Source organism: Pelodiscus sinensis, chromosome 19 (genome assembly GCF_049634645.1).
Source record: "Pelodiscus sinensis isolate JC-2024 chromosome 19, ASM4963464v1, whole genome shotgun sequence".
Classification (NCBI taxonomy): domain Eukaryota; kingdom Metazoa; phylum Chordata; order Testudines; family Trionychidae; genus Pelodiscus; species Pelodiscus sinensis.
The window spans coordinates 1182883-1250449 of NC_134729.1; the positions used below are offsets into that span (position 1 = coordinate 1182883).

A 67567-nucleotide genomic window follows, 5' to 3' on the forward strand; every position below is an offset into this window, starting at 1 on the left:
AATGCTCCCTCCGATGCCAGCACACGGGGCTCGCAGGCAGAGCTGCTCAGGTGCAGTGGGTGCCAGCTGGGAATTTGGGCATCAGGGCCGGGGTGGGGGAGGGCATGTCTGGGCCTCTGCAGCCTGGGACGTGCACAAGGCCGGAAAAGCCCCGACTGCAGCTTGGCTCCCCAGTGCCAGGGACACGGGGGGGGGAGTGAAACTGACTTGGCCACGCTGCCCCTGTAAGGGGGGGGATCTCCGGCAACCCCCAAATCCTTTTGATGGGCAATACCCCAGAGTCCTCCACCTCCCCCCAGCACGGAGGGGTCTCCGCCCACGGGGAGTTGCCAGCCACGGGGCAGCAATGAGCCGAGAAGGGCAAAGGGCTGCTAGTGAAGCCCGGATCACTAACGCGCATGGATCCCGACTGGTAGAGGAACACGGCCCTGCCCTGTCCAGTCCTGGGAAGGGGCAGACGGCGCCTCCCCCGGCCACGCGCTCGGTGGCCGACAGGCAGAGACGGTGGCCCCGGTGCAGCCCTGGAGGGGTTTGCAATGTGCCGGCGCACGTCCCGGCTCATAAAGCCGCCTGGCGCTCCCTGCGATTCCACAAGGCTGCGCGCTGCCTCGCATCATTCCATGGGGAGGGGAGACAGCAGCAGCAGAGAGGTGCGGGGGGGGGGAGCCCCAAGGCCAGCCTAGGCCTCCAGCTGGCTCCTCTGCAGAGCCAGGGGCAGGAGCCTTAAGCAACAGGCTGCCCCAGCCTCCAGACAAGCGCCACCCTGTGGCCATCCTAGGCCCAGTAGCACTCAGCTCTGCAAATGGCTTAATGAGGCTACAACCCAGGGCACCCAATACCCCCCGAGCCACGTGGGCTCCGACAGGCGCGCCAGTCAAAGCACCCCACGGCGATCAGGGGTGGCAGAGAGCCCTCGCCGTCTGTGTGGCTACCGCCGCCCTGTGCGATTATCCAGGCACATGGCAGCGGCACCCGAAAGCGACCGGCCCTCAGGCCTTGGCCTGCTAGGCCCTGCACAGACACAGGGCGCCCCAGATCCGTAACCCTGTGCTAGCGCAGGAGACGAAATACCAGCAGTAAAAGGGGGGCTGAGAATGGACTCCCAGGCCCTGGAAGTCGGGGGTCGCTGTTTCTCATCCTTGCCCTGGCTCTGTGGCAGGAGCTTTCCCTGGGGTTATTTCAGGGTGTCATAAAACTCCGCCTGCAGGGGAAAGGCCTGGGGATGGGTTCAGGCAGAGAAAGGGCCCAGAGGTGTGTATGGGGGGGGGGTCGTTCAATGAGACGGTTCCAAATTTCATTCAGCTGTCAATAAAACAACCTTCAACTGCAGCCCAGGATGGCTGCTCCCTGGCACCACCTCCCCCCCACGGGCCCCGAAGTACTTTGGCCCCCTTCTTCCGCTCAGCCTCCGAAATAGATTGAGGCACAGGCGGAACAAGGGGAAACTGAGGCACAGCATGGGGCAGGGTCTTGGCCCCAGGGATACGGCGCCAGACCTCGGCGGAGGTGAGGACAGAACCCAGGAGCCCTGGTTTGCACCAGCCTATGAACATCGCTGTGTGTGTGGGGGGGGGGGGGCTGCCCCCTCGCCAGCCGCCTCCCTCCCTCCCTCCCACGGCAGCCTCGACTGGACGCGCCCCCAGCGCAGGGCGCGGCTCGGCCACCAGGTGGCGCTGCAGGAAAGGCTCCGGGAGCCGCCGGGCCGAGCGCAGCCCTGGGGATGGAGCGGGGGGGGGGGGCCGCTGGGGACCAAGTCGCGGGCAGCTGAGCCCGGCGGGAGTCCTGCCCCCCCCCTGCCCCTCCGCCCCCTCCTCTCCTGGGGGGAGCTCCCGGCCCCACCTCCCTGGATCCCCCCCTTCTCCCAGAGCTGGGGGGCTCCTGGGGCTGCCCCCCCGTCCCCTCCTCCCTCTCCCAGAGCCGAGGGGGCTGCTGGACCCCCTTGCCCTGCCCCCCCAGTTCCCCTCCTCTCCCGGAGCTGGGGGGCTCCTAGCTCCACCTCCCCTGGTTCCCTTCCTCTCCCAGAGCCAAGGGGGCTGCTGCCCCCCCTTCCCCTGCCCCCCCGGGCTCCCCTCCTCTTTCAGAGCCGGGAGGGCTCGCAGCCCCCCTTCCCCTGCCCCCCCGGGCTCCCCTCCTCTTTCAGAGCCGGGAGAGCTCGCAGCCCCCCTTCCCCTGCCCCCCCCGGGCTCCCCTCCTCTTTCAGAGCTGGGAGGGCTCACAGCCCCCCTTCCCCTGCCCCCCTAAGTCCCCTCCTCTCCCAGAGCCGGGCCTGGACCCAGACCTGCTGGGCCCTGCACTCCACAGCCCAGCATCGCCCTGTGACTGAAGGAAGCCCCAGGCCAGTTTGCTGTGCACCCCCCAGCCAATCGTCCCTCCCCCCACTTCCCTGACTGTCTCCCCCTTCCTCCCACCCCCTCCCGTGCCCTGGCCCTGCTGCCCAGTCTCCCCCTCCCTCCCAACAGCCCCCTCAGGAACCACAGAGCCGAGCTGCCTTGGCCCAGAGGCCAGGCTCTGCCGGTGGCAGCCAGAGCCCTGTGGCCCTGCAGCAGGGCAGGGGAGTGGTGCTGGGACAGCAGCATCCACAGGCCCCCCTCTCCTAGCCCCAGGGGCTCAGACCCAGGCCTGGGGGTGCAGGCGGATCCTCCAGCAGGGCCCCGGCTTCCACCCCCTGCTCAGAGGGGAGGGAGCTCCAGTGCCCAGGGCAGGTGGGGAAGGGGGTCAGGATTTCTGGGGCCCACAGCAGCCTGAGCAAGCTGGGGAGGGCCTGGGGGGCAGAGGCACGGGGACCTGCAGCCCAGGGGGAAGGGGTGTTGGGAGCCTGGTCCCCCGCTGGCTCCATTTGCTCCCCTGCAGCAGAGCCACCGTGGACTCCCCTTGGTGAAGCCCTGAGGGGGGCCACCGCAGATCTGCCAGGGCCCCGCTGGGCTCAGCAGCAGGAACAGAACCTGGCTCCCAGCCCTGACTCCTTTCTGGCTGCCCAGGGAATCGCCCCCCTGCTAGGCCATGGGGCAGCCTGCCCGGGCTCCGCTGCCCCGAGGTTGCTGCAGCACTTCTGGCAGGCCGGCTCAGCAGGCGAGGGAGAGCTCTCCCGGCGGTTGCATGGCCCACCTGCAGGAGGGGTGGCCACTAGATGGGAGAAGCCGTTCAGAGGGAGGCAGGTCAGTGTAACCCCCCGTGATTTATACCCAGACGTAGCTAGTCCTGGTCTCAAGCTGCCCCGCACACTGGCTGCTGCGTTGACTCTGGAACCTACTGACAGTTCCAGCATTCTTCTTTCACCGCTGACCAGCTGGGCTGAAACTGTGGAGACCCGGAGAGGTGACTCGTCCATCGGCCCCACTTGCAGGCGGCACCTAAGGGAGAGGGGAGGAATCTTGGCGGGAAACCCTCACGCTGCACGTTGGAAAGGGACAGTCCCTTCCCAGGGCAGGTCTAAGGTACACGAGAGGGGGCCAGGCGTGCAGCTCACCCCACAACTGGCTGCCCCTTACATCCCCGCAGCAGGACAGCTGGGGCAGGGCTGAGAAACTGCAGCGTGCGCCAGCCTTGACTTACGCAGGGAAGAATTTCCTGCCCTGAAGAACGTGCTGAAAGCAGGCCCACGCCCTCCACTGACTACACCGGCATCGCTCTAGGGTGACCGTGACTGACTCAGCGCAGGGGAGGAAAAACCACACGGGAGCCCGTACTGAAAAGTAACCATTTATTAGAACCAATACAAGAGTATGAAAGAGTGCGAAGGGACGGGGCCTTTGTAACATGTCAGTTTCAGGACAGGAAAAAAATCCCTATTTTAAAAACATCACCATTTAAAAAAAGCGTAACATACATTAGCGGGGAGACAGGCTATGCTACCAAACATCACAGGGGAGGGGAGAGCTGGGCGCCGCCCGCCGTTTCAGCCAGACACGGCTCCGATCCGGAGGACAGAGCCCTGTTCTTGCCTAGCAAGTCAGTTCTAACGGGCAGCTGGGCTTGAATGCAGGCCCTGCACTGAGAGCGCCACCGAAGGCCACGGCGCCGCCGCAGCGAAGGAACCCACCCTGCCTGGCACACAGCAGGAGCAGCCACGGCCCCGCAGCAAGTCTCTTGCAGTGGGGGGTTGAGCTGCAGGCCTTGCCCGTGCCGACTGGCGGGAGGGACCCCGACTCGGCTCAGATAAACACTGTCAAATCATTTAGGGCCAAACCGCGCCGGAGCCTGAAGCAACCCAGCCTGTCATCAGAGACGGGCCGTGGGAGAAAACGCCTCCACCCCCTGGCGGGAAGGGGGAAGCCATCCATAGTGGCAAGCTCAGGCTGGCTGGGAAGGAAAGGGCCCCCACCGTGACAGGGCCTAGCCCCCTGGCATTAGAAACGGAGGGGCAGGACGTAGGCCTGTATTGTGCCAGGCAGATAAGGGCCTGGGCTCTACGCTGGTACACGAGGCACGGATGCACCAGGAGCCAGGGCGCTGGGAGGGCAGGCTGGCCGACCGAAGGCTTTGCCTGGCCTCTCTGTGTGGGATCAGATTGTAAACCAGGGAATCATGCCTCACCAGTGCCCTGTTAATGGGGGGGGGGGGAGGGGTCCACAATACATCAAAGGAGGAAGAGAATCGTCATGTTGCAGCTCAGGGCGGGGTCACACGTAACCCCCCTTACATAAGAACAGCTGTGACAACGTCAAGGGTTTACACGAAACATAAGTGAGTTCCCCTCTTCGCTCGCACGTTACGAGTCCTTGCAGGCAGCAGGCTCCACGTAACAGCGAGAGAGGATGGACCGGTGAACCGGAGCCTTTCCGCGCAGGCCGGATGCCGCGTCTAGCACGAGACTGGAAAGCCTTGGCGACTGGCTTTGGGAACGGACGCGCCCTAAAAAGTGTCCACACACAAGTGCTCAGTATACAAAAGAAACAGGGTTTTAAAAAACACCCCAGTTACAAAGCGGCCAGAGACCAGGCCTGTATCTCAGAACGGCCCCTCCCCAGACCCTCTCCCACGGAACAACAAAATAAAGGGGACAAAATGTTAGCGTTCTGCTTTGCCATAAACACACCATCAACACCAGGGAGAGCAGCAGGGAGGGAGGGGAACTGGCCAAGGGGCAGTTTTCCAGGACAGGCAGCGTGGGTACGGGAAGGGTCAGGCCCTGCCCAGGGCGGCCGATCAGGGACTTGGCACAGGGAACTCGAGCTGCCTGGACTGCTCCTGGCTACAGCCACGCACGAGGGATGAAAAAGAGGGAGGCGGCTCGGAAAAGCATTTCACCAGCTCCCCGGGACGCGTGTGCTCGAGAGGAACCGCCCCCCGCCACACGGAGACCAAGTTCCCCTCCAAAGGCCACTTTCAAGCAGGTCCAGCAGCTCAGCCCATCCCCGGTTTGCGGCAGCCCCCCGACCAGCGGCAGAACACGGAGCTTTGCTCAGGGACAGCGACGCGTCAGGAGACTCAGCCTGGGCCTGGCAGCTTCCTCATTGTGCGGCGGGTCCCCCCCACCCCAGGCTCGCTCCTGCCACGAGTTCACCTACGGGACTGAGGAGCGGGGGGAAATGCTTTTCAGGTCTCCTGCCGCATGCCAGTCCCGTCCCTGTCTGCGCTGGCCCCAGTCTGGGTTGGAAAATTAACCCCCCTCCCCCCCGGCCGAGCGCTGACACGGCAGCTGGCTGGGCAATCACTCCGACCGCCCTAGCCGGTGTGACGAGGATCCCAACCCAGGCTCCCTCCGCCCCCCAGAGTCCTTGCAGGAAGGGGCCGGGAGCTCGGCCCGGTGACCTGGTCAGCACCAGCGTCACCCATGTGGACGATCATTTCTGGTTGGCTTAAGCCCATTCTTAACAGGCTAACTACGCGCATCCACACGGCCGGTGGCGCTGGGCTAGTCTGGGGCCGCTCCGTTACAGGCAGCCGGCTCCAACGCTAAGCAGGCCCCTCGCTCCAAAACCCACAAGTGGAGAGGGCTGTTTGCGACGAGTTGGGGGCTGGTTCCTGACAGCCACAAGGAAACCCCCCCCCCTTTCACATGTCAGGGACTTCGTTTGGCACTTGACTTCCTACCCCAAACTCCCTGCGCGAAGATTAGGACCAGGCCCTGCTCACAAGTAGCCATGCGGACTGGCCCCCAAAATAAGCAATGCCCAGGGAACTGTTCAGCCAGACAACACAGTAACACCTCCCCTCCCTCCCCCACAGTTCGCTAAGAGGTTTCTGACGTCTTTTCGCCCATCCCCTTCCTCCTACGCCCGCTGCTGCAGCAACTTTTCCAGCAACACTGGAAATCAGCAAACTAAAATCTAGCCAGAAAAGGCAGCAGCTGCCAGCTGCAGAGACGCTTCCTCTCCTGAGCAGGGAAGGCAGCAGGACAGTGTTAACAAGAACAGTTCAACAGGAGCGACAGGCGAGCTGGCAGGCCGGTCCAGGGCAGCCCTGGTAGATGAGGCTACACCGCTAGCTACACCGCCGGAGGCTGCAACCGACAATCCGTCACGCTGCCGAGGAGCCACCTGGAATGCGGAAGCAACTGAAGAACCATGTTGCATCTCCCCAAGGGGCGTAATTCAGGCTGGGAGGGAGAAGACGCAAGAGCTCGGCTCCGGACGGACTGCTGGCCTGACGCAGGCAGCCTGCTGAGCCGTGTGGCTCAGATCACATTCACCTCAGGCTTTTCATCCAGAGCCGTCTTGCTGCTTCCACTGGAACCCGCCACACGGCGAACACGCGAGTCCTCCGCCCCCCCGCGCCGGTCACACCCGTGCCGATGGCGGATTCCGCTTCCGTTCGCTTGCCAGGGAGCAGAGCCAGGGTCCTCGCGGGAGGAAGGGGCCGTTCTCCCGCTGACGATGCCTGCCCTCTGCGCGCTGGGATCAAGCGCCAAGTTCGTTAGCATTTCACACCAGCGCAGCGATCACCAGCCTGCTTCGCCTCCCGCGCACGTATCCACTCCCAGCCGCAGCAGCCAGAAAGCCTGAATCCGCCTTCGCTTGCCACTCCTAGAGGGGTTCTCCACCTTCGCTGCCTACAGCCCCCCGCCAGCATGTACCCTCCTCTCGCAGCTCGCCTGCTTGCCACCAGGGCTCTGGGTACTTGGGAGAGATTCCAGTGCCACCCGGCTGAGTAGCAGAGCGCCCACCGCTCGGCTTGTTTCTATTGGTGGTGCACATTCACACAGGCCTCAGTGCACATCAAAATGTATTCCACACTTGGGTGGAAAAAACCTGCACATGAATTGGAAAGGTTAGAGGGAACGTGGCTCCCACCCCCCGCTAGCCCTGCACCTGCGACCCCCTAGAACCCATCCTGGCCCCCCCCAGAGAAACACGGATCGTCTACGGAGCAGAACAAGCAAGCCGTGCTCTGTGGGAGACTTCAGTTTGGGCTGATTGGCCAGTGCTTTGCGTGTAGCCTGTTGAAAAGAAACTCAGGCGGCAGCAGGCACAGAGCAGCAGCAGCAAGACAGGCTGCTGAGCCAGCCGGAGAGGGAGAAGCGTGTGATGCAGGAGAAGGGGGCCGGCGGAAGAGGCAGACACAGGCTGATGCGCCAGCAGCCTTTTCTAGACCTGAAATCAGCTCCCTAAGTGGTACGCTCTTGCCTCCAGCGCTGCGAATGCCGTCCCCACCTCCCCCCACAGCACAGGCAGGGAAGCCCCTAGGAGAACGCAGGCAGAAAGGAGCCAGCCGCTGCCACGACCTCCTGTACCGAGTACATCCTAAAACAACTCGCACCAACACTGGACAACATGGCACAGGGCCCCTGCTACCCAGCTCAGATCCAAACACCGCAGGTGGGGCTCAGTCCTACTTCCACACAAGCCCTAGCCACAGGGATCCCGGCCCCCGGCTCTAGGAGCTCTGACTAGCCCGAGATCACGCCAACCAGATTTTAAAGCAGTGTTTCTCAACCAGCCGTACGAGTCCCGAGGGGCACGAGAGAAGGCCAGGGCGGGGGGGGGGGGGGGGGGAAGGAGTATGTCAACAACTGAAATTTGGAGAAAACAGAATTTTTGTTTTCAGTTTCAGGCGCTTTATTATTTTTCTACTTTTTACACCCAAAAATGTCATCGCCCGCCCGGCTACAATTAAGTTGTTTAAACAAATGTGTTGCAATGGTAGAAAAAAAATATGTGTCTGAAAACTGTAGGTACTGGGGGTACTTATTTTTTTAAAGGGGTACAGTACTTTCTAACAACAGGTTGAGAAACACCGGTTTAAAGTCTCAAAACCCCATGAGAGCCACTGCCCGGGGCTGGTGCCAGAGGGGCACCAGTGCAAACCCCACAGCTATGAGGCCAAGAGGCTGTCAGTCCAGAGGTGTTTAATGACGAGCAAAGTCAGCTTGCCAGGAACGCTGCTGAGCAGAGGCCTTGAAAGGGTGCCAGGAGCACTTCCCAGCATCTAGAAAAGAGGCAGCCGCACGGGGCCCACCAGCATTTCTGTATCAGGCGCTGACAGCAGCAGCTTGGCTGACCTGTTTGGCAGTTTGGCTCAGAAGGCAGTGTCCCCCCCCATACTCCCCCCGAGCAGGCTGCTCTAAGCATGGCCAGCCAACCCTTTGCCTCCACACCCCTCTGAGGGGCAGACGCCAACGGCAGGCACCTCAGGGCAGCGCTTGTTGATATGCGCCCAGCTAGGAGTCAGGTTAGACGCACAACGCCAGCCCCGCAGACACCCACGAGAGCTCTGCCATTGATTCTAGAGCGCCCGGGGCTCCCGCGCAGCCTCGGAACGGCGGGCGGGTGGAATTCAGCCAGCCCGGCCCACGTTACGCTGAACTAGCTTCTGCCCAGCAGAGACGGGCAAAGAGGCAGAGGACAACCAGCACTGTGCTCTAGAAAAGCAGAACAAGCAAAACGCTCACGCCCACGCCCCAGAGCGGAGTGCGCGGGCCAGGACCGGAGCCGCCGTCGATAAAACACCCGCTGCACCTCGCCCGCGGATGTGCCTTAACGCCACGCAAGTAACACGGACAGGGCCGGACCGTCGGAGTGAGTCAAGTCAGGATGCAAATATCATTGTTACGTTACCAAGAACCCCACAAACCCTTTCCAACACGGCCCCTTGCGGGTCTCCACTTCATGCAGGGAGCTTTTCCAAGCCCACAGCGAAGGCCCCCAAACCAACCAGCTCCCGTTCTGGCAGGACGTTTGCCCGGGAAACGAGCCAGCCAACGCCCCACCAGTGTTCCTTCTAGCCATCAAAGCCGCTGTTTGCAACATTGGGGGGGGACCCAAGACACCCAACAGGCCCCGCGGGCAAGGAGACCAAGTCCAGCTAAGCTACACAGCATGCAGGGAAGCAGAAAGGGCTGGGCGGAGTTGCTAAGGAGCACACCGTGCAGCCCCCACTCCACACAAGGAGCGAAAGGAAAAGGAACCCTGCCAGCAGAGCAGCTGTCCCACCTAGCCCTGCCTCGCCAAAGGGACACTCCCCCCCGGGGCACAGCGATGCCCTCGGCTCCGCTGGCAGGCTCTGGAGCCCTGGGCATACGCTGTGCACACCAGGCCCGAGCAGCTGCCCATGCTCCTAAGGCAGAGTCATGGTGGAGGGGAGAAGCCGCTTGAGCAGCCAGCGTCCGAAATGCCGCAGGCGCCGCGGCATCGCACCCGGCCAGCCGACACGCTCACCCCGACCGCCGCCCAAGCTACAGACGCACTGCGCGAGACCGGACACGGCGGCGGCAGGCCCGCGCCCGCCGGGACCAACAAACGCGTTTCGAGCGGAGGACCGCACACGCTGGGCTCTCCCTGGAGGACGGGGGCTCGCTCTGGCCCTGGGCAGGCTGGGCTTGCTAGGCCCGTCCTAGGCACGAGACAGGCGGGAAAGCATCACGATGGAGTCCAGATGCACAGTGCCAATGAGACTTTGCCCCGTGTGGCGCTCGCAGGGTTCCCCAAATGCAGAGCACTCCTAGCGGGCTCCCCCCAACAGCCATGTGTGCACCTGGACAGGGTAATCCCCCTCAGAAGGGGCATTGCTGCCGCTCTCGGCATTTAAAGCGGCAAAAACGGGCCGAGCCAAGGGAAGCAACAACTCTATAAAACCAAGGCGGCTCTATGAGGCGGCAAGACGTTCAAACCGTTTTCGGGAGGGGCGGGGGAGAGGGAGGAGGACACACAGCACATATATCTCGTGGGTTTCACTAGAGATGGAGCTGGACATGAAGCAAATCATTTATGTGACGACTGAACCAAGAACAAGGTGTCTCCTGGGGGCACAGTAATAAGCACATTTCAATGGATGTGGTCAGGTGGGGCGGATGTGTATGTACAGCTCAGGAGGGCGCAGGACGGCGCTTTAGCTTTTCGCTGCTTCTCTCTCTTTGTTTTCCGTGTCCTCTGGGTACGCGTGCCAGGTCAGTCTCTCCTCATAAAACGCTATCACAATCTGCGGGCATTTCACGTTGGCTTCCTTTGCTAGGACCAGGTCTGCTTCATCCGTGTCTTTCCTGAGGAGTCAGAGAGAGAGAGCGCATTACCCCCTGGTCAGCGCTGGGCTCCTGCGGGCCAGCAGCAGAACCCAGGGCTCCCCGCCTTCGGGAAGGGAGGCCGTTCGTAACGCCAAGTGGCCAGAACACGGATCAAAACCAAACATTGACTTAATACAGCTTTGAAACTTGTTACCGTAAATCCTGTGTCATCCGGCACTCTGTTAACTAGAAAACTTCGTTAACAGGCATTGCTCCCAGTCACAATACTGTCACATCTTCAGGCGCACAGGCCTGGCTTGGTTTACCAGGGTTGGCTTAATCATCTTTAACTCAAAAGAAAAATGAGACCAACTGCCTCAGGCTACAAAACTACCAATACTCAAAACTTGAGTTTTACTATTGTCCATTGGTTTTCCCTAGGTTGATGGGACCCTCAGATCACCGGAACACCCTAACCCCCGAGCGTGCCGGATAACGCAGGTTTTACTGTACCTTGCACAGAAGCACATTCCTTGCCGTGTTAAATCTTTTCAAGTTTGCCCTTTAGGTTTTTAGTAGTTTACAGTATTAGTCTGGTCCACTTTGGTACCGCTACAAACATGCCTCCCTCATTTACCAAGATCGTGCCCTCATCTTGCAGTTTCCACCTCTGTTCCATAAGCACAGTCCGTGTGGGGTAGGTATTTTAAGCACGACTTCTTCCCTGCGCATTACTGCTCCTGCACCGGGGGTGCCTGTGCTATGCCAGCGAGGTGGCAGGATGGGACCTGTCAGTCACCGTGGCAGGGGCTGGCTCTGCCTTAAGGACCATGCCAGCGCGAAGGCATTCAAGCCCAGTATGTGATTAACCTCCCCGGGGAAAGCACAGCACTGAACCGACCCAGCATGCGGGAGGGGGTAACGGTGAAGAAGGACAAGCGTGACCAGTCCAAGAGAGCACGCTCGGTGCTGGACTCGGGGGCAATGAGGGCTAGGGATGGTAAATATCGGTTAATAGTCGATTAACTGCGTGAATTCTTATCGGTTACTCGACTAGTCTATAATCCCCAGGGGCGGGGCCGGCAGCCAGTGCACTCCGGCCCCATTCTGAAGAAGCCCCTGCCACTCCGCGCTGCTGCCTCTGGATCAGAAGCAGCAGCGTGGGCTGCCAGGCGGGAGCTGGTCTCTGAGGGCAGCCAGTTTAAAAGCCAGCTCCCCTCCCAGAGCAGCTGGCTGTCGCGGGGCAGCATGACTCCTAATGCACTCTAAATGCAGAGCTGCAGTGGGGTAGGTCCCGGACCCAGCATGAACCTGCTGGCCAGCCTGCTAAAAACGAGAGAGAGACAGAGAGAGAGAGACAGAGAGACAGAGACACTGCGTGTTGTCTAGAGCATTAACCTATAAGCTTTGCTTGTCGGGTCCTTGGCCGCACGATTCCATCCCTACCGAGGGCAGGTGCCAGGAGCCAGGGAGCTCCCTCGGCGGAGCCGGGAACTGGAAGGAGCCGCCAGAACAGAGTTGCCGCCTTAGGATTGCTGCACAGGAATCTCCCAGCTCTTTGTCTTTGCAGAGGGTGGGGGAGGGGCCACCGCTGCCTGCGGCCCAGCAAGATGCCAGCCCAGCTGCAAAAAGCCAAGGAACCGAAAGAGCCAACTGGGGTGTGTGTTGGGTGTGTCTGTCTGTCTGTCTGGCAGTGGATTTCCTACTGCTCTCCCTGGGGCTCTGGGGGGAGGAGCGGAGCTGGAAGCTGCCTGGTTGCTGGTTCCAGCAGGCACTGAACTCAGCTGTGCTGGGGACAGGGAGCAAGCCCCACACCCAGTGAGCACCAGGCCAGTGGCCCAATCTAAGCCAGGAGCGGCCAGCCGGAAGAAGAGCGAGTGAAGCCACACTAAGAAAGCAGAGCTGCCTAGCTGCCCTTGTCCTGCTCACTACGGTGGCTCACCTGGGACCCCTCCTCGGGGTGAGGTTGGAAGGGGCCAGAAAACCAGCCGAGCTGCTGATCTGAAAAGGGGGAGTGACGCCCCAGACTTACCATTTCATTAAGAACATTAAATCGCCGCAGGAGTCTGTGGCACCGATGATCTTTTCCGGCTCCAACCCTCTCTCGAAGCCCCTGGCGATATCGTTGCTCTGGCAAGGACACAATGGGTTGAAAAAAAGAGTAAGGATTTACGTTCCCTTTGGTCATTCTTTCCAGCCTGACCATTTAGACGAAGCAGACTTAAAAGGGCACCCGTAGCCCACGGACACAGAAATAGGGTGGGGTTATAAGCAGCTGGCTAGACTCCTTAACGTTTCCAAGTTAATATTTGGACTCTACAATTCAGGAGTCAATACTGAACAGGGAGAGAGGGGACCCAGGAAACCCATAAAGCCAAGCCCCTACAGTAGGGCATTCAGTTTAAACGTATAGCTGGTGAGAGGTGCTGGACGGGCAACAGAGATCCAAGTCTGCTCTGTCTGCAGTGGCGATAGCTTCTCCAGGCCAGGACCAGCTCCGAAGCAAGAGGAGAGTTTAATTCTGCCCAGGAGGTCCCAGGGCACGAGGTGCATTTTCCCCAACTGTTTGAGACGGGGTGACACCGCCCCTTCCCTGTACCATCAAGGGGCTGTTGGGTGGTCTGACAGCTCTCAGTCACCACCAGCCATAATCTTTGGGGCACAGTCTCTTTCTGTCTTTGCATCTGCACTCAGCGTTCTCAAACATGCATGTGTGCCGCTAGCCATGCGGAACGCCAGACGCGACTGTGCAGACAAAGAGACAAAGGGCAGCCAGCGTGGTGTGGAGGCACTGCAAGCATCTGCCAAAGGAAGAAATGGCCGGAGATTGGTGGCAGAATAGCAGGGATGCTAGATACCGTGCAACTGAATAGTTGTGTGATTGCGTGAAAGCTTTGCGGTTACACAACTATTCGACAGGCCCCAGGGGCAGGGGCAGGGGCGGCAGCCAGGGCGCTCCTGGGAACCCCCTGCCACCCCATGTGGCAGGGCTGGCCCCCAACTTTTTGGCACCTGAGGCAGGGAGCTCAAATGACACCCCCATGCGCCCTCACTTGGGCCAAAACTTTGAAAGGTCTCTTGTGCTCTTCTTCCTCCAGCACAGCATCCCCCATCTCTGTGCATCTGGAGCAGAGAGAATCCATCTGCACCAGCAGCAGACACAATTTTCTACACTCTGGGTCCTAGTGGCACCTCCCCACCATCTGGCACCTGAGGCAGCCGCCTCAGTTCGCCTCATGGTAAGGCCGGCCCTGCCGCGTGGCTGCCTCTGCATTAGGCAGATCATAGTGACCATGGAGGGGGAAGCCAGGTTTCTCAGGAGTATATTTTGCGCATTTGACAGCACGTTGTGTATAATCAGTTTCACTGTTTCTGCTATAAATTACCCAGCTTCCCCCTTTGCCTTTTAAGCAGGTAAGGAGAGGAAAATGGTTAACAAATCTCAGTGGTGACACGGACATTTATTTTGGAATCCAGATCGTTTCCTGGGAAACTTCTTTCCATTTCCCCTCTCAGTGACGCGGAGGTCAGTTCTTGCATGTAACAAGACCAGGGCCACTGTTTCAAACAGAAATCTGGTTTGCTGCCAAGCTCTGCCCCTTACACTGTGTGCGCTTTCGTACAGCACCTGCAATAAAGCATCCCCGAGTCACCCACCTTGTTTACCCCCAAACTGCTCCTCCTCCCTCCACCTTTCAGCTCCATCTAGTAGCTGAGCTGTCACTGACACCAATCCCCTGTTTTGCCCAAAGCACGGAGGCTCAGACCCCTAGGAAGTGCTGAGCGCTCCTGTTTGGGGTCAAATTTATATTACTGATTGTGATCAGCCGGTGTCTCCTTGCGCTGGGGAGCAAGAGCCTGCAGCGGGGGGCAGCAGGTGGCTCCCCGGGAGCAGGCTGGCAGCTGGGCACGCCAACTTCTGGCTGCCAGCCCCTCTCCCGGGGAGCTGACTGCATTGCAGGCTCTGCAGTCCAAGTCCTATACTGCACAGCCCACAGTGCAGGGTAGCATCTGGCTCCCAGGAGCCGAGCCAGCAGAAGAGTTTAACCACCAATGGAAACAATCAGCTGGTGCTTATCAGCTAACAGGTTAACCAGTTAACTCTTTGGGACCCTGGGACCAGAAGACTAGAGGCAGCAGCTAAGCTGCAGAAATCAAACTGCTCATTTTACTGTTGGACAGTTTTAGTTCCAAAACTTTAAACGGGTTGCATAATGGGTTATAAAACTGTAATCTCAACACACTAAGGGTAGCCTTCTGGACATGAAATATACGACCTTATTACCCCTTATGATTTCATTACAGGCAGACAGGAGCAATGGGTTTGAATCTCCAATGACTAAGCCATAACTTTGTACAGACACAGCTGTAAAGGGCAGGGCATTTCTTCAAATAAGGCTGTAAAAAAAGTACCACTAAGAAAGAAGTGCAGGAGATTGTCTTCAGGAAAGGAAAAGCTGAGACAGAAATGTTGCTCAACGGTTCCTCATTTATGTAACATTCCATATATTAGGCTCTCCCACAAAGATGGGTTTTAATAACCATCTTCTCGTGTTTTGTGCATTGGATGCGAATTCTGCACATCTCGGAGCTTCTTTTTTTTTTAAGGGACTCGATATTTTTATTTTATATTTCAGCCAACAAGGCCCTTTCCCCACATCATAACTGAGCATCAAGGTGCTTGCAATCCCAGTTATTTAACCAACAGGCATCACTACCTCCCAGCATCCTGTCTGGATTTCCCACATTTTCAAAGCCATGTCTGGGGATTTACCTCCAGCGCACTGTTGGCTTTTAATGGGGGATAAAAGTCTGTGCAGCACCTGCAAACAGAGCGCTTCCATTCCCATGTTTCTGCTGCTCTTTTGTATTCCTTGACCTCCTTTCTTCTCTGGATCATTACAGCTCCCCCTCCCGCCACCTCTGCAGACTGGACACGCTCGCTACAGCTGCTTGACCTTCCCCCGTTTCCCTGGGCATTGCTGTCTATCAGCCTATACCATAGTTCTGGCGTCCAGAGTTCATGGCTGGGTTTCATTAAATGTTGGCCAACAGATTACAAAGGCCTGTCGGTCTTTCATGCCCTTCACAGCTGTGAACAGCACTCCGTCCCAATCTCCGGGAAACCTCATCTGCATTCCTGTTCTGTACCAGGCCTACTTTACAAGTGCAAGGTTCTGGAATGATTTCTTGGCCCCAGGGAACTCCCGGGGAGCCTTGCCACTGACTGCCAGGAAGCCAGGATGTTACCTCGGATCTTTGAAGCCCTTGCTAGCTAAGCCCATCTTGGAAAATATATTTCCCTCCGTGACAAGGCAGCTCTTGGGTGGTACAGCTGGTCAAGGGTTCAGGAGCTAGTTCCGGTGGAGATCTGCATAACCCCCAGCAGTGGGTGTCAGTAAGAGACCATGTCTAGCCAACTGCACAAAGAGATGCATCTGTCAGGAAACGTTGCAAGGTCTCTCCAGAGACCCGAGCAGAAACGCCTAGTGGCATTCCATTGGGAGACAGCGATTGATACGGAAAGCAAGGGAAGGGCAGGGGAGATGGGTCCTGCTTTGCACAGAAGTCGCAGGGAATCCTAACCATGTCAGGCCTTCTAGACATTCACATGTATTTGGGCTCAAGTCTGTCAGTGTAGATCTTAGTCACTGCACACAGCACAATAAACAGAAACTTTAAATTGACACCACAACAAATACAAATGAAAAAAAAAATCCCCTAAAATCTGCTCCTAGCGAATGAATGCTTGAGGAACACTTTTGATGCATCCTCCCTGAAGCCCCCAACGATTGCTGCAAATTGGGACGTACAAGAAAACCTCTGGCTTTAGGCACATGCTTTGGTTTGTGCCCAGCTTAAAATCAGCATTTAAAGTCTCTTTATTCTATCAAACACTCAAACAATAAGCTGCATCTCTCGTGTCCCCGCCTACTTGCAGCTCGCTCTTTCTTTAAAAGCTCAATCGTTCCGTTTTTTGGAGTCAGAGACAGCAGTTAGTTCAATCTATGGCAGTGCTGCTTTCCTGCAACTGGTGCAAACCGACCCACAGCCAACCAGAGTAACCAGGACAACAAGCTGTTGCTCTACGCCCATTTGCCCAGCAGAACATGCCTTCTCGACTCTTGGTTCTAAAAGTCTCTTGTAATTTTTAGCAGGTTTCCACCCACCCAGATCAACATGTTGTGCAGGACAGAGCTCACTGCCTTGCTAGAAGCTTGTGGCAGAATGGGGTGAGGGAAAAGCCAGCAAGCTCACCTCCCTCTTCTTTTTGGTTTTGATGTCCTCGGCGCTGTTAGAGAGGCTGGATTTCCTCTTTGTGCTTTCGGATTTCTCTCTTGATTTGTTGTTCTCACCCTCCTTCATTTTTTTATATTTTTTCATAAACTCAGAAATCAGTTCAGGGCAGTCCAGGTTCTTCTCGGGTTCCCAAGTGTTGTGTTCCCTGTCGTGGAAAAGATGGGTAATAACTATCAAAACGGAGGTGAAGAATTTTCACTGCTGCCATCCAAAGATCACAGACACGGACCTACTCTGAGGCAAAGAAAGTTAGCGATGAGCCACGGTTTTAAGCTGGGTTCTCCATTTCCTTTGGGAGCCCAGACACCTGCAATATCAATGCTTTCCACCCCCTTGCACTTCATGAACACAGATTGCCATGTTGCTCAGTGACTTGTAAGGCGAGGGGTTCAAAATGAAACGTAACCTCAGACTAACAGGAGACAGGATACGCTGCAGCGCTAATGGAAGTCATTATCTTGTGTGAGGACACATGAAGAAACGGGGTTTGTCTAAACAAAGTTCTACCAGATTTTCTATTCAAATATACATATTTCCCAACCTCTTCCCCCAGGACTTTCCTTTCTGAACATCTTGTTAAATGTCCTGCCCACCCAGTCTAAAGCAGTGTGCATCCATTTAAACATCCCATGCCAAGATAGAACACACCTTGCACATTTTCGTCATGTCTGTGCTTCATGGTAGACTACATGGCCAAAAGCCATGACAAACACAGAGGACACACAACTTGCAGAGTTTCCCCACTGGGGCAGATTAAGAGAAAATTAAGGGGGAGATTTTTTTTTAAAGGCACTTGAAGTATCCCTCTTCTAAACCAGCCATTTACCCAAGCTGCAGTTTAACATCTCCACAATAAGTCTAGACAAAAACTGCGCAGGTGCACCTTCACCCGCGAGCCAGCCCCTGGTACTCAAGTGAGGAGGAAGATTATAGACGAGAGTGCTGGTGAACAACTCAAGTGGAACTACCAACTCCATGAAGTGAGAGAGGGAACGCAGACGCCAAAGGGAAAGTAACTTTTGCCAGTGATTTACAACCCACTTACGATCCCAGGCCCTCTCCTCGTGACCCACTCATTTAAATGGATGCACGCCACTCTTATCCGGAGTGAAGAAGGCAAGCTCCACCCAGGAAGGTGTTTAGCAAAGCTTGAATGAAGGCAGCGAAGGTCAATTTTGAAGCGCTGCCCTTGGAGCGCTGCTGACGTTAGCGCAAGTCAGAAGGAAAGTTGGACTTACTCAGAGAATCCTTTCCACTTGAGAAGATACTCCACTTGACCCTTCACAACACGCCTGTCTAGCACCTTCTCCACAACATACTCCTCCTCATCTTCAGAGGACGAACTATCTGCTGTCCTCTTGGTTTTCTTTCCCATAGCGCAGGAAGTTCCACCTAATGCACCAAGGCCACCCAATTCCTGCAAATCGGAAGTGAAATGTTGTTAATTGTTGGCACTGATGCAGGCTTCAGCACTGCTCCCAGCCAAGGTATTGCCCACCCATTTGGGACCCATCTAAGGTTTCTCCAAACTCTTGTCACTAAAGCGCCGATCCTGCAGACAGATGCATGGGCAGAGCTCACTGCAGGTTCAGGGCTAAAAGGCCGCTATAAACAGAAGGGGAAGAATGAGCGTGAACAAGACTATGGGCTTGTCGTTTAAGGATGTGACAGTGCTTTGTCCAGAGCTGCAAGATTCTCGGAGTGAGTTGGTATTTCCAGTTGAGCTGTTGATCATAGCTAAACAGATCCATTCCACGAAGGCCTGTCTACCCAGGGCTAGATGCAGAGTTCAGTAAGTACATATACATATATTCTGTGGGTCTGCCCTGCAGGAATGCCCCCATCTAGAACAGCAAATGCAACGTCATCTGGGAAACCCAGTTACAACAGTGGGGCCCTAGCTACACCAGAGACATCTGTATAGAAATTCTTAGCACCAGCCCAGCACCACAAGGGTAAGTAGCCACAGCACAGATAAGCAAGGGTTATCAAATGGTGTCAAATGCTAGTGGTCTGCCTACACCGGGCTTCTAGCAGCCACAGAGCGAAGTGTTCGCAATGGCGGGATTCTGTCTTTTCAATGGTTTCCTCCATATGGACGGGGCTTGACTGTTCTCGAATCAATGCTACAAGCAGAAGCACCACCGTTACCAATGCCAATAGACACAGCCTCCCAGGAAGAATCTCTTATCCTTGTTTAACAGAGGAGAGAAAACAGGGCTCAGAGTTGAAAGTCATGACTATGTTAAAAGGTCTAGACCACATCAGCCTAAACTGAAAGATACACCAGGGTGGAAGTGGTAATTGCCCTGATTACTAGTTAGGCTGCATCCTGATAAACAACTGGACTGGGGTAACAGACAGCACCCTAAACCACGAGCCTCAGTTTCTCCCCTCTGCAGACATGGGATAATACTTGGCTACATCCCAAAAGAGTAGTTACTTGCATAGCACTTTGCATTTGAAGAGCTGAACAGATTAGCATCAGTTTCCAAAACATACGTGGTTCAGAAACGAGGGAAAGTTCAGCCTCAAACTAGAGGTAATGTGGCTGAGAAATTAAACGGGCTCTTTCAACCTTGACTATCATGTTACTACTGTGACACTATTGGGCGGTAGCCATCAAAACCAAATATTCAGAGGGTAATAGTTAAAGTCCTGTCAGTATTACTTACAAAATGGTATTTTTTCAGAGATTTATAACTCGGCAATAAAAACCATTCCAGACTGAAACATGAGGTTATAAGGTTTCAGTCCCAGAGTGAAGTTTTAGACTAAAATTAATGGGGGGGGGAGGGGAATAATCAAATTAAACCATTTGAGATACAAGAGTGAAAAAAGTTGTTACAGCAGATTTGTGCTCCTATAACTTAGTCTGCTTCCAGTTTAACAAGTTTAACAAATTATTAGTCCATAAACCTTGTGTGGTCCAACTGCATTCGGTATTAAATTTTATTTTAAAATGACAGACCCCTAGTATAAAACGTGGCCAGGGGGCATATACAGAACACTCCCCAAACAGCAAATACTGCACATGGAATAGCTAATTAGTAAAAGGGTCCCAGTTTTAAACTGATTTCCAACAGTATTTCTTAGTACATAGGCTAATCCAACTAGGAACCTTTCCAAGCTCAGAGGTAAATACTTATTTTTATAACCTCATTAGTTGGTGGGGTTTTTTAAGAAGAATTAAACAGCCCACCTTATAGCCCTTGAACAGGCAGCATGCGACAGACAGAAACCAGGAAATTCCAAGTTAAAGCAGACTCCCAGGTCTTACCTTGGAATTTCCTGGATTGTGTCAGTTTCGGTCACACAGCTAATGTTCTTTAAACAGTTATGCAGTTAGTCCTAGGAGGTAATAGTGTATCTGTCCCCCAGGAGGGAATTAATAGACTGCCTGAGGGTAGAAAAAGCAGAGTGACAGAGCCTGAAACACGCCAGTCTCCAGCAGGTCAGCTTTAATTGTAGAGCCCTGCAAATCCGCAGAGAGCCGCAGGGAGCTGCACCCGCACATGTGGATTAGGGATGTAAAATCCCATTTAAAAGTTAAACTTAATGTTTTAATTGGTTAACCAGGATTCTTCAGACAGGGGACTACTCCAGTCCAGCCAGGCCAAACCCTCTGCATCTCTTGGGAGAGGGGCGGGTGGGGGTATGTTCCTGCCACCGGTCCTCCCTTACTGATAAGGGTGATGCTTATCGGGTCACCAGTTAACCCTTTCTCTCCCTAATGTGGATATCTGCAGCTATTTTTATGAAAACATGCAGCTATCTGCAGATGTGGAAGCGGATATCCGCCACTCATTTTTGCAAATACTGATGCAGATACAAAATTTGAATCCGCTTAGGGCTCTACTTAATTGCACTATTTCAGTGAACCTGGAAAAATGAACAGGGATCTTAACTGGTTACTGCATCAACAGAGTTACTAACTAAACCACAAAGGCAGAATCTTTACTAAGGTTGATGCATGAGCCACGATGAACTTAATTTTCTTCTCAGACCTCCAGGGGAATTTGCTGAGCCTTTTTACTTATAAGACTCAGAATATCAGCTCATGCGCCAGACACACAAAAACAAACATGGAGACCCAGGGAACTGTTTCTACACAGCCTGTTTTCAAAGCAGAACTACGCTTGAAAAAGCATTTTAATGTTATTTCCCATTCATAGAGGTCACTGTACATATTTTAAAACACTATAAGGCTATGTCTAGACTGCACTGCTTTTCCAGGGTACTGGAGGTATCCTGGAAAAGCAATGCTGTGTCCAAGGAACGCAGCCACCTTTTCGGAAAAAAAATTTAAAAAAGCGGACGTGCTCTTTTACCATTCCTGTAAACCTTGTTCTATGAGGAATAAGGAATGTGTTGAAAGAGCACTCTTTTGAATGTGGTGCCATGTAGACCCGCCAAATTCTGAAAGAGCCTTTTTCTAAAGTAAATTGGAAAAAGATATGCAATTAGCAGTATGCAAATTGCATTTCTTTTTCTGATTTAACATTGCAGTGTAGACCTGGCCTAAGGGATTGTCTACACTTAAAATGCTAGAGCGGCACACAGCAACAATACAGGTAATCCACCTCCCTGAGAGACAATTGCCATATTGATTGAAGAATTCTTCTGCTGACCAAGGTGTTATCTAAAAAGGACTTAAGACAACCTAACACCATCAAGGGGTTTCCCCTATCTCTGACCGATGTAATTAAAAATCAACCTAATTTTTCCAGTGCAGACCATGCCTAATTTTATATACAGGGGTGTTCTAACACAAAGAAAATACAGGACTATGTAGCACTTTAAAGACTAACAAGATGGTTTATTAGATGATGAGCTTTCGTGGGCCAGACCACGAAAGCTCATCATCTAATAAACCATCTTGTTAGTCTTTAAAGTGCTACATAGTCCTGTATTTTGTTTCAGCTACACCAGACTAACACGGCTACATCTCTATCACTATTCTCCTAACACAAAGAGAGCGCCTTGAAATAATTACTTCACATGTCAGTCTGGCCTCTCCTGGAGAGAAAGAAAAAAAAGTCGAACCTTAGGGCTTATCCACGCTTAAAATGCAAAAGTGTAGACACAACTCGAGCTCATGGGAGGGGTTCTACACTCACATAGGTAACTAACTTCCCTGAGAGGCAGCCGAGAAGTCAAGGGAAGAATGCTTCTGTCAACCTAGCGCTGTCTACACAGGGACTTGGGCTGGCTTTCCTACCTTGTTCACAGGTGTGGATTTTTCAATCTAATTGTCAAATATAGGCCAGGCCTTATTCTTTAACTTGCTTTAATTTTACAGCAACTCAACTGCTCTGCAAACAGTCTCGCCTCAAAAGCACAGTGTTTTAAGGAAGGGTTACAGCTCTGCACCACTGTAGGACTTCAGCAAAGATGCTACTCACCCACAGAAGAGCGTCTCCTGTCCACATAGTTCTGCACCTCTGCGACAGGCTGCAACTATGTCAAAAAGCATGGTCTGCACTGGGGTCAGGTTGGTATGACTAGGTCGCTCAGGGGTGTGGATTTTCACACCCTGAGAGATGCAGTTATAGCGATGTAATTTTGTACAGGTTGAACATCTCTAATCCAGCACTCTCTGGTCCAGCAACATCCGTGGTCCAGCATGATTTGAGTTTGCCAGGTGTCCACTTATCATGGGTGTGGTCAAGGGTTCCCCAGGATCCCACAAAGTTGGTTGACAGTCATCAGTCCTGGCTCTCAGTGTTCTGTGCTTCTATTTACTCTAATTCACCCCTCAATGTCCTCTAACAGCCCAGCAAGCAGGGGCAGCGTTGGTAACGCTGCTAGCCAATGCTGACCTCCCATGGTCCAGCAAATTCTCTGGTTTGGCCCTGGTCACATCTACAGGGTGCAGGATTAGAGAGGTTCAACCTGTAGTGTAGCCCTGACCTCAGTCTGTCCAGGTGGCTACAATCTTTCCCTCGCCTTAACTACTTTCTCTGCTGCAGCCAATACTCACGTGTAATGTCTGTCTGTCTTTTGGTCATGTATTTCATTTAGCTGAGGCCATGTTAGCTAACCAGTTAGCAGCCTAGCACGTGCCACAGTCTGAGGGCTCAATTTTGCCGAGTACCAAGCACCGCACAGTTCCTTGCAGGATAAGGCTTAGAAGAGAGTGCGTATATTTACTTCCTGAAAGAGATCACTGCTCTAGTGTTATCTGCCTGGAACCACCCCAGAAAATTTGAGGATTACATGTTTTCAACAGCTTCTTTTAATCCAGAATAAAAAGAACCACAAAATGAGCAGACTCAATGGAGTAGGATTTTAACACAAGTCACGTGTTAGATCTAAGATATGCTTTGCTAGTATCTTCCAAAACTAGGTTATAGAAACGTACCCTAGACTTAAGAGGAAACAAATCTGCACTCATACTTTTAAAGGAGCAAAAGCGAAGGGGGGAGGGAAGCTTCCATAAAGTGTAGCTGATTGCACTCTGATATCAGGGTGATGGTGTACACCTATGCTTACCTAACTGAGTAATTTACTAAGTTAGTAACTTTGTGAAGTCACATGTAGATGACCACCCAGTAAGGCCCCCCTGCTGAAGTGCAAAGTCTTGCCACACCAGCGTCTACCCAATGTGCATAGCTCTTTTGAAAAACTGGCCATTTATTTTCATGCCTTAACAGGAGCTCTGAGCTCTTTTCAATGTCAGGCTCAGTTTCTTGTAAACATTATAAAACAGGAACAGGGACTGCAGCAAATCAAGACACACATGTCAACTCCAGATGCAACCCAGATCCAGAGAGAGAGAGAGAGAGAAATAACTAGTGGGATTTTCTCTTGCACACGTTTACAACAGCTGTACATCTAGGAACCAGCACCCACCACTTTTCAATCTTGGAACCTTCAGTACTGCTACTACAGAACCCATTGACAATCTTTTTCTAAAGGCAGACAGCTCTATCATATTCCTGGAAAGGAGGAAGGTGGGCAAAATTAAACAGTTGGAAGCCTGTAGGAGTTTGATGGAAGCGGCATCTGTTATTACAGGCAGTGCAGGGACAGTATTTACAATACTTTGGTAACTCTGCAAAATAAACTAGTAAGAGAGTTTGCAACACAAAGCTAAAAGTATCTAAAACAAGACATGCATTTCTATGCCACAGCTGCCTGCCAAATTTGGTTAAGTTGTTTCAGGCAACACCCATAAAGTGGTAGATGCACAAACACAAGAGTCAATATGGTCCCTGTAAAGATCTCGAAGCACATAATAATCCTTACACATTTCAATACCTCCAGCAAGGGTGGAAGAAGTAATTACCCAGATTAATCACTCAACATCCAAGAAACCCTACACTTATCATTTCTAGAAGTGGAAACATATATCTAGTCTCCACTTACTACAAGAGAGGACCATGCTGGAAATGGCTTTCAAAACCTTGACTTGACATAATCACGGTCAGCAAGCATAGAGCATAGCTCCAACTTTAACTGAGGTAGAATTTGGTTAAGAAAATCAGCCAAGGCTAGGCCGCTGCAGAGCCTCAAATGATTTTCAAAGAGAACTTAACATCTTCCCTAGAATTTTAACAACCCAGCTGTAGTGTTTAACAGATTACCTTGATCAGCTAATGCCTAGGATGCTAGCTAACACACCTACAGAAACGACCTGTTATCTATGTAGACTATATACTTTGGGATACAGACTTAGCCAAGATTCCTTTATGTCCAAAATACATTAACTTGCTGCACTTTGAAAAAAGCATTAAATACCACACGTTCTTTAACCCAAGATCATTAGAGAGATAGACATTTCGAGAACTGGGACATTTCATAATCATTCATAGTTTTGAGGCCAAAAGGGACCACTGTGATCACCTGGTCTGATCTCCTGTACCACACACGCTTCTAGAACTTCTCCCAAAATAATTCAGAACACAGATCCTTTAGAAAAACATCCAGTCTGGATTTAAAGAGACAGTTGTGATCGAAAATCCACCAAACCCTTCATAAGCTGTGCCAGTGGTTAATTATTCGGTTATGTGTTATTTCCTGTCTGAATTGGTGTGGATTCAGCTTGCAGGCACTGGATGGTTAGACCTTTCTCTGCTAGACTGCAGAGCCTGTTATTATCTGGTTCCCACCCAGGTACTTACAGATTGTACAGTAATCAAGTCACCCATAATCTCTTCTTGATTAAGCTAAATAGACTGAGCTCGAGTCTTTCACTATAAGACAGATTCTCGGAGCCTTAATTATTTTTTCTGGCTCTCCTCTGAACCCTCTCCAAATTTAGCAACATCCCTCCTGCACGGTGGGCACTAGAGCTGGACCCTGTATTCCAGAAGCTGTCACTCCAAACTCAAATACAGAGGTAATGTGTCCTAATCACCCCTACCTGAGACTTCCGTTTATACAGCCAAGCCCTTCCAGCATCACACCAGAAGCTGGTGTTCAGCTGCTTAGCCACCACTCCCCCAGTCTCTCAGTGTCACTGGGAAGTACAGCCCATGTCCTCTGTTCAAAGATTTAGATTGAGCCATATGAAAACACATCTCATTGGCTTGCACACTGCTTTCCAAGCAAGGCAGATCACCATATATCAGTGCCCTGTTCTCTTCTTTAGTTAGCTCCCCCTATTTTTATGGTAGCTTCAGGGGGTAGCCAAGTTAGTTTGTACAGGATAAACTTAAACAACAAATAGTCTGGTAGCACTTTCTAGACTAACAAAACATGGAGATGATATCATGAGCTATATGATCTACATGTTTTGTTAGTCTATAAAGTACTACCAGACTATTTGTTGTTGTTGAAGTTTACCCTATTTTTGTGTCAGCTGCAAACATGATCAGAGACTATTTTATGTTTTCTTCCGGGTCATTAAAAGTTGTTACATAGGGTAGGGCCAAGAATCAATCCATGAAAGACCCAGCCAGAAACACACACTGACCAGGGATCCCTTGTTAAGTAGCAGAAGGGGTCCAAGTTTTATTTTTTTTTTTTTATTTTTTTTTTTTAAAAGGGATCCCTGGGGTCTCATATCTACATACTAGTTAGCCAAAGAGGGGCACGTAAAATGTGATTTGTCCTTTTCATATGTGTTCATTTTTTTTTTAATTGTATCCTTTGGTATATATGGTTGTGACTATTTTCTTCCACTATTTGATCTGAGGAAGTGGGTCTGGCCCACGAAAGCTCATCACCTAATAAACCATCTTGTTAGTCTTTAAAGTGCTACATAGTCCTGTATTTTGTTTCCGCTACACCAGACTAACACGGCTACATTTCTATCACTATTCTACATGTAAAGTCTCTGAGAGACCATAGCCCGCAAGTCAGCATAATCACTTTAGTAAGTAAGGCTATTATTTCAACAGTTACCTTACATATCTTACAAACTTAACTTTCAGTGTATGTACGTAAGACAAGTCACCAGAAGATGATAACCAGGAATTATTCAGGCAAGCGGCCGTAGACATTTATCTCCCTGGATGGTCATTGTGTATGTTACATTGGAAGTCTATTTACAGATGGAGCCTCCGGCTAAACAAGACTGTGAAGTTAAGAGATCACAAAAGTCTACAGCAGTGTTTCAAGCTTATTAACAGGCTGCTCCAGTTTGTTTACTTACCCGCTCCAGCGCCCTGGTGCCTTTCGGCTTCCGTCGGCGGTAGTTCACCAATGGAAGTAACATGGCCCGGGCCAAAGGTCAAGAATTTTTAATTCCCAAGTTTTTCCATCATTCTAGCATTAATTTTTTAAGATGAAAAGTTCGTCACATGAAATCAGATACAGGCAGTCCCCGGGTTACGTACAAGATAGGGACTGTAGGTTTGTTCTTAAGTTGAATCTGTATGTAAGTCGGAACTGGCGTCCAGATTCAGCCGCTGCTGAAACTGATCAGTTTCAACAGCGGCTGAATCTGGACGCCAGTTCTGACTTACATACAGATTCAACTTAAGAACCCCAGGCTCCGCGGCTTCGTTCTGCTTTGCTCCCCGTCCCCCTGGTCTGCAGACCAGGGGGACGGGGAGCAAAGCAGAGCAGAGCCGCGGAGCACGCGGACAGCCCAGACGCGTCTGGGCTGTCCGCTGCCCACGTGTTCCGCCGCTTTGCTTCCTCTCCCTGGTCTGCTGGAGACCAGGGAGAGGGAGAGCCCCGTTCGTAACTGCGGATCTGACATAAGTCAGATCCGCGTAACTCGGGGACTGCCTGTACTCATTTGGAGATGAATCTAGTTCCCTATGGACTTAATGAAACATACTAGACTAGCTTTAATGGGAGTTGATCAAACTGCCCAGGAGTTTTACTTTTATTACTGTGATTCTTAAAAGTGAGCTTGTGTGCAATAATATACAGGAACAATACACAAATTCAGAGCTTTGCAACCTAAACAGCTGGTTCATTTATCAAAACATGGATGTTTATTAGCATGTGATTCACGACAAGGACATAGAGAGTAGCTCACACAACTATGATATTTTCTGAAGTTTAATCTTCACTAAGGAGAGCCATCCAAATGTTTATGTAGCCCTTCACAATGTCCCTTTAATGCACAGTGTATCTTTGTATCCTGCTATAACTTCAGTGTATTTGTAAATGCAAATTATACTTCAGTTATATTGCCTAGAACTTAGATAAATAAAATCAAAGTAGTATTGAACAGTTTCTGCCCCATACAACAAGATATCCTTGGCAGCTTCTTAACCAACCATTACAATCCAAAGCAATTTCTCTCAGTAGAAATTTAAGAGCTTGTAAAAAAATATAATGGCCAACACTAGGCGAAACAAACCAGTTATTGAACCTTGCAGGCCCTCTCAAGTATCTCTGCTGACGTTTAAGTGCGAGTTACAGTGCCACAGTATCATAAAAGTGTGCTCAGTGCTACAGAGATACCGTTATTTAAGCGACACAAGAGAAGGATCCTTTCACCAAAAATCAGATGTTCCCACTTCAGATTTGCAAAGAGACAGCTCATTTAGAGAAATGGAATGTGCTTTATTCTTTCTATATTGTACACCACAATTAATCACCAACCTCAAATTAGCACACATACATGGTTATTTCTCACTTGCAGGGTTACATAAGGTACTTTAGGTTCTAGATAAAAAACATTTGACAAACCCCGTTACTATTTAACATATACACATTCTCTCGCAGCGTTTGCAACCCAAAAACCAAACTCTGGGCTAGGACAAAAGAATAATAATAATAAAAAAATCATCTAATTTAATTGTCCAAACTAAATGAAAGGGAAAATCTGCATTAATGGACAGACATCAAGACAGTGGCTATGTCTCCACTGAAAAAGGTGTACTTTTCATATCAAGATACTTGCTCTAAAGATAAAAAACTAAAGCTCCCTAGCTAAAATCCTAGTGACGATATCTTGATATATAAAAACAAAAAAAAACAAAAAAAACCACACACTTCTTTTTTTGCAATGGAGACATAACTTTAGACAGTTCTTTCAATATTGTACTAATGACCTTTTTTGGCTCGGGGGCCACTGATTCACAGAAAAACCAGTCCAGGGACTGCACGCAAATGAGAAGCCAGGGGAAAAAAAAAAAAAAAAAAGAGAGAGAGAGAAAAACCTGACATGGCCCCGACTGAGAAGAAAGACGCTCCCCACATTCCCCTCACACATCAGGCTAGTAGATTTTTGTATGCTCCTGTCCCGCAGTAGATGCATGTTCCCCAATGCTGGGGGGACGACCCGAAGGGGGGCTTGAGCCTCGGGGGCCAGATCCAGGCAAGCCAAGAGGTCGCGTCTGGCCCCTGGGCCTGAGGTTCCCCAACCCTGTTCTAAGATGCTCTGAGCAACACAGGTAAGACACGCTCCACATAAAGAAACGAAACCAGACTCCACACATTAGACCTCATCTTCATTAGGGTTAGAAGTTCTAACACCTAATATCACCTGGCCCCAACTCCTTGCCCGCCCTAGGAAAAGAGACGTCTTGAACAGGTCAGCCAGCATGTTAAAAAACGCCTTTTCCCAGTAGAGATGGAGCCTTGACCAGAAACCCACAGAGCCTTCTTCCCACTGCAAGAGTAGTGGAAGAACACAGAGGAGACAATGGGGGGGATACGATGGAGGTCTATACAATCATGACTGGTGTGGAAAATTGAATACGGAAAAGTTATTTATTTATTCCCACAATACAAGAACTAGGGGTCACCAACTGAAATGAATAGGCAGCAGGTTTAAAACAAACAAAAGGAAGTTTTTCTTCACTCAGCACAGAGTCAACCTCTGGAACTCCTTGCCAGAGGATGTGGTGAAGGCTAGAACTTTGATGCTGTGTCTTCTAGACTACAAGGTTTTTTTCGAAAAAACTTCACCCGCGTCTTGACCGCAACCAGGGCTTTTTATGAAAGAGAGCATCCAGATTGCTAGGGTGCTCTCTTTTGAAAAAGCAGATCGCTTTCTGAAAGAGTTGTGGCTGTCTAGACTATCTCTTTCGAAAGAAGCGTGTAGTCTAGATATACACTAACAGGATTCAAAAAAGAGCTAGATAGATTCATGGAGGTTAGGTCCATCAATGGCTATTCGCCAGGGTGGGTCGGAATGGTGTCCCTCGCCTCTGTTTCTCTGGAGGTGGGTGACAGGGGAGGGATCACGTGAGGATCCCCTGTTGCGTTCCCTCCCTCTGGGGCATCTGGTATTTGGCCACTGTGGGCAGACAGGATACTGGTTGGCTGGACCATTGGTCTGACCCAGTCTGGCCGTTCTTATGTTCAGCCTCATTATGCCAGCAGCCGCCCAGCTGGTCCCGATTATAATAGCTTCCGGTGCAGCAATTATCAATGCTACAAGCAGTATAGCAGCGGGGCTGCACTTGCTCCAGTGACAGAAGCGATTTTTATGTTGCTGTAGTAACCCCCTCCCCTCCCCCCCAGGACAGGGAGGTGGCAAGGTCTATGGAAGAATTCTTCAGTCCATCTAGCAGTGCCGGTACCAGGGCTTAACTAGGCATCTCAGTGTGAATTTTCCACATGACATGATGTAGCTAGATAAGCCTGGTCTACACCTAACATTTAGGCCAGTATTTTGCTAGCAGCGCTATGTCGGCAAAGAGTGTTTGGAGAAGGGAACCACTAATCAACACAACTATGGCAGTAAACTCCCCCGTGCATACACTGCTTACACCAGGAACGTGTCTTTCACCAGTAGAGCGAATGTTGTTCAAGGAGGTGGCTCCTAGGAGCTGCAGTAATACTGACAAGGGGGTTATTGTTTGTATCAGCAACCGAGGCGAGCGAGCGGGCTACATGAGAGGCCTTCCAACTCAGTGGGCTGCAAGACTGTCATAACGAAGATGGTCCCCCCACCCGGGATGGGACAGTCCATGTCGTGTGCAATCCGCATGCACCTCCCTTCGCATGCCCTTGCTTTGCTTTACACGCGTGTTGCTTTAGCACTGCTGGTAGGAAAAAAGTGATGCGGATGGAAACCAGAGGACTGTGGCAAGCCTGCACGTGGGCAACACTGGTGGGCTATTCTGTAGGGGGGCAGCTGCCCCACTCCGGCAGAGAAGGGGTTCTAGTCGGCTGGAGGGAGCCTGTGCAGAGCCCCAGCCACTGAGGAAAGGGCTCTTAGAAGGAGCCAATCAGAGGGCAGTTTGCTGGGGCAGCCCTGGTTGCAAGGAGCTGCTCAGCAGAGCAGTGGGACCTGGCCAGGGAGGGAGCAGGACTGGACAGGTTCAGGGGGGCTAGAAAGGGAGGCTCCAGCCGGTTACCTGCCATGCTGCAGGCCTTGATACAGGGGTCAGAAGGGTGCAAGGTTCATGGGGAAGTGGACCAGGAGCGGTGGAGGGCAGGACAAGGCTCCCGCCAGAGGGTCCCTGATCCGGGACCCAGAGTAATGAGCAGACCTGAGTCCCCATCCCCGCTTCCGACACACCTGGTCACTACGGAGAGTGGCCTTTCTACACTGTGGCTTGCCCCTGAGCTGAGGGACTAGGCCATGGGGCTCCAGTTGGCCATGGTAAGGACTGAGGACACCCCTGGAAGGGGGGCAAGAGACCAGCACGGTGGGCACGGCTGGAGGGCAGTGTCGGTCCTGGGAGAGACATGGGCCCAGAGCGAGAGTGTGGAGAGAGCTCAGAGTGACAGAGGGTGAGACCCTGGCCTGGAGGGGACACCCCACTGAGGACTGAGCCAATTCCCAGGGTGATCAGCAGGAGGCGCCACAGAGGTGAGTCAACTTGTTACACATTCACAGAACCCCAATGGCCCGTATGCAGCGCTCGGGAGACAGGCTGCCCACCACTCGTGCAAGCTGCTTCTTCACCTGGCAGAGGCCTACTCTGGCGGGGCTGGAGCGAGGTGCTGGCCACCCCAAACATGGGGAGGTAGTGGGAGCTGGTTGTCCCCAGCGCAGGATCCTGCTCAATCGGTTAACCAGGATTTACATCCCTACTGTGTAGCTGGGATTATATTTTCCAACATGAATCACTTTGCTTTATCTACATTGAATTTCATCTGCCATTTTGTTGCCTGGCCACCCAGTTGAGTGATCCCTTTGTAACTCCTCACCGTCAGCTGGGGATTTAACTGTCTCTGCAGGTGAAACAACACTCTTCAACTTTGCCACCTCACTGGTTACCCCTTTTCCCAGATCATTTATGAACATATTGAACAGCATCAGTCCTCACAGGTATATACATGCATGCAAAATTGTTACATTACTATCAAACTGAAGTTTCCACTTCATGCATCTGATGAAGTGGGTTCCAGCCCACAAAAGCTCATGTTCAGCTACATGTTAGTCTAAAGTGGCCACAGGACTCCTCACACTTCTGCACATCTGTGTCTGATAATTCAGTTTTCTAGCTTCATCCTATTTGTTTGGTACTTAACTTAGGCTAACTCCAGGGTTGCCTAGAAACTTTGTTTTAATTCTGCATTACATTAACTATCTGCCAATCATCTGAGAAATCTGCCAGTTTATCTCAGTGGTGTCTTTACTGAAGTCTTAACAGGGCAATTTAAAAATATAGCTAGCCATGATTATTTGAACTGATCAAAGTTAGAAAAAATATCCAATCAGGGAACCAGTTTAGCATGTCTAGTTGGGATTGGTCCTGCCTTGTGCAGGAGGCTGGACTTGATGACCTCGTGAGGTCTCTTCCAGCTCTATGATTCTATGTCAGGTTTCACTTGAAAGGCATAAGTTTTGAAGATAAAAACACTGTGCACTCTTTTATCCAAGTCACATCTGACCTGTATGACTGGATTCACATAACTGGTTGATTCTTACAAGTGGAGTATTTTATGTTCTTATAGGAACGATTTTTGCCTCTGTGGCTTTGATCACTATATGCAGCTGACTCCTTTATCAGTGATTGTTACAAATGGAATGAGCGGGATCAGAATTTTATCATCAAGTATTAGATTAAAACTTAAAGATTCTAAAAACCCAGTCTGTTTTTTGTTCATCTCTGTTGGAACAATAAAATACCAGGAAGTTACTCTGGGGGCGGGAGGAGTTGGCCGATTTTCCTTTCAGCGTCTAATCTAAGCTAATTGAAATAGCACATTTTTGCAAAGTTTGTATCCTAATGCTTGTTTCCAGGAGAATGGTTTAAAAATAACGAAAACACGTCTGTCCTGTTGGACCTTACGAGGCCTTTGTTTGGGCAACATGCAGGCTGAGAGCCAGGCTTGCGGTATTCTGAAACAAAGGAGCGAGGTGAGGAGCAGCATCACAAACATGTGACCTGGCTGCTGCTTAGTTTTGTTTAACAGTGTTGCCACTTTAAAAGATCTGATTGTCTGGGACAGTTTTCAGTGAACGGGCTGGCAAAGAACAGAGTCTGTCTTCTGAAATGAACAAGGCAGAGTAGGCCCCTCCTGCTCCTGTTTGGTGAAGCATTTCCAGACAGCATCTAGGCTGGCTTGATATTTACACAGACAGCCCAATGATAGGATGCACAGCTGGAGAAGCCAGGCAGTGCTGGCTCTGCAACCTCTGTCCTGGGGCAAGGAGCCCATCTACACTGGGGCCAGAGCACAAGCGGACTATTGTATTCCCACTTCCACAGAGCCAAGGGGTGTAAAGGCTTGCGGGAGGGAAGGGGAGGGGCAGCAGTTGCTCTTCCAGCCCAAAATGTTGAGAGGGAAGAGCTACACACAGCATTACCACCAGAGCTTAGGAGAATTCCCTTCCTCCCATGCTCCTTCCTCACCCAATTCTTGAGCGTAACCCACTGAAAAGGCTTCATATGAAGGGTATTTCAGGCCAGGAGACCGAATTAGCACCTGGGGGGGGGGGGGGGGGGAGAAGAGGGTCAATTTTATTCTTTGGATCAGAACATTAGAGTCCCTGTATCATGCTAAAGCAGGGATGGGCAACCACGACTAGTGAGTGTGCTGAATGAGTGGTCTTCTATCTCAGTGGGCCGCAAGGCGGAAATTGAGCATGTGCATTAATCTTATTCCTGGGGTCCTGGTTAGGCACATGGAATTTGACTCTCCTTTATCAGGCCTTTTCAACGCAGCGATCCATTACTGGGACAAATTTAATTGCCGGCAAAAATAAACGAAGCAGAGGGAGGGTAGGGGCTCTCACAATGTTGTGTGCAACCAGCATTGCACCTCACACGTGCCCTTGCTTTCATTGTGTGTCACTTCTCATTTTGCCAGGGGCTGCTTGACCCATCCCTCTGCTGCAGGCCCTGCCCTGCCTCTTCCTTGCCTCCTCCCCCGTTTTCTCTCGAAACAACCCCGTGGGGACCATGTGCTTTCTCAAAAGACACTATTTCGGAAAAGCAGCAATCCGTGATTTTGCAAATGAAGCACGGGAAATTCAAATCCACGCTTCATTTACAATTTTGCTTGTCTGCATTTGCATTCCTCTCTCGGAAGAGGAATGCAATGTAGACATGCCCCCAGGGAAAGTGCCCAGAGGGAGGGGGAGGGATCAAGAGCTGCAGGCAGAACACAGATGGGCCACAGGTTAAAGCATTGGGAGGCCGCTAAGGTCCCTCCTGCACTACAAACGAAATGGTGCTCCACTGTGTCATGCAAACGTGATTGCAAATGCAGTACTAGAACTCCCTTAATGGAGAATCTAACCCTGCAATGTTGTCAGGGTTGCGATTGGTTGGTACATGATAACAGCCAGAGCGGTATTGCTATCAAATTTCCCCACTTACAAAGACTGCTAGCTTTGCCCTTAGTTACAAGTAATGAAAACCATCTAAACTGTGAGTGGTACGGAAACATTTGCTGCATTCGGTGACAACACCAGTTCTATAAAGAATACTGTTGCAAGACCCACTACAGTTGCCCTTGGATAAATAGCGTGCCAAATATAAAAATCAGAATTATCTAAACCTTTCTAAAGTAAGGCTTTGATAAGGAGGATTGTTGGAACTCTGATGCACAAAAGTAGCCTCACATTTTACCTTGCTTGAAAGTATCTGAATGTGTCAGGGAGCTACTATCTGTCTTTATGTGAACAGCAATTACAACACATACAAATACTACTGCTAGGATTAGAAGGTCAATTGGAGAAATATGCCTCGTTCCTGTGTTCAAAGATCACAGCCCCTTTCCCAAAATTACTGCTCTGATCTTCACCCGGGTTTAAATCTGAAGTAAAAAATTGCCATTTCGGAAACATAAGTTGGTGGCAGCCATCTTGCTAAGAAGTGACTGACATGGAAGATGGTCAAACTAACAATAAGAGATGAAAACTAGTTGCAGATCAAACAGACAAGCAAAGGGCCTAACATTTGAAACAGTAACACGTTTAGTCTCATCATTGTAACAAGCAGCCTATTCAATAAAACCATTACTACCAATCTCTAGCTCAGGCTTGTTAAATTACAAGGCCTCTCTCTGCTTCAGGATATACAACTAAAAGGTCTTTAAGCACGTTGCAGGGACACAAACATTTAGTCATGTTTTAAAACAGCACTGCACAGTTATTAAAACAAGCAAATCAGCCTGCTGTTGCATTAGGAAGTGCTCAGACAGCAAGGTGCTGAGAGCCATATGAGAACTTAGGCATAAAGAAATTAAAGTTACATAAGGGTAAGCACAGGTTCCCATTACCTGGGCTAACTTAACATGTGCGTGTCAATAACTTGGTTTCCAAATATCACATTAACTGATTAAATGGGGGGGAGGGGAGGAGAGGAGAAATAAGCCCAGTATTTCAATAAGGCACATCCACTTCCACCATTAAATTCTCATTATCTTCAATTCTGAAACAGGTAAGCAGAATAGTCTCCTCAAAGGAAATGCTAAAGCACAGGATTCATTAACGAGCCGGTAACGGTTCATCGCATTTTGAAATCCTGCCTTCCTTCCAGAGAGGAAAAGGCTCTTTGTCCCTCATTAAACACACGGACAATTTTGCCACATGGACCAATTTTGGGGGCAAGGGTAAAGCAAGAATTCAGTATGAAAGTAAAGTACCTTTGATTTTTTTTTTTAAACTACTCTTGTAACTATAGAATAAAACAAAGACCCATTCAAAGTTTAGGAGTCCGCCAATAAAGATTTAAAACCACTTTGCTAGAGCATACAGAGATACAAATTCCATCTGCCCCCTCTGTTGCTACTAGCTTTGTATCTACATATGGAAGTTAATCCAGAACAAGATACAGTGTGTGAGAATTTCAAGTGAATTAATTACTTCTGATTAACTCTCTCTAGGGATACTTAGTCCAAAATAAGCATGCCTTTTTCAGGTTTAAACTAATCCAGAACAAGGCAGGTTTATTCTGGAATAAGTGCATCCAGACAGGGAGTTAAAATCAGGAGTAGTGAACCCATAGTAAACTGCAGTGATCTTGTAGTCATATTGGTCCCAGGATACCAAACAAGCAAGATGGGTGAGGCAGTATCTTTTATTGGATTAACTTCAGCTGATGAAAGACAACTGTTCAAGTATATGCAGAGCTCTTCTTCAGTTCTGGGAAAGGCATTCGGAGTGTTACAGCTAAATACAAGTGTAGAACAGGTAAGGAGTAAACATGTATTGCAAGCGGCCACTCAGGATACATCCACACTGCAGAGCTATTTCGGGATACCGGAAGTATCCCAAAATAGCTATTCCATGTCTATTGAAGCAGCCCGTTATTTCGAAATCAATTTTGAAATCACAGGCCGCTTATTCCGACGTCCTGGTAACCCTTGTTCCATGAGGGTTATGGGGCATTTTGGAATAGTGAGTTATTTTGAAATACACTCAAAATAAGCTATGCAATTTGCGTAGCGCAATTTGTGTAGCTAATTCTGAGTGAAGAGTGCTGTATAGACACACCCGCAGAGAGAAGTGAGCAACTAACTCTACTACAGTCACAGGACAAAGAAGAAACAGTGGGTTACAGATAGTTATGAGCCACTATAACTTCACATCCTGTCTTATTCCAGATTAATTTTCCCATGTGCAGACAAACCCCAGAGCCTGCTGTAGCTGCCCCACCCGTCCTACAGACGGGATGGTCCCTCATAATGACATTAGCCCACAAGGTCCAGGATGGGTCTGAAGGATAACTTGGGGGAGGGGGAGAGGAGGAGGGCTGGCTCTGGGCAGTAGCAAAGGTTGGCATCCCTATCCCACTCACAGGCAGCCTGCTCCACTCTGCCGCCATCTCCCAGTTAGCTCGCTCCACTTCACTGCAGCAGCAGGAAGTGGAGTGACTCTGGTTCCACTTCGCTGCAACAGCAGGAAATGGAGTGACTCAGCTAGGAGATGGGTAGCAGGGCAGAAGAGAAAATGCTGCTGGGTACACAGTGGGGGGGGGGGGGGGGGGACTTGACCCTTGCTGCTGCCCTATGCCAAACCCCCTGTAATCTCACAGATAGCATCACCTGGAGGCAGGGGCTTTGGGAAAGGGTTGCATTGGAGGCAAGGCAGGGACAGGGCTTGGGGAAGGGGTGGAGTAGGGGCCGGGCGGGGCAAAATGGGTTGCAGAGCAGAGTACAGTTTGTGGCCCCCCAATCAGGCAGCCATGGATGGGCAGTTACAGAGGATGGTGAAGGTAGAGAAAGGAATGAGGGTTGTTTGAGGGGAGAAAGGGCTGCCTGAGAGCTATAGATCTTTGTGTGGGAAGATGAGGAGGGCTAAAGGGGGGGGGATGTTTTCAGGGGACAGGGCAGTAGAGCTGGGGGATTGTTTGCAGGACATGGGTGGGGGGAGATAGGGGAATTGCAGGGAATCTTGGGGAGGAAGTTGAAGGAGATCCCAGGGGGGTAGTGACAAGCATAAGAGGGTGCGTGGCAGAAGATTGGGGGGAGGATATAAGATCTGTGGTGGGCAGCTGGTGGGGTGAGTTGCAGAGGATTTTTCTGAGGAAGAGATTTGCAGGGGATCCAAGAGATGGACACAGAGGATGCAGGGCATTGGAGGGAGTGCATGAGGGGAGGTTTGCAGGAGACTGGGATTAGCAGGAATTGTGGTTAGTGGGATTTATAGATATCCAGGAGGGACTGAGCAGTAGGGAACAAGATGTTGCAGAGAACCAGCTGGCTTTTAGCTCAAGCTGCTGACACACTAATCCAGAGGTCCCAGGTTCGGTTCTCACTAAAACAGCAGGCAAGTGGGGATAGGGAGAACCCCAGATGAAGGGCTGTTGACAGAGAAATGGAGGGGATCTCAGGGAAAAACAGCAGGGGAAGGGTTGAGGGGGAGCACAGGGACTATTGCAGGGAACAGAGGGGCTGAAGGACAGGACAGGGCAGGGCAGCTAGTACAAGGGGTAGGAGCAGCATGAGAAGCTCGTGGGGAGTCAGCGAGGGGGGCTGCAGGAGCAGTGAGGGGCTGACAAGGATCTGGGTGGGAAAGGGAGGAGGAGGGGCGGGGGGAGAGGGCAGCACAGGAGATGTGGCAGAGACAGAGCTGAGAAGTTTCCAGGACAAGGGAGCGCAGGAATGCGGGGCGGGAGCAGAACGAAGGATTTACAGCGGGACTGCGGGAGGCCGGGGGGGAGGCGCAGAGAGGGGATGGGGGGCACAACACGGGGGGGTTGTAGCACGGGGGCGGGGGGGGCACAGGCCGAGGAAAGGGCAGGGTGGGGGGGGCAAGGCAGAGGCACGGGGGGGAGGCAGCGGGGGGCGGGGCGATGGGGGGGCACCGCCCGCGGGGGGGGCAGGGCGGGGGATGGGGAGCGGGGGGGGCAGAGGCCGAGGGGGACGCGAGGGGGCGGGGCTCGGCTCCCCCAGCCCAGACTCGGGGGCGCGCCCCGTGTCCCAGCCGCCTCCCCCCCCCAGCCCAGAGCGGGGCGCCGATTGTCCCGCCCATCGGGAGGAAACAACCCGACACCGCGCGCCCTTTGGCCCGCCGCGCCATCAATCAACCGGGAAGGCCCCGCCCTTTCCCCCCAGGCGGCGCCCCATTGGCGCAGCCGGCTGCCACTCCCAACTCCCGCGCGACGGGCACCAGCACCCCCCACTGCCCGTCACGCGCCTCTGCCCCGCCCCCGCCCCTCCATTGGCCGGCCGAGCTGTCCGTCAGTGGCCGCGGGCCCGCCCCCTAACCCCTTTCATTCCGCACAATGAGCCCGTCTCCCCCTCCGCCCCGAGCCCAGCAGCCCGATGTCCCGGCTCAGCCGCCCCGCCGCCGCCCGGGTACCTGGGGACGAAGCGGGTCCGGCGCGGACTCCCCCCTCTCGCAGGCCCTCAGAGCCGAGGCCGCTTCTGCGCAACGCTCGCCGCCCGCCAAAATAGCCCCCCTAGCGCGCAGGCGCCTGGCTCCCCGCACGGCGCATGCGCGGCCCGTCCTCTCCCTCCCCCCGCCTCTTCGGGCGCTTGCTCCGGGTTCCGCTAGCGCATGCGCAGACGAGCACCTGTGGGCTTTAGTCCCTTTTTCCCGCAGGCTGCCAGGCAGGAGCCCGGCTCCGCACGTTCCACAGAGGCAAAGCGCGCGGGCTGGTGCTAGGGAGAAAAAGCCGCTCGCCCCCCGCCTCAATGGGAGCCGCCTCCGCCCCCACCCGAGTGATTGACACTGCCGCCATCCAGTCAAGTCCCACGTCTAGCGGCAGCAGCCAATCACTGCGCAGATTAGAGCGGGACTGTCCATGAGCGAACCAATCAGAGGCGAGCTACAGCCTCTCGCCAGTAACGCGGGAAAAGGTTGGGGGAGGGAGGAAGGGAGGGAAGGCACGCACGGCCACGTGATGCGTCAATAGGCGGGGCTTACGCAGGCTTAGCCAGTAGGCTGTAGCAGTGGGTGGGTCACGGATCTCCTCCGCCAATGAGATGTGTCGGCCTCTCGTGGCTATCCAATCGGAGGCGGGGAGGGGGTGTGCCCCGACCGCCGCCTCCAATGGGAGCGCGCGGCGGGCGGGGCTCTAAGAGGGGGCGGTGGAGTGAGGCGTCGACGCTCTCGTCATTCAGCCCTTTCTGTATCGGCGCCTCGCGGAGGAAGCATCGCACGCGCAGCACTTCTGAGGCGGAGGCCCGCGCCCGCCCGCCCCCGCCATGTCCAAGTCCGAGGTGAGCCCGGCTCCGGCCGCCATTTTCTCCGCTCCCCGCCGCCGGCGCGGCCTCCCCTGGGCCCTGCTGGGGCGCGGACCTCGCCGCGTTCGGCCGCGCCTTACGCCTTTCAGGCCTGCTCGGGCTTCCGTCCAGCCCGCGGAGGCTCCCCCCCCTTCTGCGCCTGCGCCGCCTCAGCCTTCGCGCCTGCGCTTTACCCCCCTTCCCAGGTGGGCGGCCCTTCGGCGCCTGTGTGGTGGGGATATGGGGGGGGGGAGTGAGCCTCCCGCGCTCCCATGTGCGCGTGCGCGCCCGCCTTTGTGCAGAGCCGGAGGAGCGCCATGGCGGCCGGGCGAGCGCGTGGCGGGCCTCGCGTGCGCGTGCGTGGCGGCTCCCGCGCGCCAGGGCTGCAAGCCCTCTAGGGGGGAGGGGGGGTTGGTGTGCACGGGGGGGGCCCTCTGCGGGGGGAGGGGGAGGGGGGGTTGGTGTGCACGGGGGGGGCCCTCTGCGGGGGGAGGGGGAGGGGGGGTTGGTGTGCACGGGGGGGGCCCTCTGCGGGGGGAGGGGGAGGGGGGGGTTGGTGTGCACGGGGGGGGCCCTCTGCGGGGGGAGGGGGAGGGGGGGTTGGTGTGCACGGGGGGGGCCCTCTGCGGGGGGAGGGGTTGGTGTGCACGGGGGGGGCCCTCTGCGGGGGGAGGGGTTGGTGTGCACGGGGGGGGCCCTCTGCGGGGGGAGGGGGAGGGGGGGTTGGTGTGCAGGGGGGGGCCCTCTGCGGGGGGAGGGGGGTGGGGGGGTTGGTGTGCAGGGGGGGGCCCTCTGCGGGGGGAGGGGGTGGGGGGGTTGGTGTGCACGGGGGGGCCCTCTGGGGGGGGGAGGGTAGCCTGTAAGTCATTGTGCAATCTCTTGCTCTGGGCATCTCCTGGGGAGGGGGGAGCAGGGGACGGGCCCTGTTGGCTGCTCCTTCCTGACTCGTTTTTGTGCCTCTTCCCCAGTCCCCCAAGGAACCTGAGCAGCTGCGCAAGCTCTTCATCGGCGGCCTGAGCTTTGAGACCACAGACGAGAGCCTGCGGGGCCACTTCGAGCAATGGGGCACGCTGACAGACTGCGTGGTGAGTGCCTGGCCCAGAGCATCCTCTGGGTGTTAGATAATAACATTCAGATGTGGGGGAAGGACTCTGATTGCATGGCCCGGCTGCCTTTTTTTTTTTTTTTTTTTTTTTTTTGATGCCACGGGAAGAGCTGAATAATTTGTTTTTACTGACATCTGTAAACTACTGTTCCAGGGGAGTAAGGGGTCTAACGGCAAATTTAGGGTTAGACGGAATCCTGCAGAGGAATGGCCATGCTGTCCAGTAGCCTCTGTCTTCCAAGGGTGGCTGGTATCAAATGCAGTTTTAGAGGGAATGAGCAGAACAGGGAAATTACCAAATGATCCATGAGGTCCCAGCTTTGGGCAGAGGGAAAGTTGTAGGGCAAAGCTAGTGCTAAATAACTTTAGATGTTCCTTTGTTCTCGTCTTTATGCCACCTGTTTGATTCGTGTTATTTACTGTGGTTACTAATGGAGGTGTGTCCTTTCTAGGTAATGAGAGATCCAAATACCAAGCGCTCCAGGGGCTTTGGGTTTGTTACGTACTCTACGGTTGAAGAGGTTGATGCCGCCATGAATGCTAGACCACACAAAGTTGATGGCAGAGTTGTTGAACCAAAGAGGGCTGTATCCAGAGAGGTATGAATGAATGTTTAGTCTAACCATGCTGTTTTCATAGCCTGAAATTGGCTCACTGTTAGGATGAACTGATCCAGTGGGGCTCTGTAGGGAGGAGTTGAGGTTAAAGTGACCATAGTTTGGCTATAACCCAGGGGTTAAACTGAGGTGGGTCGTTTCCATTCTCTTTGTGGTTTGGGGAAAGCAGTACCCTGCTTACATTAATCGTGCTGTCTGTAACTGCCAATGCTGCGTTTCCTTGCTGTGCTGTCTACCAGAATATGTACTTAAAGCAGGACCACATTAGTAGTTACTACAGGTTGGACCTCCCTTGTCCGGTACCATTGGGACCCGACTGATCCCAGATGAGGGATTTTTCACAGGTCATTTCTGGCCCCCTGCTGTCTCCCCCACCCCCACCCCCTCGCTTTTTTCACAGCTCAGCTGGCTCCCACACCAGCTTTTGCCCTGCCTCTTCTCTCTCTCTCTCTCTTCCCCCCCCCCCCTTCCCTCGGCCAGGCTCCTGGACCCCCCACAGTGTGCCAGGACTGGGACATCTTGGAACATCTGTGGCCCGGAAGGGTTAGGGTTAAACCATTCTGGTTTATAGAGATGCATCCTGTACAAGTAATTGTAAATGGGGACCAGTTTAATTTGTGGTGGACACGTATCACGATTTTGCATTGTCTCTGTCTTTGAGCAATGGGACTGTTGCATTTCGAACCACTGTTTATGGAGCTCTAAAATTGTACATCTCAGATAATGCTTGAGCTTGCCCTCTGTCCTGTCTAGGATTCTCAGAGGCCTGGTGCTCACCTGACAGTGAAGAAAATCTTCGTGGGGGGAATTAAGGAAGACACAGAGGAACACCACCTGCGAGACTACTTTGAACAGTACGGCAAAATCGAAGTGATTGAGATCATGACAGACCGTGGGAGCGGCAAGAAGAGGGGCTTTGCATTTGTCACCTTTGATGACCACGACTCTGTGGACAAGATTGTTAGTAAGTTCTCTGCACAGCTCTGTGAACTGTAAAGATTGTATAGCATTGGAAGGGGACCCGTCCTGGGTTTCAAATCAGGACACGGTGACAGTTAACGTCTAATTCTTCCCTTCCAGTTCAGAAGTATCACACTGTGAACGGCCACAACTGCGAAGTGAGGAAAGCCCTGTCAAAGCAAGAAATGGCCAGTGCATCATCCAGTCAACGAGGTGAGTGCCAGTTTCCCATCCATTGCTTTGGAACTCATCCAAACCGACCTTTGGCAATATGAGCCGTGCTGCTAACAGGCGCTGCTCTCTTCTTTAGGCCGCAGTGGCTCTGGGAACTTCAGTGGTGGTGGCGGCCGTGGAGGTGGATTTGGTGGCAATGACAACTTCAACCGTGGCAGCAACTTCAGTGGTCGTGGTAAGGGACTTTATGGGGTCCTTTTGATTCAAGTTCTACGGATATGGTCAGGCTAACAAAACTCCAGTTTCGGCCCCTAGGTTAACCCAAATGGCTGCTGCAGTTTTGGCTATGGATATTTTTTTAACTTGATTTGGGCACTGGACTAAGTGTAATTCTCCTTGTTTGGCTCATGCGTTCAAACCAATGCTACAAGGACTTGTTCAGGTACCGCTTGGAATCCCTGATTCCCTGCAACAACCTCCACCAATTGACATGTCTGCTTCATTCTGTAAAAGTGGCTTGCCAACCATATGCCCTGGGCCCCAGCACCTGGCAGTGTCCCTCCTCGGATAGACTGAACACAAAGGTTTGTTCTTTTCAGGTGGGTTTGGTGGCAGCCGCGGTGGTGGCTATGGAGGAGGTGGAGACGGCTATAATGGATTTAGCAATGAGGGTAAGGCCAAAGCATAACTCCCCTGACACGGCAGTGGCCAAGGTTGCCTTGTTTCCAGGCTCCATGGTGCCAAGCCCAGGAAGAAGCATGAGGAAGGCATCTCCACTCCAGTCCCTTGGCCTGGTGGACGGCTGATAGAACAGTTGTGCTGAGTGTGTTGCACGGATTGGTGACGGTTTCCGAGGCAAATCTCTTGATTGACCAGCACACGTGCTGGGATCCGTGCTCAGGGGAGTCTCTAGTTCTGTCCGTGGACTTTGGGCTGTGAAATGCTTGAATTCAGCAGCTGTGTGTGTGCATGTCTTGTAGGTTACGGTGGCGGCGGCGGTGGCGGCCCTAGCTACTCAGGAGGAAGCAGAGGTTACGGTGGCAGTAGCAACTACGACGGCTATAACAACGGAGGGGGCGGCTTTGGCAGCGGCAGTGGAGGTACGTGCCCCCCGTAGCTCAATGGAGACTGTCCTGGTAACACATGCTTTGGACGTGAACCTTCAGTGCAGCGGGAAGGGTTCCATTGTGCCATCTCTAGTTGGGTTACCCCTCCCTCTGCCAAGTTACACCCTCCCTGTGGCGACTGCTCTCCAGTTCACACCCTGCGGCAAAAACTTCTCGGCAGCCAAATGCTGTTGCTTCGGGTGGCAGAGGTCCGGCTGAGAGGGGCCTTAAGAACCTTCGCCCACTTACTGCTTGTTCTGCTCTAGGAAGCAACTTCGGAGGAGGCGGGAACTACAACGACTTTGGCAGTTACAACAGCCAATCTTCAAACTTCGGCCCTATGAAAGGAGGGAACTTCGGCGGCGGCCGGAGCTCTGGTCCATATGGTAGTGGAGGTGAGTCACCCACACAGGGGTCTGGTGTAAAGGGGAGTAGCGTGAGGGAAGCCACACAGGGTTCCTCTGATCTTTCCCATCCATCTGCGGGTTTTTTTTCCATCAACATGCGGAATAAAGTTTTCTGTTGGCGCCGAGGCATGTGCAAATGTATCCCACCGGTAGATACGCAGTCTAGCCGTGGGTGCTCTGCTAATCAGCTGGGCTGCATTTGAATCCCTCCTGAGTGGCTGGCCAAGCGCTCTGCTTACAGTGGTGCCGCACTTGTGGTACAAGTTTAAAATCTACTTGCCTAGAGGCTACAACTGTCCCCCTTTAATCAAAAGAACATTCCCTAGGCTACGGTTAGAAAGCCTTCTTCCTGGCATGAAAATCTCTTGGGCCATTTTCCCTGTCGCAGACTTTACTAAATATCGTTCTAGCTGACTATCCAACAGCAACTGACTCACACTTCAGACTAGACTTGTATTGTAGACCTCCCAGGGTAACAGTCCTTTGCCGTTGTGGCTTACCTGGATCTAATTGGGGATCTGGCAAGCTGTGTGCATGCTGTAACACCCTCTCCAATTGTTCTCCCAGGCGGCTATGGTGGCTCCGGTGGTGGTGGTAATTATGGCGGTGGGAGAAGGTTTTAACTACCAGGTAAGCATCTGGCTGTAGCGCACCTCGGTCAAACGTACCACACTAGTGAATCAGTAACGGTAATTAATATAGCTGAGCAAGTACACAGTAGTTAAAAGCTTTACTTGCAGTAAAATGTGGATGTTTAAGCTAATATTCAGATCTGTGAGAACGAACTTGCTGTTGGATTGTAGCCTTGAGTCTCAATGTGTTTAGATTAACAACTTTATTCCATATTATTCAACAGGAAACAAAGCTTAGCAGGAGAGGAGAGCCAGAGAAGGGGCAGGGAAGCTGCAGGTTACTACAGGTGTGAACTCAGCCAGACACAGTTGTGGCAGGGTGTAGCTGCTACATGAAGACATGTGTTAGACAAGCTCTCCTTTGCAAACATGAGGACTGTATTTGTGACTAATTGTATCACAGGTTATTTTAGTTTCTGTTCTGTGGAAAGTGCAAAGCATTCCAACAAGGGTTTTTATGTAGAATTTATTTTATTTTTTTCCGCACCCATGCTGTTGATTGCTAATTGTAATAGACTGATCATGACGCTGAATAAATGTGTCTTTTTTTAAATGTGCTGTGTAAGTTAGTCTGATATAAGTCAATTGAATGCTATTCTAGCTCTGTGAATGCTGCAGTGCCTGCATGGAACTAGACCAGGTGTAGCTCAGCAGAAGTCCCCTGGAGTGTTGGTGGGCAGAGAGCCCTTTGTGGGCCTGGCCAGGAGTCCTGGCTGCTAATGCACACAGCCTCTGGCCTCGGTAAACATCACAGCTGTAACCACCAGTGTTTGCAACAGTGGCATCTGGAGTGAGTTGTGCTGCCTCCGTGTAACCCCGGGGGCTCCTGTGCTCCAGGTCCCATGGGTGCAAGCGGTGCCTTCCAGCTGTGCTAGTCTAGGAGGGAGAAACCCAAAGGGGCTACTGCTTCACACAGTGCGTATCCCCACGTAAGCAGTCCCCTTCTCACCAAACAAGGTGAACTTTCCAGAGCTGCCAGGATCCTCCCGCTCTGCAAGAACTAAGAACAGAAGTCAGTTGCTATTGACTAGCTAAGGCTGTAAACTGGAGTCTAACTGACCAGTCCCTGCCGTCCAAAACTCCCGACAAGACTGTCCCTGGGCATGACAAACTCCCATTGGCATAGACCCTAATGGCTGCCCAAGGTGGAACTAAAGCTGCCCGTTCCAGCTGCTGGGGTGTAGCTCTGCTGAGAAGCCCAGCCCACATTCCCAGTCTAGTTGGCCGTGAAATCTTACCCAGGTCGTGCTCAAGGGAAGTGAAGTGTATCCAGGGCTGCGCTTCTGGTGCTCCCAAATCCACCCAGCATCATGCCCACGTTAAACGTTTCCACCCGCTTGGCATTTGGACCGTAAGTGTGGTAGAAGCAAGACGCTTGGGCTTCGTGCTAGGAGAGCAGCGCTGCGTTTTTCTTTTAAAGCCGTGCTCAGCCAAGGGCGGATTCTCAATAGAGCATTCAGCTGCCGACTCCCACTGCTGAAATCAAACGAATCGCTGCCTCTTCTAAGCACTGTGGGTTCAGCAGAAGTCTGCCCGGTAGCCTCTTGAGAGCTGCAGCATGATGCAGTGTGATCCCATGGCAGTTTTAAACCTGTGTGTCCACGAGACAGCCTGCTGCTGTAACTGAACTTCCCCCTTTTTTAAATCTTTTTCTAACTGGTTGGTAACTAACCATGCTTCAGCCTGTGTTAAAGGGGACCTGCAGAGGAAGAAACTGACCCTAGGAGATGGCCCTAGAATGTAAACAAAGTTTCTGTAGCTCTTCAGGAATATCAAATCTTTGCTGGCTTGTGTCAGAGGGTTGGAGATCAGGTGGGATGAACAATCCCCCAGCCCTGTTCTTGAAGGAATATTAACTTTCTACTGCCTCTGTTTAAAGGTCTAAATTCAAACTGCTGAAGTAGTTGGGATAAAAACTGAACCGATGCCCCGTTTTTCTCTTCTAAACTTCCAACATAGTGAAGGCCTGAGCTTAGTAATGACTAAACATGTATTGTACAATCTCTGTTCTGCAGTTGCCCTCTAACACAGACTGGGGTTGAAGCTGCCTTGTACAGCTGCCTAAAAGTATGGTTTTAGTTCCCTAGCGCATGGGCGTCGTGCAGTGCGCCGTGGTTATTCCACAGGTATTTCAAATCAGGAGGCAAGCCCTTGTCCTCTTAATCCTCTGATAAAGAGCACTGCAGCCCCATGGTATCTGCTTGAAGTAAGCCTGTCTGTAAATCATGCTGGCATATTTCGAACCGCGCTCTGCAGTTGAATGATTATGAAGCGTATTCATGTGGAATGCAAAAAAAAAATTGTGTTTTTAGTTTTGTTGGGTTTTATGTGGCTGAGTTTGCAATAGCAGGTGGATCCTAAACTTAGAGGGAGACGAGAGACCTCAGGAATCATGGAGTATGCTCTTGGCATGGCTTGATAACGTTGAGGACGTGGTAGCAAACCACCACAGAGGAAGGCACTCCAGGAGCCAAGCACTAAGTAGCTTAAAGATCCAGGAGCCATGCAGATGTTGAGCTACTAGGAGCTGCTAGCAAGCATAGCACGAATGGCTTCCGAGTTCAGACGCTCCTACAGCTGAGAGAGAGTAGACTCTTGTGTGTGGAGTCCAGTGTACGCAGATAAGCCAGGTCCCTGCTAGGAGGGAGTTGGAGTATCAGTGACCATCGAAGGAGGCAGACAAGAATAAAGCTCCTTGGTCTTAGGACTAGCAGTCAGACCCAGAAGGCAAGGTTTTATTACTGTGCTGGTAGGTAAGAACAGATTTTACTTATGTCCATATGGTGTTTTTTGTTTGTTTTTTTTTTTGCCTAAATTAATGTCAAGTACTTTGCTAATGCTTTGTGTAACCAACCCAAGTCAGTCAGGCGTAGCTGTCTTGAAATCGACGAGACGGGCTTGTAACCCTTTGCTGCCCAGTGCTGTAAGCACAAAGCACCATGTGGCTGGACTTCAAATGACTCCGTCACGGGCCTGAAAATCATGGGTGGCACGCCTCTCCGGGCCTTGCCATTATCGGAGCTGCGTGATGGTCACCCGCCGAGATTCTGTAAACTGCCCGGGTGCCCTTTGAAAGGCACGGACCAATTGGCCAGCAGTTTAACTGGTTAAATGGCGAAGGGGTGGCCATGCAGGGGAGCTTTCAAATGCCCTAAGGAACAGCTGTGCTAGAGAATCTAACGTGTGCCTTCGCTTTTGTAGGAGGAAAATGCCCAGAGCTAACCCTGCCCTCTAATCTAGAGGACTCCCTGTACATCTGCAGTGGCTGCTTCCAAAGGTGAGATCTGTGGAGTTTTTCACTCTGTTCGTAGATGCTGCTAATGCCCCCCCCCCCCGAATCTTACGTCCATGGCTCTAGTCTGCCTTGGTTGGAAAACTGCCTCTTAGGGCGGGGTAGGTTTCAGCCCTCAAACAGGAAGCGGGGGATGCGGCGTTGTGTAGCCCCCCGCAAGAAGCCACCAGTGATCCCGGCGCGTCACGGGGGCAAGTCCTGGGTACTGCTCCTCCGCTCACGCTCACTTTGCAATACTGTCTCCCTCAGCCGCAAGCCCAGCTGACGTCTCCGTGGAGGGCCGCAGAGCTGCTGTTGCCGTGTTCACGCGTTCCCCTGGGGGCGCATCTGTTTATTTTTAAATAAAGATTTTAGTTTTTTACAATAAAGCTTATTGTGGCTGGTATTTTTTATGGTCACGGAGGGACAGTCTTCCATGGTGCATGGTGCGGTGCACGCATACAACAAAACCATCCCCGCCCCGATGGGTTTGTGTTCGAAGTACGGAACGAGACAGGTCAGTGCAGAAATGCTGCAGTGAGGCTCTCGAGGACCCCATGCGATCTTGAGGCAGGCTGAGCCCCGAGGATGGACAGAAGAGGCCCCTGGAGTAGAGGTAGGGGTGTGAGGGCTCCAGGTATGTACAGCTGGAGGAAGGAAGTGGGGTGTGCCCTGTGCTCCTCTCCCTCCCCCGCTCCGGTCAGAGGGGCGAGTGAAGAGGGACTTGAGCATGGGAAGCTTGTCAGCCGGTTAATATGTCCCAGTGCAAAGCTATTGCAGGGGGTTTTAGTTGGTGCTGACTTGGCTGGTGCTTTGGGTGTGAACTAGGCAAGTCCTGTGGTGGGTGGATGTGCTGCCGGACAGACCCCTGCGTGTCCCTCAGGTTCCCACTGCCATAAAACAGGTCAGGCAGCGGGGGGGGGGGGGGGGGGGGAGAGGAGGGGTGTGGCCAAGGGTAGGGTGGCAGGGTGTGGGGTGAGCAGAGTGGATAGAAACCTGTGCACTGGGGGGGGGGGGGGGTTGCAGAGGGATATGTCCATCCGCTTCCTGTTCTGAGTCCCTAACCATCCCGCGTTTCGTGCCACCAGTCTCAGCTGCTCCCATGTCGCTGGCTGCCCAGCCGCTGCCAGGACCTTCCTCCGCCAGTGGGTCCTCGCTCCTCCGCCTGTGGGCCCGGCGATGCCCCTGGAGAGCTCTGCTCGGTACCCTGGGCGAGACCTGCACCCAGCTGGAACAATGGGCACTTGAACCAACTGGGCCAGGAACTGGCAGCTGCTACCAGGGGCCTCACCTCTTGGCTGGCAGGGGAGGAAATTTGCACCACTGCCGGGGGGGAGGGGAGAGGACGTCACTCGTGTCCGCTCTGCAGCGTTTCCTGGATGTGCCCAGGGCCGAGCTGCGGCTCTGCTCGGATCTTTCTCCCTGCCTGGTGCTGCCCCACTGGGCATTCCCCTCCGGCGTTTGGCTTCTCTCTTCCGCCAGCCTCGCTGGGTTTCAGGGCTGGGCCTACAGGGTCCAGTCTGCTGGGTGGGGGCAGGGTGCAGAGCAGCCCCCCCTGGGGCTATCGGTCCACCCCCTTTTGGGGCACGAGGCTCCCTGGTGCGCCTGCTTGCATTAGAGCCACCCTGTGTGCCGACCGGGCTGGGGTCTCCACTGCTAATGTCGGGGGAGGGGATGGTGTTAGTATCCCACTGCTGGCACCATGTAGAGCTAGCACTGGGGCCCTGCTACCGCAGTGCACCTTACCATGCAATGCACCCACACCCCTGTGCGAAATGGACACGCATGCACACTGCACTGTGCACCACGCGTGTGCAAACACAACCCCGCCTCAATGCACACACCACACAGGTAAGGTACATACAGACGCAACCGGCCACATCTAGTTTAACGCTGTGCCCATGGAATGCAGGGACCCATCACCCCTACTGCACCACGCACACGCCCAGGACACGCAATGTGCACGCATCCGCTCTGGACCCCAGTCATTGTGTTCTTTGTTCATTAGATACCAAAGCCCGGCAGCCAGGACTGGGCAGCAAAGTCTGAGACACAGAGGGCCAGCTAGGGCCCCCGCCGTGTCCTTGGGGGGGGGGGGGGGGTAAGTAGGGCACAATCAGATTCCCCCCCTACACACACACACACACACATTTTGCTTTATGAGCGCACCACCTCGCCAACTGGGAAAGGGGGGAGCAGAACCCCTTGGTGTTGCCCCAGGCCCTCCCGCTTCCTGCCCAAACCTCCCCCCAGCCTGTCCCAGCGAACCCCCCTCCCCCACAATCCGTTTCCCAGGTGTGGGGCTGGCAGGCTGCCCCTGCCCGTCAGTCCCTGCTCCCTGGGCATCAGCTCCCTGCAGCGGGCAGGTGGCAGCCATGGAACTCCCTGCTGCGCTGGGCCGGGAACCCTTCGCTGGGCTCGCCCTTGTGCCCCCTCGCACGAGCTGCTATGTGCACACTCGCCCTTCCACCGCATGCACGCGCGCACACACGCCCACTGCCCGCACACACGCACGTGCACACTCGCCCTTCCACCGCATGCACGCGCGCACACACGCCCACTGCCCGCACACATGCCGGCCACGGCCTGTCCATGTGCCCAGTGAGAGGCGGGAGACGGTTCCCAGCTGCCCGCTGCGGTGCCGTTTATTGCTGGGCAGACGCAGCTGCAGGCCAGGTCTCTATTTACAATGGGGGCCCTGCACGGCGCCGGGCGGGGCTGCGGCTGCTCACGGTGACCCCCGAGCCCTGGGGTGCCCAGGCCGCCAGGATCTCAGCGGCTCACACGACTCGCCACGATGGAGGATGGGCATGGTCCCAGCCCCACGGGCTCCGGGCCCCCAGCCCCGGTCCCCAGGGCCAGTCCCTCCCTGCCCGGCATCGCCAGGGAAACGGCTCTTCTGCTCTCCCAGCCACCCCCTTCGGGTCCTGTCCTGTGCCAGCCATGACCCCCAGTGCCCTCTGCTCCCCTTCCACCCTGCCCTCGGGCCCCCTCTGCTCCCCTTCCACTCTGCCCTCGGGCCCCCTCTGCTCCCCTTCCACCCTGCCCTCAGGCCCCCTCTGCTCCCCTTCCACCCTGCCTTCGGGCCCCCTCTGCTCCCCTTCCACCCTGCCCTCGGGCCCCCTCTGCTCCCCTTCCACCCAGCCCTTGGGGCCCCCCTTGCTCTCGGTGCCTTCACAAAGGGGCGTGAAACAGGTTTCCTGCCACCCAGGGAGGAAGACTCCGGGCGTGTCAGCGCGGTGGGGCCCACGGAGCAGAGCCGGGCGCCGAACCCTTCTCCCTCTCTGCAGGGCGTGGCAGCTCCGTGGGGCGAGGGGGCCTGAGAAGCTGCAGCCAGCGGCCTCGCCTCAAACGCCCCGAGGAGCAGGCGGAGTGGGGGGCCCTGGCCAGGGGAGCGCAGAGGGACGGGGCGTACCCGCAGCTGGGGCACGGGCGCATCCGGCGGACAGCTCCGGGGGTGACGCACGGACGGGCCCCCATGGCCATGCGATGCCTCCGGGGCTCAGGGAGTCCCGCGCGGAAGGGGCCCCCCAGGCATGTTTGCTGGGGAGAACAAAGCCGCCCCGCCCCGCTCAGTCCCTGCTGTCCGGCTTCTTGCTGTGGGGCACCAGGAAGATGCCGCCGTCGGCGGTGAGCTGCAGGGAGAACTCCTCGGGCGAGTAGGGGTTCCCCGCCTCGTCCCGCAGCAGCAGGAAGACCTCGTGGTAGAGCTGGCCCAGCCTCTGCCGCATGAGGCCCAGCGTCTTGTCCACCTCCCGCCGGTCGGCCAGCAGCTGCTGCCGCTCCCGGCCCAGCTGCTCCAGCTCCTGCTCCAGCTGCACGATGGTCTCCAGCTTGCGCTTGCGGCAGTTCTGAGCCGCCACCTTGTTCTTGCCGCGGCGCCGGATGTCCCGCACCAGCGCCAGCTGCGGCTCCGTCAGCGGGAACTTGGCCACCAGCTCGTTGAAGTCGTCCACCGGCAGGTTGACGATCTTCTCGGTGGGGAAGGGGATCTTCATGGCCAGGGCGCGGCGCTCGTCCCGGCTGCAGGCCAGCTCGGCCCGCGGGGCAGCCCGGCCCTTCTCCGCCTGGGCTCGGAAGGGCTCCGGGGGCTGCGTGGTGCCGAAGGGGAGCGCCTCCTGCAGGCTGGGCAGCAGGGGGTAGTGCGGGCTGTAATCCACCGGGTACATCTCCGCATAGTCCACCCGCAGCCCGCAGGGCTCCGGCCCCTCCGTCTCCATGGAGTCTGCCTCGCTGTAGTTGAGGGACAAACCCGAGTCCGATTCCAAGTCCTCCTGGGCGCTGCAGGGCGGCGGGGGCCCGTAGCCCTCCGCCCGGCCCCCGGCCACCCCGAGGGACTCGCTCAGCAGCCCGGAGAGCGACGGAGTCTTGTTGGGGCCCAGCTGAGCCAGGGCAGCGGCTGCTGGCGCCGGGTCGAGGCTGGATATCAGCATCCCGGTGTAGCCGAAAGGGGGGTCCAGGGAGGGCATGGGACCCATGCCCAGCCGGGGGCACGGGGCCGCCGGGACGTCCAGGTAGTGACGGTCGTAGGCGGGGGCAGGCTGACTGCAGCTGGGCACCGGGCCGTCCCCCAGCGCCGGGCAGTGCCCGTAGCTGGCCGCGGGCCCCATCTGGTGCATGAGGGTGTAGAGCGCGGGGTCACAGGGGGCCTCGTTTGGCACATCCAGGCCCTGTGGGGGGAGAGATGCAGGTTAGTTAGTGCTGCCCCCGAGGCCTGGCTGGCCCGGGCCTCCCACCCCCGAGGGGCTGGGGTATTGTCCCTCCCATGCTCAGGGGAGACCCGTGCAAGGAATCCAGCCTTTTCTCCCCGCCGGGCTCCCTGCGCCGGATGCATTTACGCCCGTCCCTGCGGTCCAGGGCTGCGTCCTTCGCAAGCCGCCTCCCGAACTCTCCTCTCGATACACCAGCACGTGGCTTCCCCCAACCTCACATGCACACGGTGCCCATCCGCCCTGGTGCTGCGTTTGGTCCTGGGTCGAGGGATTCCTTTACTCTGAGCCATCCCAAGGGTGTTTAAACAGCCCCCGCCCGGCTTGCGGGCGCCTCCCCCTCGTGATAGCTCCCTTGAGCGGCCAGCTACCCGGCATCTTCCTTCCCGGGGCGCCCCCTTTAAAAGGGAGCTGACGCCACGGGGGCGTTTCTTGGAGGGTCCCCCTACAGGGGGGTTGATTTGCGCTCCCGTTGCTTTTCCCGAATGGGCCAGCTGGGTTCATCTCTTGGACCAGACCCCGGGGACCGCGCTGGACTCAACCGAGAGTCGCCTCTCCCCTCCCGGACTGGCTCCCAGGACTGGCTCCCCCAGCCGCGGTCGTTAATGGGGTCTAGGAATTTCATGGCTGCACCTCGCCCGGGGGGACTTGTGCCCTCCCCACGGCGCGCTTTCCGCTTTGGCAGCATCTCCAGTCCTGGGCATCTGCAGCCCCGCTCACCTGGCGGGTCCGGGCTCCCTCAGCCCTGCGCCCGCCCCACACTCAGCAGGGCCTCCAGCCCAAGGACGGGGCCACGGAGGCCTCAGGATATGGGGGTGGGGAAATGCAGCACGCTGGGAACTCACCATACGCACCCTGCGTTAGAATGGGGGCCCAGCGCATACTGGGGACAGCCTGCCCCTAGGGTGGTATGGGGAGCCCAGAGCATGCTGGGAAGGCGCCGTTCCTTGGGGTAGGTTGGGGAGCCCAGAGCATGCTGGGAAGGCACCGTTCCTTGGGGTAGGTTGGGGAGCCCAGAGCATGCTGGGAAGGCGCCGTTCCTTGGGGTGGGATGGGAGCCCAGAGCATGCTGGGAAGGCGCCGTTCCTTGGGGTAAGTTGGGGAGCCCAGAGCATGCTGGGAAGGCGCCGTTCCTTGGGGTAGGTTGGGGAGCCCAGAGCATGCTGGGAAGGCGCCGTTCCTTGGGTTGGGATGGGAGCCCAGAGCATGCTGGGAAGGCGCCGTTCCTTGGGGTAGGTTGGGGAGCCCAGAGCATGCTGGGAAGGCGCCGTTCCTTGGGGTGGGCAGGGGAGTGGAACAAGCTGCGATCGCCCTGCCGGGGGGGGGGGGGGGGGGGGGGACAGGCCCAGAGCATGCTGGGAAGCGCTGAGCCCTGCAGCAGGTGCCTGCCCTCCCGAGATGGACAGGGCGATACCGTCCCTCCCGGAACAATGGAGCCGATTCAGCTCTTCAGACAGACGCCCCATTGTGTGCCTGCCCCCCGCCCTGCCCCCGCCCGCCGAGCCCCGCACGGGCCCGGCCGTGAATGGGGCAGTGTTGGCGCAGGGCGGCTCAGCGGCTCCGTCCGCCTGGGAAGATTAAAGAGCCGGCGGCGTGTAATTAATACCCAGCGCTCCGCCCGGCCTGGGGGGCAGGGGCTGGGGGAGGGGGCTGTGTGTCCCCAGAGCCCGGGCTGTCTCCCCATGCCGCTGCTGGGATGGATCCACGGGGCTGCAAAGCCCCCCAGGGACGGGCCTTGCAGCCCCCTTGTCCTTCGGCCGGGCCCAGCCACTAGGACCAGAGCTCGGCCGGCCGGCGGGCGCCCCGGGAACCGTTCCCAGGCCAAAGGCGCCGGGAGCAGCCGGGAGACCTGAGACCCAAACGTCGGGGCTGGGTGGGCTCCGTGCTTGCAGCCGGGGCGGAAATGGAGGGGCCGCTGGTCGCTCGCCCCGCTCGTCCAGCCTGAGCCAGGCCAAGAGCCGTCCCGTGCCTGCCCCCCTTGCGGGGGGATGGGCCGGGGGTCCCCTGCCTGTGCCAGGCTGAACCCGCGGGACTTTTCCCCTCCCCGGGCGCCGGGCGCTCGCTGGGGTCTGGCGTCTCTCGCCCCCGGGGGAGGCGGCCGGCGGCAATGGGGCTGGGCCCAAAGCCAGCCCGGGTGGGGGAGGGAAGCAGACGGGCCCCCTCTCTGGAGGGCTCTGGGCGGGGCTCACCTGCAGCTCCGCAATGGACATGATCTCCTGCCAGGTCAGCTCCATCTCGCCCTGCTGGCCGGGCTCGCTCGGCAGCGGCGCGGGCAGGAGCGTCGTCCGGGCCCGGCCCTGCTGCGGGGGGCAAGGGGGCATCTTGCCGGCCCAAGCCCTGCCCAGAGTCTGCTCCAGAAGGGCCACCCCGAAACCGGCCGTGGCAGCCAAATTCTGCCGCACAAGGAAAGAAAGAACGCGATTGGATAAAGGCCCAGCCTTCCCCTCTACTGATTGGTAGAGCTAGGATCCACCCTCGCCTTCCTGCCTGCTGATTGGTGGAGACAGGATCCACCCTCGCCTTCCTGCCTGCTTATTGGTGGAGACAGGATCCATTCTAACCTTTCTGCTTGAGAGGGACGGGATCCACCACAAAGGTTGAGGGGGAGAGACATGATCCACCCTCGCCATCCTGCCTGCTGATTGGTACAGACAGGATCCATGCCAGCCATCCTGCCTGCTGATTGGTGGAGACAGGATCCACCCCGCCTTTCTGCCTGCTGATTGATAGAGACAGGATCCCCCTGCCCTACAACTTTCCTGCCTGCTGATTGGTGGAGACAGGATCCACCCTCACCTTCCTGCCTGCTGATTGGTAGAGACAGTATCCCCCCGCCCTACAACTTTCCTGCCTGCTGATTGGTGGAGACAGGATCCACCCTCACCTTCCTGCCTGCTGATTGGTAGAGACAGGATCCCCCCACCCTACAACTTTCCTGCCTGAGGGGTGGTCTGAGCTCTCTCTCTCTCTGACAGCCGGAGAGCTCTCTCTGATCCCGGGCACCCTCAGAAGCTCTTGGGAGCCCCAGGGTGCCCCGGGCCCTGAGGCTTGTCCTGTCCAGCAAGGCCCGGGTGTGGCAGGCGAAGGGGGCTGCCCAGGCTCGCTCTTCGTGTGCATCTCCCCAGGGCCTGCTGGACCAAGTGCGTGTAGGAGGCAGGCTCTCCCCAGAGCCTGTGGTGGAGGTCGGCTCCAGATCCAACTTCCCCAAAGTCTGGGGCTGCTGGCCTGAGGGGTCCTGGCTCTAACTGGGCCTTCCGCCTGGGGTGATCTCTCCCCGCCCTCCCCCCTTTCTGACCTGCCCTGCTGGGTCTCCCGCTCTGCAGGGCGGCTGCCCCACGCCTGCCAAAGGGGGAAGGCTGCAGTATGGAGCCCGTTCTCCAGCGCCACGTTTCCTGCGGGTGGGATGTTCCTACAGCCACCCCGGGCGTGACCGCCCCGTCTGGCGCCCTGATAAGGCCTCCTCCCCCGCCGCCTGGTGGCTCCCCTCACCTCCGAGCCGGTTCTGTGAATTTGCAGCCCGCAGCTGGCCAGATCAGACATGCATGAAGCCACGAGGAGGCCTGCTCTGCTCCTGCAACACACAGATAAGGTCCCTTATCACCCGCAGCCGCATGGCCCCAGCATGCACCCTGGCCTGCAGCTGTCAGGATCACGCCTTGCCAGCTCCCGGAGCCCCCCTGCGCTCTGCCCGCCCCCCCGCCAGCCCTGACCATCCCTGGCCCGGGCCCAGGGCCAGACAGAGGCAGTGTGGTCTAGTGGGTAGCGCGCTGCACTGGCCCGGGCCCAGGGCCAGACAGAGGCAGTGTGGTCTAGTGGGTAGCGCGCTGCACTGGCCCGGGCCCAGGGCCAGACAGAGGCAGTGTGGTCTAGTGGGTAGCGCGCTGCACTGGCCCGGGCCCAGGGCCAGACAGAGGCAGTGTGGTCTAGTGGGTAGCGCGCTGCACTGGCCCGGGCCCAGGGCCAGACAGAGGCAGTGTGGTCTAGTGGGTAGCGCGCTGCACTGGCCTGCAGGCTCTATTCCTGGTTCTGGGCAGGTTGCTGTGCTACTCAGTGCCTTAGTTTCCCTTCCTTGTGTCTACTCCTTTTCTCGCTCTGTGTCTGAGCAGGGCTCTGGGCTCCGTGAGCTGCTGGGACGTGCAGAATAACCGTGGGGGGGCCCAGGGAACCGACTCAGATCAGCCACAGCTCTCCCACCCTCAGAGACAGGGCCACGAGCAGCCGGGGCCTTGGGCTCACTTTGTGCCCCCCCCCCAGCACAGCGCCCCGTGGGGCTGGAGTTGAGTGCCGGGGAGAGCGCCCCCTGCTGGCCCCCACCCTGCTCCCCGCAGCCCAGCGCCCCCTAGTGCTGTCCTGGGGCCAGCCCTGGCCGCTAGGGGAGAGCGCCCCCTGCTGGCCCCCACCCTGTCCCCTGCAACACAGCGCCCCCTAGTGCCGCCCTGGGGCAAAGGGGCCAGCCCAGTTAGGGGAGAGCGCTCCTGAGTCCCGGCCCCCGGCCGTGGGCCCACAGCCCTCCCCGGGCCGGCGCCTGAGCTGGCAGGCAGGGCTGCCTCCCTCCATCGATTGCACAAGAGGTGCCCTGCTGCAGGGGAGCCCCGGCCTGCCGGGAAGAGAAGCAGAAATGGCCCCGCCCGGCGCCCGCGCTCCCCCGCCTCTGCTGGCAGCGCCCTCCCAGGGGAACGGCCCTGCCCCCCAGTCAGCTCCGTGAGCACCGGCCCCCAAACGCCTCCCCAGGGATGCTCAGACCCCCGTTGGGGGGGTTCAGAGGCCTCGACCCCCTTGTGGAACGGAGAACCCCTGAGTGTGTGCTAACCCAGGGCACCAAGGGACAGCTCCCCCCCCATAGCCAGACTAGCTCCGTGGGGCACCGAGGGACAGCTCCCGCCCCCCCCCCCCATAGCCAGACTAGCTCTGTGGGGCACCGAGGGACAGCTCCCGCCCCCCCCCCCATAGCCAGACTAGCTCCGTGGGGCACCGAGGGACAGCTCCCGCCCCCCCCCCCATAGCCAGACTAGCTCCGTGGGGCACCTAGGGACAGCTCCCACCCCCCCCCATAGCCAGACTAGCTCCGTGGGGCACCAAGGGACAGCTCCCCCCGCCCCCTCCCCATAGCCAGACTAGCTCTGTGGGGCACCAAGGGACAGCTCCTGCCCCCCCCCCCATAGCCAGACAGCTCCCCCTTATGGCCAGGCTGTCTGCATGATTCCAGGTCCCCCCCACACGGCCCAGCTGGTTCTGTGGGGCCCTGGGAGAGGAAGGTTCCCTGCCCCACCCCCTTCTCATTCCCCGCTAGTGCACTCCCCCCCTGCCAGGGCAGCCCCCTCCCACACTGTCCCCCCCCCCCCGGTTCCGCATGGCAGTGCACCCCACCCACAATCCGGCTGGGATCATGTGGCTTTCCCAGAGCTCGCTCCTGGCTCCTGGTCTGCAGCGCCTGGCCCTGGGTGCCCCCCGAGCTCCGCCAGGTGCCACCCAGGCGCGAGGGGTGAGTCTCCCCCGGGCCGCGGTGGGGCCGGGGGCTCTGGGCACGGTGAGATCAGAGCCGGGGCCGGCTGGGCAGCTCCCAGGTCACTGACCGGCCAAGTCAGGGTTTGCATTACAGCGGATTGGCACCCAGGGGCTGCAGCCGCTGCTGTCGGGACACGGCACCTTCCCCTGGGGGCCACCCAGCCAGGCAGCACCCACGGCCCCTCCCCCCTGCCTGCGAAACGAGTTTGCCAGGGCTCCAGCCCAGCGCCTGCACCCCCCAGCCAACCCTCCAAGCCCCCTGGGCCCGCTCAGCCGAAACACCCCAGCCTGGCTACTCCGGCCACTGTCCAGCCCCAGAGACTCCTCCAGGCCCTGGGGGCCGACTCCCTCCCCCTTCCTGGCTCCTGGCTCCTGGCTCAGCTCCACTTTGATCCGGCAAGATCCAGCCTCCAGGGCGGGCGTTCCCACGGCTCCTGTTCTCACTGCTCATTTGTTAGGGGCATTACGGTAGCATCTCCAGGACCCCGGTGCGCCAGGCGCTGTACCCCCCCCCCCCCGTGCCGAGAGCTGCCACCTCTGGGGGGGATGCAGCAGCTTGCGGTCAGAGGAGTGGGCCACGTGGCCAACGCACTCAGGGGTGGGAAGGCCCCAGCGCTGGGCCCGGGGCCTTGGCTGGCTCGTCTCCACAGGGGCCACAGGGGCTTTTCTCGCGCCAAAAACCAGTTCCCGAAATCCGCCAGGTTCCCCCTCCCCCCTTTTGCCTTTGTCTCCATCCCTGGCTACTTTAGCTCCCGCACGGCCCGGTTCAGGGCGGGATGGGGGGCCATTTTCTGGCTGGAGCCGCATGGGGCGGCCGACGAGACACTCCCAACGGCCCCTTTGAATCTCTTGGGAACATTTCGTAATTTTCCAAAAATACACACGAAAAACCAGCAAGGCCATGTCGAAAGAGGAAACAACCCTTTGATCCCTGAAATCGGGGGGCGTGGCTCTCCACCGAGAAACCCCCCCCACGCAGACATGTGACTTGAGTAACCGGTCCCAGCTGGCCGTGGGGCGCCTCTCCAGGCTCCCAAATCCTGCCCGTGGGGCACTGGCCGGGGGGGGCGGCTGGCCCAGCGCCCACTGATGCCCTGCGGGTGCCCCCAGCTGCCTCACCCCTCTGCTCCCGGCCACAGGAACGCCCTGCCCGACCGCACGCTGCGCTTACTTCTGCTTTCCCGCGCTTCCAGCCGCCGCATCCCGCCAGGACGGGAGGGCCAGGCTGCCCCCAGCGCCCGGCTGGACGGGGAGAATGCGCCTGTTCGCGGGGGGGAGGAGGGAGGATGAGCCAGTGGAGAGACTGTGGGGCAGAGGCGGGGGGGAGGAGGGGGCATGTGTGGGGGAGGGTACAGGGGTGGGCTCCTGGGTCCTCTCCTTGGGCCCTGGCAGGGGAGTGGGGCCTAGTGGTTAGAGCCACCGGGCTGGGAGCCAGGACTCCTGGGCCCTCTCCTTGGGCCCTGGCAGGGGAGTGGGGCCTAGTGGTTAGAGCCACCGGGCTGGGAGCCAGGACTCCTGGGCCCTCTCCTTGGGCCCTGGCAGGGGAGTGGGGCCCAGTGGTTAGAGCCGCTGGGCTGGGAGCCAGGACTCCTGGGCCCTCTCCTTGGGCCCTGGCAGGGGAGTGGGGCCTAGTGGTTAGAGCCACCGGGCTGGGAGCCAGGACTCCTGGGCCCTCTCCTTGGGCCCTGGCAGGGGAGTGGGGCCTAGTGGTTAGAGCCATCGGGCTGGGAGCCAGGACTCCTGGGCCCTCTCCTTGGGCCCTGGCAGGGGAGTGGGGCCCAGTGGTTAGAGCCGCGGGGCTCCGGCTCCGCGGAGAGCAGGGTGCTGTTATTGTGGGGCGTTGCCGCACGCAAGGAGTTAAAGGCCCTGATCGGCCCCCTCCCCCGCTGCAGCCTGTGGGCCGTTATCACCTTGTGGGGCCCCCGGTTTCCCGCCCCTGTTTCGACACCGGCCCCCTACGATTTCCCAAGGCCCTGGCGGGATGTTGCACAAGGCGACTGTGATGCCCGGCCCTTCTTGGTTAACACTGAGCCTGGCTCCCATACGGCACCTCCCCCGCCCTTGGGCCCAGGGTGTGGGGCAGGGGAGGGGGGCTGCAGGGGGCGGCGGAGGGGACATCCTCCCCCACCAGCCCTGGTGGCTGCCCGCCCTCTCAGCCCATCAGGAGCCCTGCCATGGGGCTGGCGTCATGCACGGAGAGCACAGGGCAGGGGGGTGCAAACACTGCCAACCCCTCCCCCTCCCGCAGCAACCACTTGGCACAGCCAGGCACCGACGTGGGTCGCTGCCCTGGCACCCCGGCAGGCAGCGTGGCCCGCTCTGCCCTCAGGAGACGTGGGATTTGGCCTGCTGGGTGCCCATGGGCGAGCGGTGCCTCTCCGTGCCTCAGTTTCCCCAGCCACACAACTGGCCTCAGCGAAAGGCTTTGGGGTCGCCGGAGAAGAGCCTAGTAGGGTTGTGACGATGCAGCTGGGAGCCGGCGGTTTGCTCCAGCCACCCTGCCCCTGTGATGGCTCTGACAGCTGATATCCCACTTCCCCCACCAGCAGTGCTAAGCCCTGGCAGTTCTCTTGCTCAAGCGCCCCTTCCAGCTGCTGGGGTTCACATACTCCCCTGTCAAGTGAGACCCACACCTCCTCCCCCTTCCACATCTCCCCCAATGGCACAGGATGGGGGATACTTTCCCTCCAGACCCCTGCACAGATGGGCCACAGCCTGATCGTTAACAGGAGCCGGTGAGCCTATGCGCAGCACTGCCCTCTGCTGGGCAGAAGAACTGTCCAGCTGTGTGTCAGAGGGCCTGTATGCCGGAGGGGGATTTTCCCTTAGCGCAGGTGCCTTTCACACCAGCAGAAGCCAAGTTCAACATCAGCATGCGGCCTAGAGAGCTGGTCGTGGCGTGCCCAGAGCCCATGGCTTAGCTACGAGATTCTCCCCACTTGTCGTGGGAAGACCCTACAGCAACAAACCCATCTCTGGGCCGCAGTGCTTAGGGAGAGTCCACGATAACAAACCAGCAAGCAGAGCCGTGTGGCCAAGCGCTGGGTTGGGAGCGGGTCAGGGCTGGCATGGGACTCGAACCCACAGCCTGGTTTCACGGCTGGGGCAGGCGAGGCTGGTAAAGACTCACGGCTGAAGCCAGCCACGCCCAGGACCCCCGGGGCCCGGGCTTGTTCTGCTCCTCCGCCTGCACCAGAGCTTGCACGAGGCCCGTAGGGCGCCGGCGCCCTGCCTGGGGTTAGTAGCAGGGATCCAACTTGCAGCTGGATCTTTACCCCGGAGCCTGCAACACCCGCACTTAGGTAAGGTGCCCATAACTGGCCTGGGTGCCACGGCTTCTATGTGGGTGGGCACCCATGCTAGTGTGCGAGCGCCACTGCCCTCTGCTGGATGGAATCCGTGCCGCTCTGCTCTGTGTCATAGCCCCTGTACTGCAGCCAAGGGGACTCTTTTCACACGGCTGTCTGGCCGGGAGGGAGTGCCACTGGAGGCTGCTGTCCCGTCCCTCAGGCTGAGCCCTGCTCTGAGCCGACGACCCTGCCCCCAGCCTGCTGTAGCCTTCAGGGTCACTCCACCAGCTTGGCGTATTGGGGCCAGTCCAGGGGCTCTGTGGAGGGGGGGGCAGAGGGGTGCAGCCAGCCCGGGGCTCCCACCCTTCTCCTGTCCCATCTGTGCCCTGGCAAAGGCTCACTGCAGGAACTGCCGGCTGGTCTCTCTCTCTGCAGCCTCCGATGGAGACGATGCAGGAGCCTGGCTGCATCCTGGCTCCCTCCCCTAGCCGGGAGCAGCTGGCTGGGGACGGGAGCCTGCGGGGGCAGGGAGGCGGCTTTGGGACTTGCAGGGACACTGGGGTAAAGCCAGAGTCACCAGCACAGCACCCCAAGCCCTGAGCCAGGGCTGGGGCTGGGAGAGGGCTTGGACCCCCCCCCCCCCAGGAACGCAACCTCTGCCTTCCGGAGCGGAAGGAAAATCCCCACTAGTGATTAGCAGTATAGGGCACATGACACACAGCCCAGCCTGAGGCCAAGCCTGCTCCGTGGTGACATGCCCTTGGAGATGGGAGCGCACTGACATCCTGCGGGGAGATATTTCCTGTGCTGCTTCCCGTTGTTACCCGCCAGAGGACAGAGCTGCCAGGCAGCTCAGACCCTTAGAGAGAGCGAGAGCTACAGGAACCCCCTTATCGCCCCTCGGCAGGAGGCCTGGCCCCTCCGGGGCAGCCAGCAAAGCCGGCCCACTCCCCGGGCACCCAGAGCTGGGTAGCAGGGGATACCACATCCGCTGCGACGTCCCTGGATCGCCAACAGTCCCGGTCCCCAGCGTTGCCACATTCCCAGGCGCCTCGGCCAAGCCAGCCCCCCTCTGCCTGGGGCTCTGGGGCTCTGGCAACGGCCCCCCTCCGAAAAGCAGACTGAGCTCCGCCTGCTCTGCGGTTCGTGCTCAGCCGCCGTGGGCTGTGCTGTTCCCCAGAAGTGGCTGCTTTGAGGCGGGGGTGGGGGGGGAAGTCCCTGTGTCAGCACCCTGGAGCCCTCTGGGGACCGAGTCCGGCCCTTGCTGCTCTGAGTGCGCAGCCCCTGGTGCATGAGCTGAACGGGACTCGCTGTTGGCTGTGCGGGGTCTATGACACGCCATAGAGCAGCACCGGTCCAGGAGAGGGCAGCGGGGAGCGCTAACTGCCAGGCCACCGCTCCCGAGAGCAGCCAAGCTCCTCTCCAGGGACAGGCTGGGAGCAGGGCCCCTGGGGCAGCAGAAACAGCCTCGGGGGAGGGCAGGGCCAATGGGCCATGAAGTGCAGCAGCTGGCCCCACCTGTGGGACCTCCCCCAACCACAGCCGTGTCCCTGGAGCCCAGGCCTGTGCCAGCTCAGCGGGAGCCTCTCTGTGTATTGCCAGGTAGCGCGGCTGCAGGGCCCCCCCGCCCAGGCTCTGCGGCATCACGTGGCAGAGAGTTCCGCTGGCCACGCGCTCTCGCGCGCCTGGTCCGACCCCAGCCTGCTGGCTTCCACGGCAGCTGCTGGGAGAGACCGTAGCACCCTGCCTCCCCACCCAACCCCCAACACACGCTGGAGGAGACTCTCCTGCAGCGCTTCTCCCTACGGGGTCTATGGGCCATGGCTACCAGTGCTGGGTGCTACCAGGAGAGGGCAGCGGTGCGCGCACACGCACACACAGACGCACACACACAAACACGCACGTGCCCCTTTCCAACCAGAGAACTGGCCCCGCCAAGCCCCAGCCGGCCAGACACTAGACCCACAGGCCTCGCCCCCAGCAAGAGGAGCTGCCCCAGAGCCCAGCCCCACGTCACTCGCCCCACACAAAGGGGAAAGTGCAAATGCCTGGGAGAGACAGGGGGCTTTGGTGGGGGCGGGGCTGTGGGGGGGGGGGTGTAAACGCTGTGTGTGTATGCGCCTGTGCACTCCGTGTGGGATGTGTGTGTGTGTGTGTGTGTGTGTGTGTATACAGTGGGTCTCTGTGTGTGTGTGTGTGTGTATACAGTGGGTCTCTGTGTGTGTGTGTGTGTGTGTGTGTGTGTGTGTGTGTGTGTGTATACAGTGGGTCTGTGTGTGTGTGTGTGTGTATACAGTGGGTCTGTGTGTGTGTGTATACAGTGGGTCTCTGTGTGTGTGTGTGTGTGTGCATACAGTGGGTCTCTGGGTGTGTGTGTGTGTGTATACAGTGGGTCTCTGGGTGTGTGCACTCTGCAGGTGTAGGTTGTGTGTGCACTGAGTGTGTATACAGTGTGTACATGTGTGTGCTCTCCGTGTGTAGGGGGCTTGTGAGTCAGGGTGTGTGTAGGTGTGTGAGTGAACGTGTGTATGTTTGTATCTTTGTGTGTGCACTCGGCGCGTCGGATGCGTGCAGGTGTGTTGTGCTCCATGGAAGAGTGCTGAGGGGGGGAGGGGCTGTGTTCTGCACCCCCAGCGGGTCACTAACTCGCACCCAGAGACCCCACAGCGCAGACGGACGCTCCCCGGGCAGAGCCCCCCGACCTCTCCTGCCCTTTCCCAGGCTGGGCAGCGGGGGTGAGTCTCCGGACTCGCCGGCCCAGCCAGCCCCAAGCAGCCCCCCGACCCACGGGAAGGCTCCCGTCTGACCAGAACCTCCCGGGCTGCAGGGCCCCCACCCCACATGCCCAGCTGCCTTGTGGGCCCCACTTCTCCCCACTCACATGGGGCAGGCTCCTGCCCCCAGCCTCTCGGGCCCCCGGACCCACGGGCCCCCAGCCAGCAGCAGGATGTGGGCAGCCGGACGGAGAGGGGATCTGGGTGGGGGGCTGGAAGGGGCCAGGGATCCGGGGGGGGGAGGGGCTGAAAAGGGCTGGGGATCTGTGTCGGGGGGGGGACATTGGAATCGGGGGGCTGGTGCTGGGGTCCCCAGTCCTGCCGCATTGGGGGCCACTCCTGTCCCCATGCAGGCAGGACGCCCCCTCCCTCCCCGCCATGGGGCAGTCTCCCACCCGCAGCCGGGTTCCAGCACCTGCCGGAGGGCGCAGCTGTGGGGGGCTGGGAACAAGCAGCAGCTGGCTCCTACCTGCCTGGGACCCCCAGCCGGGGCGCGAGACGCTGGAAGCCGAGCGGGTCCGCGCTGCGAGCCGGGGGGCTCAGGACACCTCCATGCTGCGCAGCTGGGGGCCCGGCGGGGCGGGCGGAGGGAAGGTGTCCGTGCGCCGCTCTGGGAGGCTCTGCCTCTCCCCGGGGCTGCTTGGTGTTACATAAGCGAGGCCGGCCCTGCCCCGAGCCCAACGGCCTCCCGCCCCCCCGCGAGGCGTGGAGGGGAAGCCACAGAGCCGTGTCCCTCGGGGACGCCCCCCCCCCGCCTCCGGGGGCTGCCGTAGGGAAACAGGATCCCTCGCTCCACCGCACACCGTGATAACAAGGACACACACCGCAACACGGCACAGCCCGCCGCGACACACAGCCCTGCACACGCGTGTGCGGACGCACAAACACAGCCTCGCAGGCGCACACGCTGAGCCCCCTCCTCTCACAGCCACACGCGTGCACACAACCACACGCATGTGCACAAAGAGCCCCCTGCCCCCTCTCCAGAGCCACACTCAGCTGCACACGCGCAGAGCCCCACAAGCACACACAGCCACGCGCACACAAAGACAAAAGACAACTTTGAAAGTTATTACTAAGGCCTGAGAAAGACCAACACAAACCCACAAACACAGCCCACAACGGAGCGACACCGGTGCATGGGCTCTCCCCAAAGGGGTGTGTGTTTGTTTGTTTCTTTCTCTCCCCTCACCCCCCACACTGGACCGAAAGAACGTTTGCGACTTTTTGACGCCTTTAAGGAAACCTGCAAATTCACCAAGTCGAACGCAAATTCATGTTGAGGCCATGAAACAGGCTGTTTCTCCGCAGGAACCGCTGTGCGTGTGGGCAGGCAGGGCCTAGGCCAGGAAGCCAGGAGATCAAAGGGGGACACATGACCGGGGGGGCAACGGGGGGCCACCGGGAGACGGGGGGCGGCTAGCAGTGACAGCAGCGTCACTCCTGTCTTTTTTTTTTTTTTTTTTTTTTTTTTTGAGGCGCTGGTGCATCTGTTCACACTCTTGCCCGCCGTGACCCAATTGAACGGAGGGGGAAACTGAGGCACGGAGCGGCGGCTGAGGCGGACTGAAGGGCAGACAGAAAAGCCGAGGCAAAGGTGGGACTGGGACCCGTGTCCCCAGCTGCCTCTGGTCCAACCCGCTCCATCCAGCCGTGCAAGCCGGGGGGCCTCCCCGTGGGACAGCCAAGGGCGGAGCCGCCGGCTCCAGGAGGGGCGTGGGGCCTAGCGGGAAGGCGCCGCCAGGCTGGGCCACTGCCACAAGGGGTGGGTTGCCCGGGGCCCTGCCCCACTGCCGGGAGCCCCAGAGCGGCTCTTGCTGCCGGGCGGAGGCCCGAGGGAGGGAACCAAAACTGGGCAATTGCACAACCAGAGACACATCCTCTCCGAGACGGGGGCTTTCCGTGGGCAGGGGGCCTGCCCTGAGGGTGGGGGCTGGGTGGCCAGTGAACCCCCTCACCCCAGGGAGTTCCCTGCCCGCCCCGGGGCGTTTCCCAGCCCCCAGGAATCAGGGCCCTCGTCAAACGAGGCCTCGCTGTGGGGCGGCTACAGGCTGCTGGGCGGGCCTGGGGCCTAGGACAGCTGGGTTCTCGCCCCTGTTGGGGGGGGGGGAGAGAGAGCAATGGGGCGTGCCTCAGTTTCCCCTCCCGCCCTTTGTCTTGGCAGACTTGTGAGCGGGGGAGGGGAGGGGGCAGGGCTTGTGTCTCCCGCCGGCGCCGTGCGCGAGCCCCGAATACAAATAATCCGGATGGTTTGCTCCCTTCCTGGGTGGTTGGTCTTTCCCCCGGCAGCCCCGGGCCCAAGCTGGGAAGCCAGGCTCCGGGCAGGCCCAGTGAGCTCGCGCCCCAGAACAGCCCCAGGTGGGGGGGGCTCCGGGGCTGAGGCGGGATGGGGAGGGTGGCCTGGATCTCAGCCCTTTCATTCTCCTGGGTTCCCCTCCCCCCAGGCCGAAACAAAGGCCCCTTTATGGGCCCAGGTTAGCAGCATCCCCCGGCACCTGTCTTAAAGGCGCAGGCAGCTTTTGTGCTGCCCATGCTGGTCCCCGGCTGCCACCCAGCCCTTGGCGTGTGCCCCGAATTCACTCAGCACACGTGTGTGCGCGTCATGGGTAGGACATGAGGGTGCACGTCTGTGCAGCACGTGTCATGTGGCCGCGGCTTGCCTGGGCCATGTAAATAACACGCAGCCCCACATGGCTTAATAGGGGAGAGTGCAGCCGCCCACGCCTGGGACATGCAAGCCATGTGAACACCATAACGCCACAGTAATGCCACGGCCACACATGTCTGCTACATGCAGCACCAGGAATGTCACGGCTGCAGGCGTCCATAACACACAGCACACGGGAATGCCAGGGCTGCACACGGGAATGCCACGGTTGCACAAGTCCACAACATGCAGCACACGGGAAGGCCACGGCTGCAGGCATCTATAACACGCAGCACACGGGAATGCCATGGCTGCAGGCATCCACAAGACGCAGCACACGGGAATGCCATGGCTGCACACGGGAATGCCACGGCTGCAGGCATCCACAAGACGCAGCACACGGGAATGCCACGGCTGCACACGGGAATGCCACGGCTGCAGGCATCCACAAGACGCAGCACACGGGAATGCCATGGCTGCACACGGGAATGCCACGGCTGCAGGCATCCACAACATGCAGCACACGGGAAGGCCACGGCTGCACATCTGGTGCCTGTCACGCTCTGCGAGGGTCTCACCGGCTCTGGCTGTTTTTCCTCCCTGGCGCGACCCCCCCTCCTGCACACACACAGGAAGGCCGTTAACTGTGGTTTCTGGGCCACCTCCTGTGTTTTGTGCCAGAGGGACAATTTATAACCCCCAGGCCCTGAACCTGGGTCGGGGGCTTTCCTCCGGCCTGCCCGGGGGATCCTGGGACTCGTAGTCTGAGGAGGGGGCTGGGGCGGCAGCAGCTTTGGGGAGTCGCTCAGCCCCCTAGGTGCAGGGGTGCTTGGCCGAGCCCTTGCTGGGCTGGGACTGGCTATGCCCCCGGGTAGTCAGGCCCTTGCACTCTGCGCAGTGAAACAGCTGCACCCCCCCCCCACCCCAGAGGTGGCTGCATTTAGGTCACTGAATGTGGGCTATGGGGGGGGGGGGTACAGGCCAGCCCTGGGGCATCCCCTCCCCCCACTCCTGCTGTTCCCCCAGCCCCAGGGCACTCCCTTCCCCCACTCCTGCTGTTCCCCCAGCCCCGGGGCACTCCCTTCCCCCACTCCTGCTGTTCCCCCAGCCCCGGGGCACTCCCTTCCCCCACTCCTGCTGTTCCCCCAGCCCCGGGGCATCCCCTCCCCCCCACTCCTGCTGTTCCCCCAGCCCCAGGGCACTCCCTTCCCCCACTCCTGCTGTTCCCCCAGCCCCGGGGCATCCCCTCCCCCCACTC

At 56.5% G+C, this 67567-nt stretch overlaps 3 protein-coding genes across 8 annotated transcripts; 1 reads left to right on the forward strand and 2 right to left on the reverse strand.

Annotated features, from left to right (window-relative positions):
* Positions 1 to 3686: 3686 nt before the first annotated feature.
* On the reverse strand, positions 3687 to 38615 carry CBX5 (chromobox 5). Of its 2 annotated transcripts, none has more exons than XM_014576890.3 (5): positions 38461 to 38615; positions 17917 to 18095; positions 16637 to 16823; positions 12411 to 12508; positions 3687 to 10417 (listed from the first exon to the last, which is right to left on the reverse strand). In XM_014576890.3, exons 2-5 carry the CDS (start codon positions 18051 to 18053, stop codon positions 10267 to 10269), a joined length of 573 nt encoding a protein of 190 aa, XP_014432376.1. In that variant the 5' UTR covers positions 18054 to 18095; positions 38461 to 38615; the 3' UTR covers positions 3687 to 10266. The 2 variants fall into 2 exon arrangements, with proteins under 2 accessions (XP_014432376.1, XP_075757763.1); XM_075901648.1 differs by lacking the exon at positions 38461 to 38615 and adding an exon at positions 38247 to 38379.
* A 340-nt stretch (positions 38616 to 38955) lies between these two features.
* On the forward strand, positions 38956 to 47773 carry HNRNPA1 (heterogeneous nuclear ribonucleoprotein A1). Of its 5 annotated transcripts, XR_012896607.1 has the most exons (12): positions 39338 to 39468; positions 40081 to 40197; positions 40670 to 40816; positions 41588 to 41798; positions 41915 to 42007; positions 42105 to 42203; positions 42568 to 42639; positions 42949 to 43068; positions 43341 to 43469; positions 44049 to 44111; positions 47315 to 47390; positions 47655 to 47773. XR_012896607.1 is itself a non-coding variant. In XM_075901645.1 (11 exons), the coding sequence occupies exons 1-10, from the start codon at positions 39095 to 39097 to the stop codon at positions 44102 to 44104; spliced, it is 1059 nt and encodes a 352-aa protein (XP_075757760.1). In that variant the 5' UTR covers positions 38956 to 39094; the 3' UTR covers positions 44105 to 44111; positions 44338 to 44666. The 5 variants fall into 5 exon arrangements, 4 of the variants coding, with proteins under 4 accessions (XP_075757760.1, XP_075757759.1, XP_075757761.1 ...); XM_075901645.1 differs by lacking the exons at positions 39338 to 39468; positions 47315 to 47390; positions 47655 to 47773 and adding exons at positions 38956 to 39109; positions 44338 to 44666; XM_075901647.1 differs by lacking the exons at positions 47315 to 47390; positions 47655 to 47773 and adding an exon at positions 44338 to 44666 and having other exon boundaries at positions 39415 to 39468.
* Positions 47774 to 50003: 2230 nt separating this feature from the next.
* On the reverse strand, positions 50004 to 64541 carry NFE2 (nuclear factor, erythroid 2). Its single transcript, XM_075901650.1, has 4 exons — positions 64132 to 64541; positions 55583 to 55664; positions 54283 to 54486; positions 50004 to 52054 (listed from the first exon to the last, which is right to left on the reverse strand). The coding sequence occupies exons 2-4, from the start codon at positions 55631 to 55633 to the stop codon at positions 50957 to 50959; spliced, it is 1353 nt and encodes a 450-aa protein (XP_075757765.1). The 5' UTR covers positions 55634 to 55664; positions 64132 to 64541; the 3' UTR covers positions 50004 to 50956.
* Between the last annotated feature and the right edge of the window lie 3026 nt (positions 64542 to 67567).

Coding starts and splice junctions, on each gene's coding strand:
- CBX5 (XM_014576890.3), bottom strand. CDS start 18,053: ATGGGAAAGAAAACCAAGAGGACAGCAGATAGTTCGTCCTCTGAAGAT. Junction 16,824..17,916: donor AAGTGGAAAGGATTCTCTGA/GTAAGTCCAACT, acceptor TTTCCACGACAG/GGAACACAACACTTGGGAAC. Junction 10,418..12,410: donor TTAATGTTCTTAATGAAATG/GTAAGTCTGGGG, acceptor CTGACTCCTCAG/GAAAGACACGGATGAAGCAG.
- HNRNPA1 (XM_075901644.1), top strand. CDS start 39,385: ATGTGCGCGTGCGCGCCCGCCTTTGTGCAGAGCCGGAGGAGCGCCATG. Junction 40,817..41,587: donor AGAGGGCTGTATCCAGAGAG/GTATGAATGAAT, acceptor TGTCCTGTCTAG/GATTCTCAGAGGCCTGGTGC. Junction 42,008..42,104: donor TGCATCATCCAGTCAACGAG/GTGAGTGCCAGT, acceptor TCTCTTCTTTAG/GCCGCAGTGGCTCTGGGAAC.
- NFE2 (XM_075901650.1), bottom strand. CDS start 55,633: ATGTCTGATCTGGCCAGCTGCGGGCTGCAAATTCACAGAACCGGCTCG. Junction 54,487..55,582: donor TTCACAGAACCGGCTCGGAG/GTGAGGGGAGCC, acceptor CTTGTGCGGCAG/AATTTGGCTGCCACGGCCGG. Junction 52,055..54,282: donor TGTCCATTGCGGAGCTGCAG/GTGAGCCCCGCC, acceptor CTCCCCCCACAG/GGCCTGGATGTGCCAAACGA.